Below are 72,089 nucleotides of genomic sequence, written 5' to 3' on the forward strand. Positions count from 1 at the left end.
ATCCGAAAATAGATTACTTAGCCGCTAAGTAACTATAAAAATGATACAATTTAATACTAGATTTGGATAATTATCAAAACCGAGCTTCTTATAAAACACCATATGAGAAAATAATGTAATAATATCCCGTCTCTCGAGAATACGAGTTTTATTGATCTACCGAAATGATTATCGTATCGAAAATTATACGTCGAGACGCGTACGGGTCAAACTATAACCCGGATTGAAAAAGTTAAAACACAGAAAATGTTCAGAATTAGCAGATTAGGTCAGGAAGGAGTTTTCGGAAGAGTTTCGGGTTGTAAAAACGTAAAATGGTTGAGACTGGACGATTCCCGGTTTTTATAAAATAGTTTTATAATTATACAGAAAATAATTATTAGATCATTATAAAATCATATAACGATCCAAAAATTACCAGAAAAATACTATAATTATCTATACTTTATTCTGCACATATAAAAATTAAAATACTCAAATAATATCACATATAAATATCCAAACATCAATTCCAACTATCATATAATTCACTAAAATTCACATAAAATCATATAAACAATTCCAAATAATAATAATAATATCTAAAAATATGGGATATTACAATCTACCCCTTATGAGGATTCCGTCCTCGGAATCAGCAGAAGAAGCACTAAGGGTCTTGTTACCAACTTCCCAATTTTGCATACGCAATTTTTTTCTCAAAATTTCCAATAACACTGCAATTACTTATACCATACAGTTATCACGTGAGCTTTACTTCACACTATTGTTCTTTCCATATAACTTTTGACCAATTTCTCAATAGAATCACTTTTACTGATCGAGAGAAAGAAGAATAGAAAGAAAGATGGAGAGAAATAAAAAGAAAGAGAGATATAGATAAATAGAGAGAGAAATAAAGAAATAGAATGACTTCGTTATATGCCACTGATATTATAACCACATTGCAATCCACTGTCGCTCGTGGAGATTTCATCCAAAAGTCTTACTTTCCATTGAACTGGGTAACTCATCTCAGCTTGATTGGCATACCTTCGTATATTTGATATAATAAAATCATGGAATTTCAAATAGAAAAGAATTTCCTGTTATAACAGGACCAAAATCTGAATTTGTGAAAAAAATTTATTATTAAAATAAAAGAATAACTGAGAGATCCATATGATCCAATGAACTTGGTATTGTAGGATTTTATACATAACAGAAGCATGGTAAAACATTTTCTTGATATAAAATCCATATAATCGCATACAAATCGTGAATAAATCGAGGGATCGATTACTAACCTTTAATAGCGATCCAAGAACGATGAACGGAGATCCCTAGCAGTTGCTCCTCAAGTGTGAAGCACTCCACCGGTATCCAGCAAGAGATCAAAATAATAGAGGGGGGAAGAGGTTGAGAGAATTAGTTGCCTCCCTCTCTTTTCTACTTTAGAATTAGGGTTTTTATTTGGGTTGAGGCAAATAGGGTTTATAATAGTATATTTATAGGCAAAATTTTCAGCTGAAAATTTTCCCATAAAATATTATTATTATTAACCCTTTAATTGATTATTCTTATTAACCAATTAACTAATAATTAAAACACCTTTTAATCATTAATCCCTTTTCTAAACACTTTAGAAAAATAATTCTTCTACTTGATTTAATTTCTAAAATTAAATTCTTAATTAATAATATTAAGAACTTTTCTTAATTAATTTATAATTAATTAAATCTCATTTAATTAATTATTAAATTTGCTAATTAATTATTTATTTCATAAATAAATAATTACCAGCCATTATTAATTAATTTCTCCACCATTAAATCATTCTCTTTTATGGTGTGACCCTGTAGGTTCAATATTAAGCCGGTAGTAGAAATAAATAATAATAAAACTATTTTATCATTGTTTATATAAATTCTCTAATTCATTAAATATGATTAATTAATAAATTAATCATATTTATTCTACATCGTGAAAGATACTTCTCAGCATATCGCGACTATCCGGATAATACGAATTCACTGCTTAGAATACCAAGAACCTATTCAGTGAATAGTTACCGTACAATTAATACCTTCTACCCTGCAATGTCATGATTAAATACAAGGCATGGAACTCGTGTCAAGCCTATCTTATTTAATCATATGCTTTCCCATTCACTATGTTTAGTTCTAATTAATGTGAATTAGAAACTCCTTTCTAATTTCATTCACTCTGGCCAGAGATTCCTGAACTAGCATAAGTGGATCAACATTGAACATTCTCTTCCTTCACTGGAAGGGGTAGATCCTTTATTGATCATACACTATCTTCGTGTACAAATTTCTACACCCAGTAGAGCCCTTATTATTGTCCCTAGAGACTAAGAACTAAACCAAAGTATAGTTCAGTGTACACAAGATGACTATGATGACCTCAAGTCTAAGGATACTTGTACAACTATCACTATGTAAACATCTGCTGACACGTGAGTGAACTCCATCAGTTGTTCCGCTGTGTGAGTCATGTTCAGTGAACTTATTCTATAATAAGAACCTACATACTAGCTATAGTGTCACCACACAAATGTCTGTGAGAACAGACATCCTTCATAATGAAGCAAGCATAGTATGTACCGATCTTTGCGGATTACTAATTACCAGTTAGTAATCCTACGACCAGGAAATATTTAAGTTCAGAGTTATCATCTTTTAGGTCTCATTATTATGATCTCATCATAATCCATAAAAAGCTTTACTCTAAACTATGGTATATCTTATTTAAACAATTAAATAGATAAAGCCCGCAATAAAACCAAAACAAGTCTTTTATTAATATCAATGAAATCAAAACAGATTGCATAAAGTTATTCCTAAATCATCATACATGATTGGACTTAGGACACATCTCTTTCAATCTCCCACTTGTACTAAAGCCAATCACTTTGGTATCTAATACCCATCTTGTAATAACCCCAATTTTTGGAATTTTTGAAACCCTTATGAATAGTGATTTTGCCGATTATGCTGAATAAGAAAACTTTTCATACCACACTGTGTAGGGGTTCTTTTATTGATCTTCTGAGATATTATTAGTACTCTATGTGGTATATATGTGTATGTAAAGATCGTCAGAATCCAAATCCGAACACTTTGATTTTTCCCGAAAATCCACCAGATTCAGAAAGAATTGAGTATAAGGTAACAGGATAAAAAGGATTTAAATTCAAGGATTATAAGAGAGGATCATAAAAAGGAATTTAATGTATTGAGAAAGGTTAAGGGAACCCAAGTAATAAGATCCCGGGTATGATCCCTCAAACAATAAACGAGAACGAAAGTTAAGCGAACCGTATAACAGATCATCGGTCATTAGCCAAGTGATTAGGAGTTAATCAAAGAGTTAGTGGAGGGTGATGTCATCTCACCAATAAGAAGAGGACAAGTGTGGGATGATGACATAAGGCGATGACTTAAGCATGACAAAAAAAAGAGGGATTAGTTGGTTGATTGTGAACCATTCATTCTTTACCATGGTAAAAAGTTAATTAAACAAACAAAAGCATGTCAAACAAGCAAAACAAATCAAAAACATAAAACAAAAAGTTGACCTTCATTATCCAACAAGAAGCTCTCGGCCTTTTGTCCATTTCAAAGAAAGAAAAATTCAAATTCAAGTTCAAGTTCCAAGCTTTGTTAATTGGTGAGGTAATTATCCAAGGTTCCTTATGTATAGATATAGCTATTCTATGAATCTAAGCTTCCATTTCTTCACAATCTCTTCCAATAATTCAAGGAAGAAGATGGTGAATAGTAACTTTCAAAAAATAACTTTAGTTTTCTTGAATTTTTATGAAAGTTTAAGGTTATACAAGCAAGGATCAAGGTTCTTTTAGGCATTCAAAGCTCTTGTGTTGTGTTAAGAAGCTTCAAGAAGGTATAAAATCCAAACCCTTGCTTTAGTTTGAGTATTTAGGAATGGTTATGATTGATATAGTATATGTGAAGCATGATGCTTGTTTGTTTAAAGTTTGGTTGAGTTTGTAGAGATTTTGATGGTTGAATCATGGTTATTAGTTAATGAACCTTAGTATGGTTAGTAGCTTTTGTTGTGATTAAATGAGTTGGTTAAAACATGAAGTAATGGACTGATGTGGTGAGGTTTGGAGGGATTTTGGGTTGTAATGTTGATTGTGGGTTGATTGTGGGTTGATTAGGAGTTGTACAAATTTGGTAATCGCGTAAACATAGTCGTCGTAATGTCCGATTATCCTAGACTGTATTTGTTCATAACATCAGGACCCTAGAACTCACTTTTAGGTTTTTACCATTTCCATGATTAGATAGTTCATGTTACGAGCTTCGTTTTGATATGTGGTACGCTTGAATCCGATGTATGGTTTAGGAGAAACGACCGTTTTAAGTAACGACATTTCGCGAACGAACCATTACCCTTCGCCTTACTTTGAAACATTGGTTAAGGACCTTAAATAACTAATTGGGATATGAAACAATTATGTTAAGTGTATTAGGAAGTTAGTAGGGTACTTGCAAAAGAATCGCCTTAAAACCCTTAAGAGTTAATTTATTAAAAATGGTGGAGTCGAGGGTACTCGAACGACTTATGTGATTTGTTAAGCGTAGAAATGACCATAAGCAAACGTTAGGGTTCAATTGGTTAAAGTCTAGTTTCTTAAGCGACCGTGGTTTAATTCTGACTTATGTTGTTGTTCATAGGTTACCGGACCCACTCTAAGCTTAAGTCTACCCCGGAGCACTCAGGCAAGTTTTCTACCCGTTATACTATTGTCGTGATGTATACATATGTATATGCATTATCTTGTGATAGATGCATGATGGTTAATTAGCAAATCTTGCGATATATTGGAGCATGTGATATGGTATATATGCATGTCCATTTCGTAATCTTGATATATATCTGTTGATTCAAATGCTTATAGTTGCATAATACCTATGCTAGAGATAAGCAGTAGTTGCGTATACCCTTAGTATAAGGGACCCAAAGGTGAACATTTTTCTAAACCGGGAGTCGATGTTCCCGAGTATAATATATATATATATATTGATATAGTTTTCAAAACTATTAATCGAATAAGGTTTATTCGATAACTTTATTTTATTTATTTAATGAATATTATTCTGAATATTCATTCGAGGACTTATGACTCTGTTTATTCTATTTAATGAATATTACTTTGAATATTCATTCGAGGACTTATGACTCGGTTTATTTTATTTAATGAATATTAGTTGAATATTCATTCGAGGACTTATGACTCCGCTTATTTATTAAATAATATTCTTTATTTTATTAAAGAATAATGTTTCGATAATCAAACTTATTTTCGATTATTCAAATAAAGATAGTACTTACGTATAAGTATATCTTTGGTTATTTAATATTCATTTCAAGTATGAGTTATAAAACTTCTACTTCAAATTATTTATATAGAGATTATCCTTATGGGAATATTATTTAAATAATAATATTCAGATATTTTTTAATATATCGGGACTAATTTATTTCATTAAATCAGCATTACTCCAAACATTCTTAAAAATGTTTTCGAGTCTTCAAAATGATTTTTAAAAGTTAGAGCGGATCCCAAAACTCATTTATATATTTAAGATCTTCCTTTTGAAGGGGATTTAAATACTCGCTCAAAACCTGAGGGATCCGGCTCAGTGGTGTATTTTACACTCGCAACAAGGTTGCTGGTTTGAGAAACATCTTGATTACTTGCCCATCGTTCGGGAAGTAAGTCCATCTATTGAGTCGGTATAAGCAACATGGGCTCAGTGGGCGTCCATGAAAGTGTAAGTGGCTCAGTGGGAGTCCATCAAATGCGTAAGTGGCTGAGTGGCAGTCCATCATAAGGTCTCATTACGGCCAGGGTGATGACCAGTGGGGAATTCGTCCATCTACTAGTAGAAAAGGTTACTTATTGGTATCTTTTCCTGATCAGCAAGATATCAGGTTTATGCCAAGGTTTTCTCCTTTCCAAATTCATTGGATATTACAACTCTGTTTATAATTTTCATAACAGAGGTTTTCAAAGAGTTTATGAAATATATATATATATATAGGTGTATATATATATCGGGACTTAATGAAGTATCTCGTAAATTCATTATTTATAATGATATTTCAAGGATAGTCTATTCAAATCTTATCTTGTAGTCTCATCTATGTGATGAACTTTTGAAATGGATTATATCTTGAACGATGGTAGTTCAAGTAGTATTCGGAAAAGATATAAGTATATTGGAGTATCTTGTAACTTCATCTTTTAAACTTATATCTAGTAAATGATTATCTTGTGCATGTCAAAGATTTTCAGAAAAATGTTGAGACAAGGTTAGATATATGAGATCACCTTGCAATGATATTTTTATACAGTTATAAACTGGAACTCTGTGTATATTATACATGTCAGAGAATTTCAAAGATTGTGAAAAGTATATATGTATGTATATACTGAATATTTTGCGACTTGGTCGCGTTAAGATAACAAACTTGGTTCATTACTTTTTGATCAAGACTTTCATGAGTACTATGAGAATGCTCATATATTGTTAATTATTATACACATTATTTCGGTGGGCTTGTTGCTCACCCTTGCTTTCTTCTTTCATCACACAACAACAGATAGACAAGATGAACATGACTAGGCTCCCAATTTGCGAGTGGATAGGAAACGTTCCGCAGTTTCCTGTAGGCGTTGATGCCGCTGTAGCTGAGGTAGAAATTACCAATAGGCTAGGCTTTCAACTTTTTTTGTACCAGACTTATGTATATTTATGAATTGTAATAATGGCAAAGAATATGTAAATTTATTCAGAAACCCTTTTGATGTGTAATGACTTATAATTGTGGAATAAAATGACTTGTGTTATTTTTGGTATTCATCTCTGAGACTATAACTTGTGGTGTGTGTGTGTATATTGTGGGGTCACAGTACGCAGTAGTTGGTTGACTGTTAAGATTAAGTATTGATAAGGGAAATGGAACTCGTGACAACCCGAATCCCCGACCCCGGATTTGGGGGTGTTACAGAAATGGTATCAGAGCTAAGCGTTATAAACCTCAGAGATGAAGTGATGTTTAAATAATAAGTTCACTAAGATAAATAAGAACTCTTGCCAAGTTCATAGTCAGACTACCTAACATAGTACTGACAGTTAAAACCCTTATGGGAACCCTTATAAATATCGTGATAGAAGCGTAGTTCGTTATCGTATATGGTAGCGGGACTCCGAACCCTGAGGTTGAGGAGCAACAACGCAATGATGTTTTATTAGTTATTGGAGATCAGATTGTGGATCCGATAGAGCGTCCTAACACGGGACCGGATGATGTTCATATTGAGGATGTAGCGGTTGAGGATGTTGTCCTAGAAGGGATTATCATTGAGAAGGACCCCGTGAAGGATCCTGACAAGAATGAATAAAGGACCACTGAGGAATTGATGACCATGGTTAGGGCGACTACCAGAGGTAGGATTGGCCGGTCACTACAGGAGGTTCGTTCAAGTTTGTAAAGATAATAGCCCCTTTAACGCGGCTTACTCGTAGGACTGAGAAGGTTGAATGGACAGAGAAATGTGAGAACAACTTTCAAGAACTGAAGGAAAGGTTGGTGACGGCTCCTATGTTGGCGTTGCCAGATGGAAAAGGAGATTTTGTGATTTGTAGTGACGCTTTGCATAAGGAATTAGGGTACTTCTTATACAGCACAACAAGGTAATCGCGTACGCGTCAAGACATCTAAGGGAATATAAAATTCGATATCCCCACCCATGAGCTTGGGCTCGTGGCAATAGTTTTGCGCTAAAGATTTGAGGCACTACTTGTATGGAGAGAAGTGCGAGATTTACATTAGCCATAAGTGCTCTAGTACATTTCACGCAGGAAGAGCTCAATATGCGCCAGAGGAGGTGATTAGAGCTAATCAAGGATTACGATTATGAGATTCTTTATCATCCAGGGAAAGCCAAAATGGTGGCTAATGCCCTTAGTGTAGAGGAGAAACTCAAGATGATAATGTCTTTGGGAGAGTTGATAAGAGATTTTGAGAAAATGGAAATAGAAGTGAAGGTAACCGGAGCCGGTACCGAAAAGATGTTTGAGATTGCAATACAACCCGAATTATTGGAAAAGAACATATTATGCCAGAAAAAGTGATGAATGAAGGCAGAGAGCCAATAAATAGATAAGAGATTAATACCGAGAAAGATGATAAGGGAATAATGAGGTATTCCTACAGAATTTGGGTTCCAAATGTTCAAGAGCTTAAAGATGAAATCTTGGATGAAAGCTAGTTTGAGGAATAAGATTTAGAGCAAACCCTGAACGTGATAGTCAGGGAGGTCGCCATCAAGATAGAAGGAACCCATAACATAATGGAGTGGAAAATGAGGATTTAAAACATGTAGGATGACCCCGATTATGGGGAGAATGAGGGAACGTTCAAACTAAGGAAATGGGAGTTGAGTAAGGAAAGGGGACCCGAGACGGTACTCCTATACGACAATTTATGGACCTTTTTAGACAGAACTTAGACTATTATCCCCAACCACCACCCTGATGAAACAATGCGATGAGAAATTCTTTCAGGTCTAATAATAAAATTCTTTATCTAATTCTAGAATTCTCGTCACGCTTTTTTCTTTTCTTTGTTTTAGAGTCACAATTTGATAGACTCTTCCCCTCCTCTCGTCATAAAGCTATCTTTCACTCACTTAACACTAACTTAATCTTTATTCTTTCTTTTTTGTCGAATCTTAACCATGAAAGTCAGTCAATGTTGGCTTCATTTCTTCACCGGGCTTGGACAGTTCTTTAAGTCGCTAAGCTCTCAGAGTTCCAAGGAACAAGCTGACCCAGTCGAGGCAAGAGCCTGGCTAAAGGAAATACAGGAATCATTTGAGATTCTAAATGATTGACGAGTCACAAAAGACTGTTTTTGTCACTTACCCTCCTAAGAGACAGACCACCCACTGGTGAAAGACCAAGAAAGGCACGGAGCAAGAGGTTATGATAAACTGATTAAAGTCCAGTCAATTGTTTTCGGGAAAGTACTTCCCAAGGATAAGGAGATAGTGTAAAAGCTTTAGAGCCAGAACAAAGGCGGACGAGTATGATGAATTATGAATCTAAGTTGTAAAAGTTATCAAGATTCGTTCCGAGGACACGAATCCCAGAGCGACGTGATGTTTGAAGTCAATGATTAGTGGGTTTATGAAATGATTGTAAGAGAAAGGAAATAAAAAGAAACTGAAGTATAAAGGGATATAAAGGAAATAGAGTTGAGAAGTGATTAGGGAGTTAGGTATAGGAAACCCTAAAAAACCCTTGCAATCAATATAGAGAAATGTGTCATCATCAGCACGATGCTGACTGATCATGAGATAAAGTCAAGGTTTGAAGGCGTAAGCGATACGTATAATTAATCCCCTTTAAGTTGAGAGTATTCGATGAAACTTTGAGATAGATCGATAGATTAATAAGGAAACACGGATGGACTAAGGAGACATGAAAGCAAGAAATTAGGAAATGGGGTGAAGGAAGTGACCTTCAAGAATGTGAAGTGTATGTAACACCTGTGACTTGATACCCAAAAAGGGAGACACCAAGTGTAGAAGATATCCCAACATTGAGATGACTGTTGAGATAAACAACAAGGGTAAATGAGGATTTAGTAAGAAGAAGTTCATGTTGAACACGACCAATATCTTCCAGAACATCCCTGTTATCATTACCAAGACAGGAAAAAAAACGAATAACCATTGTTATCTTTTGGAGGCCATATTGATTGACCTCATTTTGGATAAGGATTTTATTATGAAATTAGGCATAGACTATCGAGATGAGAATGATTGAATAAGATAATCTATCAAGGATATATGACTTGATTTATCCATGGAAGAGTGTAAGTATCTTTTAAAGGTGGAATTAAGGATAAAACCATGACAACTTGAGATGAATCCTAGGGGAATGCATAAAGGTTGGCATTTCACCCTTAATAGGGATAATATGAGTTTTGACAGTATGAATTGGAAAGGATTAAGGTAACAACAACCTTTAAGGATCAGTGGAGAAATTTTTCAGAAGTATATAGACAATGATTCTGGTATTAGTAAATGGTATCTTGATATGCCCTGTGCCTAGGGTGTACCTGATGAAGGATTTAAGGATAACCTTAGAGGTTTTACAAGGAAAAAAAGTAATATTCAAAGTTCTCAAGAATAGAAATTTTGATAAAGGAAATATGACATAATTATAATGACGCCAAGTGGGGCACATGCTAAACCATGAGAAAGTATAGATCGACCCAATGAAGGTCGAGATTGGTGAAAACATGTAGGACCCAAGATAAGAGACGTCCTAAGTATGATCGAGAGTCAGTTGTGACAGTGTTAACCTCTAAAAGACCGAGGCAATAACTTATGGAAAAATGGTGATATATTTTTTTCACCAAAGCGTAAGGAAGAGCATTTTCACACAAGCAGTGATTGAAATGAGGTAGAAAATTTATTTGGAGGTGGTTAAAAAGACATTGATTGTAAGGAAATTTTACTATCAGGAAAGGCCAAAGAGGTGGCCGACACTTTAAGAGTAAGAGGACAATTATAGGCGTTCGTGCCAGAGGAATACAGTGATGATGATTAAAGCCGTGAAGGTTGTATTATGGTTTAAAAGATTGACATTCCTTCTGATGACTGTGCAATACCCAACCGTAATAGTAGTTTGGTAAAGGTTTAATTCGTGTAATCGCCATGAGCGGGCTATCTATCTTAGAAGGTCCTATCTTGAGAATAATCCAGGACCATGTTTCAAAAAGGACTAAACGAACCTTTGAGTTAAGTCTTCTATTGAAGGCATATGATTAGGAATGGTATTAACCTGCTATCGTTGCTTTGATTGAAACTCTTCTACAATTTTATCTGCTTTATGTCATGAAAGTACGTCAGGATCTGGAGTGTTCTTCATGAATTATGAATGGTGATTATGTTAACTCCTTAGAAGAATTTGATACGACAGGTATGGACTCCGTATGGTTAACTATTAAGATCCAAGTAAAACGAATGACTACATTGGGTCAGCGATGGTCCATAGTAATGCAACAATGATTCTGCGAGTAATGAGTCGATTACAACCGTAAGAGTTGTATTAGAATGGATGTTGAGATTGAGTACCACTAATCGGGTCGTGGTGATGTATAAGTTATCATTGATAGACTAATTACGTCGATTATCTACCTATTGAATATTTATTCCTTCTTAGGAATAGAGAGTCGTATTACTATACGAAGAAGGTTGCGGTGCAAGCATAGAATTCTAGTAACGATGATGTCTAGAATGAAATCCCAGATTCGATTTTCGATGTCAAGGGAGTTTCAAAGGTGATTGTGCATAAGCTCGAGGAAGAGCATGGGTCCATAGAATGATGGACAGAATATCAAAAATAATTAGGCATGTGAAATACGATGCTATAATGCTTAATTTTGATTTATATGCATATATGTTTTGTTCTCCTATGATAAACCTCTATAGTTCAGAGGTGGATTTCAAGCTAGATATTTTGTGGCAGTATATATTTTAATATATATACAATTCTCTTCAATTCATTCTTTTCTCTCCTTTTCATTTCATGTAAGCTGAGAAGAGCAACCCTTCCAGAAGGGGAGGTATTGCCGAATGACTATCTATCTGTGTGATAGAAGCCTAGTAGGATACCATCTATTGTTTAATTGCTTGTCAAGTACTAAAGGCTGGCCATCTTCTGTACTAACTATGCGATATAACGAGTGTTCATGATCATAGTGATCTCTCAACAAATTCCTTTACTTCTATATGATGGATCAAGCTTTCGAAGATAGAAGCAGCTAGAAAGGAAGTAGTATCAGTACGGTGGTATTCTGATTCTAACACGTTCGTGATACTAAGGTTGACGTGGTTATTAAAAGGTTAAAAAAAACGCTAACGAGCAAAAGTGTAACCAGTATAGTATTATGTACGGAAGATAGTAACGACTACGAACTGGAAAAGAATGGGTATTGAGAAGCAAAAGCTATAATGCTAGAAGCTATGATGAGAGTCGGTGCAATAGACTTGAAAGAATTTGGAATGATCACTTAACGCGGATTAAGTTTTCTCACGATAATCGATCGTATGTCAGTATCGAGGTATCGCCTTATAAGATCCTTGAGGGAAGACAATGTCGATCTCCCTTATGATAGGATGGAGTTGGAGAGCGCAAGATGCTCGGACCAGGAGTGGTCCAAAGGACCAATGATATAATAGATTTAATCAGAGGACGGCTGGTAGTAGCCCAAGATGGGCACATGGAGTATGTTGATTTGACACAAAAGGACAATGAATAGGAAGTAAGGGACCTAGTGCTGTTATAGGTATTCCCTTAGAAAGGATGGATGAGGTTCAGAAAGAAAGGAAAGCTAAGCCCACGAATTGTTGGACCCTTTGAGGTATTAAGACGTATTGGGAAGTTAGCATATGAGCTAGCCCTACCCCCGAACATGTAGCAAGTTCATAACGTGTTCCACGTATCAATATTAAGGAAGTATAATTCGGATGCCAGACAAATAAGGGCATATGAGCGCATAGACATGCAACCCGACGTAACCTATATGGAGCAACCAGGAAAGGTTATAGGTTGAAAAGGAACAAGTCCTTGGGAGAAGGGCTATCAAACTAGTCAGAGTTTGATGGTAGAACCACAATGTGGGAAAATTGAATTGAGAGTTAGAAAGTGCAATGCTAAGAGAGCATCCCTATTCATTTTCTATCCGATTCCGGGACGGAATCCTTTTAAGGAGGGGAGACTGTAATAACCCCAATTTTTGGAATTTTGAAACCCTTATGAATAGTGATTTTGCCGATTATGCTGAATAAGAAAACTTTTCATACCACACTATGTAAGGGTTCTTTTATTGATCTTCTGAGATATTATTAGTACTCTATGTGGTATATAAGTGTATGTAAAGATCGTCAGAATCCAGATCCGCACACTTTGATTTTTCCCGAAAATCCACCAGGTACAGAAAGAATTGAGTATAAGGTAACAGGATAAAAAGGATTTAAATTCAAGGATTATAAGAGAGGATCATAAAAAGGAATTTAATGTATTGAGAAAGGTTAAGGGAACCCATGTAATAAGATCCCGGGTATGATCCCTCAAATAATAAACGATAACGAAAGTTAAGCGAACCGTATAACAGATCAACGGTCATTAGCCAAGTGATTAGGAGTTAATCAAAGAGTTAGTGGAGGGTGATGTCATCTCACCAACAAGAAGAGGACAAGTGTGGGATGATGACATAAGGGGATGACTTAAGCATGACAAAAAAAAGAGGGATTAGTTGGTTGATTGTGAACCATTCATTCTTTACCATGGTAAAAAGTTAATTAAACAAACAAAAGGATGTCAACCAAGCAAAAAAAATCAAAAACACAAAACACAAAGTTGACCTTCATTATCCAACAAGAAGCTCTCGGCCTTTTGTCCATTTCAAAGAAAGAAAAATTCAAATTCAAGTTCCAAGCTTTGTTAATTGGTGAGGTAATTATCCAAGGTTCCTTATGTATAGATATAGCTATTCTATGAATCTAAGCTTCTATTTCCTTCACAATCTCTTCCAATAATTCAAGGAAGAAGATGGTGAATAGTAACTTTCAAAAATAACTTTAGTTTTCTTGAATTTTTATGAAAGTTTAAGGTTATACAAGCAAGGATCAAGGTTCTTTTAGGCATTCAAAGCTCTTGTGTTGTGTTAAGAAGCTTCAAGAAGGTATAAACTCCAAACCCTTTCTTTAGTTTTGAGTATTTTGGAATGGTTATTATTGATATAGTATATGTGAAGCATGATGCTTGTTTGTTTAAAGTTTGGTTGAGTTTGTAGAGATTTTGATGGTTGAATCATGGTTATTAGTTAATGAACCTTAGTATGGTTAGTAGCTTTTGTTGTGATTAAATGAGTTGGTTAAAACATGAAGTAATGGACTGATGTGGTGAGGTTTGGAGGGATTTTGGGTTGTAATGTTGATTGTGGGTTGATTGTGGGTTGATTTGGAGTTGTACAAATTTGGTAATCGGGTAAACATACGTCGTAATGTCTGATTATCCTAGACTGTTTTTGTTCATAACATCAGGACCCGAGAACTCACTGTTAGGTTTTGACCATTTCCATGATTAGATAGTTCATGTTACGATCTTCGTTTTGATATGTGGTACGCTTGAATCCGATGTACGGTTTAGGAGAAACGACCGTTTTAAGTACCGGCGTTTCGCGAACGAACCATTACCCTTCGCCTTACTTTGAAACATTGGTTAAGGACCTTAAATGACTAATTGGGATATGAAACAATTATGTTAAGTGTATTAGGCAGTTAGTAGGGTACTCGCGAAAGAATCACCTTAAAACCCTTAATGGTTAATTTATTAAAAATGGTGGAGCCGAGGGTACTCGAACGACTTATGTGATTTGTTTAGCGTAGAAATGACCATAAGCAAACGTTAGGGTTCAATTGGTTAAAGTCTAGTTTCTTAAGCGACCGTGGTTTAATTCCGGCTTATGTTGTTGTTCATAGGTTACCGGACCCACTCTAAGCTTAAGTCTACCCCAGAGCACTCAGGCAAGTTTTCTACCCGTTATACTGTTGTCGTGATGTATACATATGTATATGCATTATCTTGTGATAGATGCATGATGGTTAATTAGCAAATCTTGTGATATATTGGAGCATGTGATATGGTATATATGCATGTCCGTTTCGTAATCTTGATATATATTTGTTGATTCAAATGCTTATAGTTGCATAATACCTATGCTAGAGATAAGCAGTAGTTGCGTATACCCTTAGTATAAAGGACCCAAAGGTGAACATTTTTCTAAACCGGGAGTCGATGTTCCCGAGTATTATATATATATATATATATATATATTTTATATATATATATTGATATAGTTTTCAAAACTATTAATCGAATAAGGTTTATTCGATAACTTTATTTTATTTATTTAATGAATATTATTCCGAATATTCATTCGAGGACTTATGACTCTGTTTATTCTATTTAATGAATATTACTTTGAATATTCATTCGAGGAATTATGACTCGGTTTATTTTATTTAATGAATATTAGTTGAATATTAATTCGAGGACTTATGACTCCGCTTATTTATTAAATAATATTCTTTATTTTATTAAAGAATAATGTTTCGATAATCAAACTTATTTTCGATTATTCAAATAAAGATAGTACTTTCATATAAGTATATCTTTAGTTATTTAATATTCATTTCAAGTATGAGTTGTAAAACTTCTACTTCAAATTATTTATATAGAGATTATCCTTATGGGAATATTATTTACATAATAATATTCAGATATTTTCTAATATATCGGGAGTGATTTATTTCATGAAATCAGCATTACTCCAAACATTCTTAAAAACGTTTTCGAGTCTTCAAAATGATTTTTAAAAGTTAGAGCGGATCCCAAAACTCATTTATATATTTAAGATCTTCCTTTCGAAGGGGATTTAAATACTCGCTCAAAACTTGAGGGATCCGGCTCAGTGGTGTATTTTACATTCGCAACGAGGTTGCTGTTTTGAGAAACATCTTGATTACTTGCCCATCGTTCGGGAAATAAGTCCATCTATTGAGTCGGCATAAGCAATATGGGCTCAGTGGGCGTCCATGAAAGTGTAAGTGGCTCAGTGGGAGTCCATCAAATGCGTAAGTGGCTGAGTGGAGTCCAGCATAAGGTCCTATTGCGGCCAGGGTGATGACCAGTGGGGAATTCGTCCATCTACTAGTAGAAAAGGTTACTTATTGGTATCTTTGCCTGATCAGCAAGATATCAGGTTTATGCCAAGGTTTTCTCCTTTCCAAATTCATTGGATATTACAACTTTATTTATAATTTTCATAACAGAGGTTTTCAAGGAGTGTATGAAATGTATATATATAGGTGTATATATATATCGAGACTTAATAAAGTATCTCGTAACTTCATTATTTATAATGATATTTCAAGGATTGAATCTATTCAAATCTTATCTTGTAGTCTCATCTATGTGATGAACTTTTGAAATGGATTATACCTTGAACGGTGTTAGTTCAAGTAGTATTCGGAAAAGATATAAGTATATTGGAGTATCTTGTAACTTCATCTTTTAAACTTATATCTAGTAAATGATTATCTTGTGCATGTCAAAGATTTTCAGAAAAAAGTTGAGACAAGGTTAGATAAATGAGATCACCTTGCAATGATATTTTTATACAGTTATAAACTGGAACTCTGTGTATATTATACATGTCAGAGGATTTCAAAGATTGTGAAAAGTATATATGTATGTATATACTGAATATTTTGTGACTTGATCGCGTTAAGATAACAAACTTGGTTCATTACTTTTTGACCCAGACTTTCATGAGTACTATGAGAATGCTCATATATTGTTAATTATTATACACATTATTTCGGTGGGCTTGTTGCTCACCCTTGCTTTCTTCTTTCATCACACAAGAACAGATAGACAAGATGAACATGACTAGGCTCCCAATTTACGAGTGGATAGGAAACGTTCCGCAGTTTCCTGTAGGCGTTGATGCCGCTGTAGCCGAGGTAGAAATTACCAACAGGCTAGGCTTTCAACTTTTGTTGTACCAGACTTATGTATATTAATGAATTGTAATAATGGTAAAGAATATGTAAATTTATTCAGAAACCCTTTTAAGGTGTAATGACTTATAATTGTGGAATAAAATGACTTGTGTTATTTTTGGTATTCATCTCTGAGACTATAACTTGTGGTGTGTGTGTGTATATTGTGGGGTCACAGTACACAGTAGTTGGTTGACTGTTAAGATTAAGTATTGATAAGGGAAATGGAACTCGTGACAACCTGAATCCCCGACCCCGGATTTGGGGGTGTTACACATCTTGTCTTTATGATGATCAAAGTGACTTTGAGAAAGTGGCTTTGTTAAAGGGTCTGCTATGTTGTTATGTGTGTCAACTCTCTTGACGTTGACATCTCCTCTTTCAACAATCTCCCTAATCAGATGAAAGCGCCGCAGGACATGCTTAGAATTTTTATGAGATCTTGGTTCCTTAGCTTGTGTTATTGCTGCGTTGTTATCACAATACAACACAATAGGCTCCTCAATGCTAGGAACAACTCCCAACTCAGAAACAAATTTCCTCATCCAAACGGCTTCTTTTGCAGCCTCACTTGCAACTATATATTCTGCTTCCACTGTGGAGTCAGCCGTTGTAGACTGTTTGGAACTCTTCCAACTAATCGCACCACCATTCAGAGTAAACACGTACCCTGACATGGATTTGCTATCATCACTTTCTGATTGAAAACTAGAGTCAGTATAACCCTCTATTTTCAACTCAGATTCACCACCAAAAACAAGAAAAATATCCTTAGTCCTTCGCAAGTACTTAAGGATGTTCTTCACTGCTTTCCAGTGGTCTTCACCTGGATCAGACTGATATCTGCTCGTCACACTTATTGAATAAGCAACATCAGGCCTAGTACATAATACCTCTCAGGTTGGCGAGACACTCTTCCTGTCCTACGAATGGGCTGTTCCACAGAAGGTTGTTCAGTCTGAATAGGTGTTTCCACTTGAACCGTAGTAGTTTGTGCTTCTTGAACTTCATGTTCAATCTTGCTCCCACTGTTTCCTTCAAGGATAAACTGCTTTTCAAAGAAGGTAGCATGTCTGGAGACAAACACCCTATGATCGGTGTAAAAGTAATACCCCTAAAGTCTCTTTAGGATATCCCACAAAATTACATTTTATGAATGGAGATTCCAGCTTACCTGGGTCAACTTTCTTGACATAAGATGGACATCCCCAAATCTTAACGTGTTTAAGACTCAGTTTCCTTTCTTTCCATATCTCATATGGAGTTTGAGGAATAGATTTGGAAGGCACCTTATTCAGTAAATATGTTGAGGTTTCCAATGCATGACCCCACAGGAATACTGGAAGATTCACATAGCTCATCATGGACCGAACCATGTCTAACAACTTTTGATTTCTCCTTTCAGATACCCCATTCAACTGTGGAGTATATGGAGGAGTCCACTGGGAGACTATACCATTTTCTTTGAGATAAGCTAGAAACTTTCCATTCAAGTATTCACCACCTCGATCTGATCGAAGTGTTATAATACTATGTTTGGTTTGTTTCTCCACTTCATACTTATATTCTTTGAACTTTTCAAAGGCTCCAGACTTGTGTTTCATCAAATACACATATCCGAATCTAGATCGATAATCTATGAAAGTAATGAAGTATGAAAATCCACCCACGGCTTGCGTAGACATTGGTCCACATACATCTGTGTGTACCAATCCTAGCAAATCTGCAGCCCTCTCTCCATGTCCACTAAATGGAGATTTGGTCATTTTACCCAATAGACAAGACTCGCATGTAGGATATGATTCAAAATTAAAGGGGTCAAGTAACCCTTCCTTATGCAATGTCCGCAGTCTATTTTCACTAAAATGACCAAGTCTGCAGTGCCACAAGAAAGTGAGATTTTCATCATCCCTTTTTCTTTTATTAGTATGTTCAATTTGTAGTAAATTATCCTCTACATCACATACATACAGACCATTATTTAAAATACCACTTCCATAAAGAACGTTATCTCTAAGAATTGAACATTTATTATTCTGAATAACAAACAAAAATCCGGCCAAGTCTAACATAGGAATAGAAATAATATTCCTCACAATCGAGGGAACAAAATAACAATTATTTAAAATAATAGTCTTGCCCGTAGGCATATGTATATGAAATGATCCTACAGCTTCAGCAGCAACTCTTGCTCCATTTCCCATCTGTAGAATCACCTCTTCTTCAAGAGTCTTACTTCTCCTTAGTCCCTGCAACGAATTGTAAATATGAGAACCACAGGCGGTATCTAATACCCAAGTAGAAATTTGATTTAATGATATATTCAATTCAATCATGAACATACCTTAAATAGAAGCGGTAGTCTTACTACCCTTCTTCTTCTTCAATTCTGCAAGGTAAACCTTGCAGTTCCTCTTTCAGTGCCCCACTTTGTTACAGTGAAAGCAAACAGCTTTGCTCTTGGGGTCTTCAGCTTTTGGTGGAACCAGCTTTTTCTCACCTACTTTCTTCTTCTTGGAAGGGTTCTTCTTCCTTTTCTTAGGATTGGAACCTTCACCAATTAGAAGAACAGAACTCTTCTTAGGGGGAAAATTCGATTCCGCAGTCTTCAACATGTTGTGGAGTTCAGGCAGGCTGACATCCTGCTTATTCATGTGAAAGTTTACAACAAACTGCGAGAACGAACCCGAAAGTGATTGCAAGACCAAGTCTTGGCTCAGCTCCCCATCCATGGCAAAACCAAATTGTCCAAGACGTTCAATCAAATTGATCATCTTAAGTACATGGTCATTCACAGATAATCCCTCAGACATCCTACAACCGAACAACTTCTTTGATATCTCATATCGAGCTGTTCTCCCTGCCACATCATACAACTCTTGTAGATGCATAAGGATAGTGTGAGCATCCATATGCTCATGCTGCTTCTGTAGCTCAATATTCATGGAAGCTAGCATGATGCATTGAGCAACATTTGCATCATCTATCCACTTACGATACACAACATGTTCATCATTATGTGCATCGCTAGAAGGTTCAGTAGGCTTAGGTGAGTCAAACACATATTCCTGCTTCTCAACCCTGAGAACAATTCTCAAGTTTCGAAGCCAGTCAGGAAAATTAGGACCAGTCAACTTGTGAGCATCTAGTATACTCCGGAGTGATAGTGCAGAAGACCAAACGTATATAGTAAATCTGTAAATGATGAACACATAACAACACTTAGCAAATATTCAATTTCATTTCAAAACACTATATAAATCAGGTCTTTATTCATAAGTGGCTCCCACTAGTTTATCTAAATTATATAACCCCCTTAAGTAAAAAATTAAGCATTCATAATGCTAGCGGGAATAGGGATCCTACATTCCATCACACAACCTCGGCTGTAGCACGAAACGTCATGTGATGTTCAATAGGCAGACAACTCTTGTCAATTACATCTTATGTTATTCCCTAATAAAACTTTAGCCTCTTGAATAATTGAGTCACGACTGTAGCACGACAGACTCAATATTCTAATTCAAGTCTAACCCAACATTTCGTACAATTAAATCAGTCTCCAACGGCCCACGGCTGCAGCACGTAAGGACCTTTAGATTCTAATTCAATGTACACATCTCTATGTAATAGACAAGTATTTCTTATTTCGAAATCAAAGCCCTCGGATGTAGCATGAAACGACAATGATTTAAAAATAAGAACTACTTTCTACCATGTTAGAAGGCTTTGACCGACACAAGCCCGTTGTGTCATTGGCCAATTACTACTTGATATTATTTAATTTTAGAGGGATTATATTATGTTACAATCATAATCATATTATAAAGAGATTCTTCCTTTTAAATTAAATATTTCAAATCAATAATCGATAATCAGATGATTCCCAGATCGGGGGGATCATTGTCAAGAGGCGTCACTTAATACCCCTTTCTTACAGATAGAAATCTGCTTTTGACAGAATCATCCTTTCTCTCAATATTGAAAATTCATATTTAATTACATGTTTCATAAACACAAGAATCTCATGATTGTATTCATAATATTATTGTTAAGGCAAGAAACGATTCCTATTCTAGATTTTCTAGAGCACGCCTTATATTGATTTAAGTTCACCTAAATCTATCATCGCATGGTAAACATAGGCATATATCTCATATATATAAATAAATAAACAAGTAAGCATGCAAGCAATATCATGTCACACATTGATATAATGATGTATGAATTTATTATAGCATTTAAAAGCAATTAAGACAATTAAAACATGCTTTAAAACACTTTCGGGAATATAAACAGTTCAAAACTTTTATATAAAAAAAACATTACACCACTCCATTAGATCCTTCTCAAAAAAACGAATCCAACGATATATTGCACGCCTAAAACGGAGTTACGAAACTCCCAAAAATCAAATTAAAAAAAAGATGGGCTATAACACATTACAGGAACGCATTACAAGCCCTGTAACGTATTACGGTAATGCGTTACAACCCTTTTAATGTTAGTGTATACTGAAAATATTTATTTGAAGTATGTACATTTATTTCTGGCCAGTTTATTTGAGAATCATTTGAATGTTTACATGTTGTCTAATATTATATATTGTGAACAATCTAGTATCAAATGGGATACAGAATATTAGATTGTTAAATACGGTTATATAATATAATAAGGTTCACAGCACATGTGGTGTTGGACAATCCACTGGTATGACTGTAGTATTATTTAGATTAGTTTATATTGACTAATAAATAATACTAGTATACTTTGTGTATATTGAACATGATCAAATTTAGAATTGTTCCCTTAATACTGATTAAGAAGGAGAACTAAGATTCTATGTTATTATTAATGCTTAGGTTCTTAATCCGGAAATAGTAATTGACACGTGTATATTATTTACATGCTTTGATTTATATATGAAATAATTCTTTTGAATTATATCATTATATTTTGGGTGATGGAATTATATACATGGTGGATATTATTTATTGAAGGAATCCATGTCCTGATAATATTCGGGTTAATGATGTCCCCTTGAAAGCTCAAAAAGATTTAATTATGTGAAACCCTGCAGGTGGAATTTATTCTGGCATAATTAAATAAAGGTTGAGTAGATGATCAAGGATAAAAGATATTAATTAAATAAATTATCAGTAATTTATTTAATTAATGGACATATGATATTTTAAATATGGGGAATTTAATAAGCAAATAATATTGGAACCAAATTAATTAAATTACGGTATTAGGAAAGGTAGTGCAAATATTAATTCTTTAGTAGATTGAATTATTATTTAATTACATTGGGCTAGACTCAAGATGTAATTAGAAGGCCCAACCTAATTATCCATGGTCCCTATTGTAGCCTATATATATTCTTATTCTCTTCTTGCTTGGGATTGTGTGAAAATATATTGTAGCCACCAAGGAGCAAGAAGAGAGGATAACTTGAGAAGACGGAGGCCACACTTCGCTCAAGGGAATTTGGGAATACAATAGAAGAGCGTGGAATCAACCATTAACAAGGTAATCCTCTTTTCGTAATCTTTATCGTAAAACGTAGTAACACCCTAAGTCCGTGGTTCCTAATATTTAAGCCATTAAAAGGTGTAACGCATTCCGTGAATGCGCCACAGGGTGTAACGCATTCCCGGAATGCGCGACACCCCCTTCCCCACGTGCGCTGCACGCGCCTGCAGCAGCCGACACAAATTTTTTTTTGTTTCTTTCTCTTCAGCGCCTGTCAGCTTCTGCCGCCGCCATTGAACGATGTGCCAACCCTCAATATTAGTACCCCCCTTTTTGATTTACAGCAGGATATAGTATATATATACATAACAGATTATATATACATATTTTATTATGAATTTTAATTAAAATAACTTCAAAAATCATAATAATTAATCCACACATCAGAAAATTATGAAAAAAATATCCAGATGATCTACAACACTTGTAGAACCCAGATCTACAGTCAAAACAATTTTGATAAACAATTTCTAATCAATCATAATTAATCCATGATATACCTTGCAAAAATCATAATAAATTCATACAAGATCATAAAATTCTGAAATTTTTATCACAGATCTATATGCATACAACCTAGGCTCTGATACCATTGTAGGATTTTATACATCACAGAAGCATGGTAAAACATTTTCTTGATATAAAATCCATATAATCGCATACAAATCGTGAATAAATCGAGGGATCAATTACTAACCTTTAATAGCGATCCAAGAACGATGAACGGAGATCCCTAGCAGTTGCTCCTCAAGTGTGAAGCACTCCACCGATATCCAGCAAGAGATCAAAATAATAGAGGGAGGAAGAGGCTGAGAGAATTAGTTGCCTCCCTCTCTTTTCTACTTTAGAATTAGGATTTTTATTTGGGTTGAGGCAAATAGGGTTTATAATAGTATATTTATAGGAAAAATTTTCAGCTGAAAATTTTCCCATAAAATATTATTATTATTAACCCTTTAATTGATTATTCTTATTAACCAATTAACTAATAGTTAAAACACCTTTTAATCATTAATCCCTTTTCTAAACACTTTAGAAAAATAATTCTTCTACTTGATTTAATTTCCAAAATTAAATTCTTAATTAATAATATTAAGAACTTTTCTTAATTAATTTATAATTAATTAAATCTCATTTAATCAATTATTAAATTTGCTAATTAATTATTTATTTCACAAATAAATAATTACCAGCCATTATTAATTAATTTCTCCACCATTAAATCATTCTCTTTTATGGTGTGACCTTGTAGGTTCAATATTAAGCCGGTAGTAGAAATAAATGATAATAAAACTATTTTATCATTATTTATATAAATTCTCTAATTCATTAAATATGATTAATTAATAAATTAATCATATTTATTCTACATCGTGAGGGATACTTCTCAGCATATTGCGACTATCCGGATAATACGAATTCACTGCTTAGAATACCAAGAACCTATTCAGTGAATAGTTACCGTACAATTAATTCCTTCTACCCTGCAATGTCATGATTAAATACAAGGCATGGAACTCGTGTCAAGCCTATCTTATTTAATCATATGCTTTCCCATTCACTATGCTTAGTTCTAATTAATGTGAATTAGAAACTCCTTTCTAATTTCATTCACTCTGGCCAGAGATTCCTGAACTAGCATAAGTGGATCAGCATTGAACATTCTCTTCCTTCACTGGAAGGGGTAGATCCTTTATTGATCATACACTATCTTCGTGTACAAGTTTCTACACCCAGTAGAGCCCTTATTATTGTCCCTAGAGACTAAGAACTAAACCCAAGTATAGTTCAGTGTACACAAGATGACTATGATGACCTCAAGTCTAAGGATATTTGTACAACTATCACCATGTAAACATCTGCTGACACGTGAGTGAACTCCATCAGTTGTTCAGCTGTGTGAGTCATGTTCAGTGAACTTATTCTATAATAAGCACCTACATACTAGCTATAGTGTCACCACACAAATGTATATGAGAACAGACATCCTTCATAATGAAGCAAGCATAGTATGTACCGATCTTTGCAGATTACTAATTACCAATTAGTAATCCTACGACCAGGAAATATTTAAGTTCAGAGTTATCATCTTTTAGGTCTCATTATTATGATCTCATCATAATCCATAACAAGCTTTACGCTAAACTATGGTATATCTTGTTTAAACACTTAAATAGATAAAGCCTGCAATAAAACCAAAACAAGTCTTTTATTAATATCAATGAAATCAAAACAGATTGTATAAAAGTTATTCCTAAATCATCATACATGATTGGACTTAGGACACATCTCTTTCAGGTATTGCGTGCCCAAATTAAGACACTAATAAAGGTTGTTACCCTTCTTGTAGTCATAACACACACAAGTGATGACATCTCTTCCAACTCCTATCACACAGACAGGTATACCTTGTGTCCCCTATAATTAGGGTTGTTCATCTTAGTCAGGATAAAAGAATATCAAAGGAATCCAAAATCAAATGAATTTAACTAGAAAGATTTCAAAGATGATATTTCAGAAGGAAATAAAATCCAGAGAATAAAATTCTGGCATAAAATAAGCATGTGGTGTCACATCACCAAGAAAATATCCACCATATAAGAAAAGTGGAAGTTAAATTATCATAAATTGGAAGAGCTATCAAAACCTGAAAATAGGTTTCATGACGGCCTCTGGAACAGTACGTGATTGAAAAAGGGTGTTATGGACTATGTCATTTAACATATACTTCTTTTTCAGAGATGACAAAAGAATTTATAGAAAGAGAAGGTATTGCCTAGGTCTTAATGCTTATCTTCTTTTTAAACTCTTCTGTTGACTCCTCATCTGATTCTAGATACTTCTTCACGTTCCAAGGATATCGATAATCTTCATCATCGTCGAATCATAGTAGCCTCGAAAGATTCCCCAATAAAGCTTTACAACTGCCCGGAGTTTGGTCTAGCTCATCACAACCATCTCAAACGAATGCGCCAATCTTAGATTACTCGTTGGTACTATATCCAATAGTCCAACAGGAACTCGATATGAGTTCAAACGTCCTCACATAGCTATACACACTCCTACACACTCTCGTTTCTATTTTACTATAACCTCAGCTCTAATACCAACCTGTAACGCCCCCAAATCCGGGGTCAGAGAATTTGGTCATCACTATGAAACCTCAATCCAAATTAACATATTTAATCAAAATGCAAATGCCAGCAGAAGATATTTAGCATCTTTGATCCCAACTAATCCAAGATCTTTTAAGGTTACAGTTCTAGAAACAAGAATTTTAAATTCTACAAATAAATTTTTCACTTTCTTTTAAAACTCTTTTCAACAAATTCCAACTTAATACTAAACCCGCTAGTATAACTTCGAAAAGAAGTATACTAGGCCTAAATATACAATACACAACTGTAATATAATATAATCTAAACAACTTTATACAACAAAACTTACACTAGTCCGCAAACCCTGGACCAACCACCTTCCAAAAGCTTCTTCTTTGTTTCCTTGAATTACACGACTAAATAGTGCAAGCTAATCCTCACTGGAGGTTAAATTTGGAAACAGGCAAGTATGAGCGAAAGAAATGCTCAGCAAGTTCATTATAGCATACATATGGTTATTTTGATATAAAATCGACATCTGCCTTAGAGAAGAACATTTAAAATCATAATTGCTGAATCAGAAAATTTAGTTAAGGAATCCCAGAATTGATTCCTCAGTATTCCAAATCATTTTGATATTTTTGAGCGAAATACTTCAGCAATACTTTGAATCTTGTCGAGAATAAAACTTGTAAAATTGTGTTTACAGAATTATCGTAAACAACAACATGAACCAATGAATATGGACTGAATCATAAACCTTATTCCAAAAATGAACTCTTGAAATTAATACTAATTTTGTTGTCATATCAAATTAGATATCAATAAGAACTTTGATGTTTACAACATCTCATATTGAAGTCAACATCAATCATCTATACTAATACCACCTTTGATATTTAACAACAAAGTAAGTATCAGCATAAATCAGAAACTGAATCAAAACTGTATTTCACCTTTAATCCAAAACAAAAACAGTTGATAAACCATTTATTCTATGACTATCAAAATAATTTAGCAATAACAGTTTAGATTGGAACCAATTATATTTCATGATGTTCCTGATGATTAATCATGAAACATCATCGGTATCCCGCAGTCATACAGTACCTATAGGGCGCCAAAAAAGGAAAATATTCGCCTTGAAAGATATTACAGCTGGACCGATGTCTCGATCACCTATGCTGTAACCAATAACCATCCAATCTTAAAACCTTTTTATTAAAAAGGGGTCATAATAATCGACACCCTTATAAATTTTTTATTCCCCCATTCACTTGGGTAGGAATACTCGCAACCAAATCATTTTTCTAAAAATTCAAAATATTTATAAATCCAGTAATTTGATAAAAAAACATTTAACTATTCTAAACATAGAATAGCAGAGAGTACTTGCATAATAAGCATTTAATTCAACGATATGTAAAACATTTATTAATTCTAAATTGAGAATAGGGAAAACAATACTTGCATAATGTGATTCAAAATAAATATCACCTAAACAATAAGTGATGATATGGATACTTGCCTTTGGGTTTTTAGCAGTTAGTCACACTCGTAGAAATACAATTATCTCAGTCTGGCATTTCAAGGCATCACTGTCTTTTACTTCGCTAAAACTCCGATCTGTTGCTCATATAGTGCTACAACCCAATATTTCATACTATTCAACTCTAGTCTTCATCCATTCCATCTGGTCCTGACCGTTTTGAAAGACTCGTATCTATAATTAAAAGATACAACTTTAATCGTCTAAATGATAATCACTCGATGGACTGCGCGTCAAAATCCTATCGTCTACCCATGCGATAGCCCGCACATAATTATAACAGTCAAACATAAGACACTTGACTCATGTACGCTCGTAATTCATATTCATATGACATATAAATATATAATCCCTGTATCACATAATTCGTATAACATATGACTCGGTTCACCAAAAAGTTCGACTCGATACGTTTAGAACTGAAATCGGGTCAAAAATATGATTTATCGATCAAAAATCGACTCAGAATGATTCGTAAAGCAAGTGACCTTTCGAAATAAAAGAATTTGGGTCTCGAAAGTATTTTTTAATGAAAACAAAATATTTTTGTGAGTCTAGAGGCGTTCGTTTCATATTAATCAGACGAACAGTCTATTTTATATGAATTTTTGTACGTTTTTCGAAATTAAAACGGGTTTCCAACTCATTTATAATTAAATAACAGATTTTGAACACCTGAATCTGACTTTAAAATAATTTTATAATAATTATCGAGCTTTGAAAATAATTTAAAATAATATTTTAAAGCTCAAAACTCTTTTTCAGAATTTTTAAATTAAATTAAATAATTAAAAATAATTAAATAATCAATTAAAATTAATTAATAACTAATTAAATTAATTAATCAATTAATATTTAAATAATTAAATAATTAATTATCGATTAAAATTAATTAATTAAATAATTTAGATTTAAGTTCGAAATAGAAAAATAATTTTTAGAATTAAGAAAAAATATTGATTTTTGAAATTTTAAAATAATTAAAATCAATTTCTGAAAATAATTATAAAAAGGAAATACTATTTTTGAAATTTTTAGAAACAGAAATATAAATTTTGTGAATTTATGAAATTGTATGGGCTTAACTGCAAGATTTGTAAAACCCTGGGGGCTAAATGGATATTTGTCCGCCGCCACCCCAGGTCGCCGGAAAACAGCGTCGGGGACGACGCCGGAAGCGTCTAGTCTCCCAGAACTCACCCAGAACCTCCAGAAGCCTTCTACAGCTCACCAGAACCTCAACCATGAATTCGAAATCGTCTATAAGGAAGTAATATATTGGATATATTTGAGATGTCATGTGTAATATGTTTCATGTTTAGTTTTCAGATCTTAACAAACAGGAAATATCAGTTCTTACTGGAATCAAGACTTACTGGAAGTTAGGACTTAAGGATATCAAGACTTAGATTATCAGAAGATAATATCAGAAGATGGATATCAGAACTTAAGTACTGGAGGACTAACAATTAAGGAAGGAAACCGATTTACAGGAAAGAAGATCGAGACTAATACAGAAAAAGATATGCATGGAAAGAGTTAGAGGACTAGAAGAATTGTATAAGATATCTGATTGATATATTTTAGGAGACAAAATTATATTTCATATCAATTAGAAGTTATCTTGTAACTGCGTGTCTATATAAACACAGACATAGGTTTACACTATATGTGTTACGATCATCGAGAAGATCATACATTGTAACCTAGCAGCTCTCGTGATATTTGTTCATCACTGAGAGAGGACATTTCCATTGTAACAAAGTTTATTATATCGAATACATCTGTTTTCTATTACTTGTGTTCTAAATCGATTTGATTGTATTCTACACTGTATTCAACCCCCTTCTACAGTGTTGTGTGACCTAACAAGTGGTATCAGAGCCTATCTTTTAACACACATACAGTAAAGATCCAAAACAATGATGTCTGAAGAAGCAGAAAATCCAATCAAGCCCACTAAAACTGAAGAAACTCCAAAGACTCAAACCCACAGTCGATATGAGACTATCAGGGGTCCCATGCTGAGACCTTCTGAGTATCCCATATGGAAAGTGAAGATGGCTATGTTTCTGGAAGCTACAGATCCAGAATACTTTGACAAAATTTATGAAGGACCGCATAAGCCAACCAAGCTCTCTGTTTTAGTTGCATATCAGGCAGCAAAGACCATACCAAAGGAGAAAAGTGAATACACAGCTGAAGATATCTCATCTATTGCCAAGGATGCAAAGGTAAGGCATTTGCTGTATAGTGCCATTGATAATGTCATATCACACCGGGTAATTCAATGCAAGACTGCAAATGAGATATGGGATGCTTTAGAAACAAGGTGTCAGGGAACTGATGCAATCAAGAAAAACAGGAGGACTATACTTACTCAAGAGTATGAGCACTTTGACTCAAAAAGTGATGAGTCATTAACTGACTTATATGACAGGTTTGTCAAACTCTTGAATGATCTGTCACTGGTGGACAAGGAATATGATATTGAAGATTCAAATCTAAAATTCCTTTTAGCTCTTCCTGAAAGTTGGGATTTGAAAGGTACTATTATAAGAGACAACTATGCTCTTGATGAAACTACTCTTGATGAAATTTATGGTATGCTCAAGACTTATGAACTTGAGATGGATCAAAAAAGGAAGAGACATGGGAGAAAGTCAAGGATAGTTGTTCTTAAGGATGAGGAGGAATCCCCCAAAGTGGCTGTCTCAAAGAAAGGCAAAGGAAAGGCTCTCATCTTAAAATCTGATTCAGAATCATCAAGTTCTGATGATGATGATTCAGAAACTGAAAGTCTACCTGAAGTAGATGCTGATGAGGAGATGATGAAGCTGTGTGCTCTTATGGTGAAGGGTATCACAAAGATAGCCTACAGGAAATTCAGAAAGGGAAAGAAGTTTTTCAGGAAAGGTAGAAGTTCTGATAAGAAGGGCTTCAGAAAATCTGAAGGCAAAGGAGGAAAGTCTGACAGAGGAGATTACTCAAATGTCTAATTCTACAATTATGGTGAGAAAGGCCACATATCTCTTGACTGCAAGAAAGGAAAGAGTGACAAAGGCAAGGCTCTTGTCACAAAGAAGAAAAGCTGGACAAACACTTCAGATTCTGAAGATGAGGAGAACTATGTCTTGATGGCAAATGCTGATAGCAGTTCTGATGCTGTTGAGTTAAAGGTACCTCAAACAACTTATGCCTTTCATACTAATGATATTACTGAGTTGAGATTATATCTTAAAACCATGTTTATTAGTTACAGAGATCAAACTTTAACATGTGAAAGATTAACTTCTGAAAATCTTGCTTTTAAAAAGAGGAATGATTATTTAGAAAAAGAGTTAGTCATGTTCCATCAAACTCAGAAAGAAAGAGATGATGTCTTTTATGTTTGAGATGAATTGCTGAAAATGAATAAATCTCTAAAAACTGAGTTAGAAAAGGAGAGAGAGATTATCAGGACTTGGACTAACTCTGGTAGAGAAACTCAGGATATACTAAGTAGTGGAAACTGGAAAGGGGGCTTAGGTTATGGAGATGATAAAAGTGCAAAAGGAACTAAACAAGTTAAGCCAATTATTGTTAAACAGACTACTAAGCCAAATGTAAATCCTATTAAATTTATAGCTAAAACTGTAAAGTCTGATTCTGAAAAGATGAAAGATATTGAGACAGAAGTGATAGCAGAGTCAACTTCTGACAAATTAGAACATGATAAACCAACTGAAGTTAACCTAGGCTTAATGACTAAGAAGCAGCTTAAACATAAGATGAAAGGAATTACCAGTGTGAACAAGGTAAAGGAAGGTAGGAAAAATAGGAATGGAAAGGAAGGTGTGAATAAAAGCAACAATTATATGCCTATTCCTAATGCTCCTAGAAAGAAATGCTATAATTGTGGAAACTCTAACCATCTTGCTTCTTTTTGCAGGAAGAATAAGAATATAAACTCTTTACCTCCTAAGTCAGGAGTTAAGAGTCAGTCTGTTAGGTTTAAGCCACAAAATCCTTATTTTCATTATTGTAGTATATGGAATTCCATTTATACTTGTAAGGAATATCATAGTTTGTACTATGATTATTATCAGATAAAACCTTCTTTGAAGAAAGTTGCTTTAATTCCTTCTAGTGTAAAGTATGATGCAAAGTCTGATACTGTAAAATCTGATAAGAAAAATGTTAGCATAAACTCTAATGTTAAATCCGCTGCAAATGTTAACAAACTTAATAAGGCCAAAGGATCCAAGCAAGTCCGGGTCTTTAAAACTAACCATTAGTGGTCTTTGTGATTGCAGGGCAACAGGAAGAACATCCTAGTTATGGATAGTGGATGTTCAGGACATATGACTGGAAATAAAGCCCTGCTATTAGACTTTGTGGAGAAAGCTGGCCCAGGAGTTTCTTATGGAGATGGAAACATTGGAAAAACTCCGGGATATGGCAAGATCAATCTTTGGAATGTCATCATTGAATCAGTAGCTCTAGTCTCAGGACTTAAACACAATCTGTTGAGTATAAGTCAAATCTGTGACAGAGGTTATCGTGTGGATTTCTTTGAAGAACACTGTGAAGTTATAAGTAATTCTACATGCAAAGTGGCTCTGAAAGGTTACAGGCATGGTAACATTTATGAAGCCAGACTTTCAAAAAATACTGATGGTTCTGCTATCTGTCTATTGAGTAGAGCATCAATTGAAGAAAGCTGAAATTGGCACAAAAACTCTCTCATTTAAATTTCAACAATATAAATGAGCTTGTAAAGAAAGATCTTGTGAGAGGACTGCCAAAAACAGTATTTGCTCCTGATGGCCTTTGTGATTCATGTCAGAAGGCAAAACAAAGAAAATCTTCTTTCAATAGCAAAACTGAGTCATCAATTCTTGAGCCTTATCACCTACTGCATGTTGATCTATTTGGTCCAGTCATGTCTATTGCAAAGAAGAAATATGTTATGGTTATAGTGGATGAGTTCACAAGGTACACTTGGGTGTACTTCTTGCACAAGAAGAATAAAACTGTATTTACTCTAACTGATCATGTCAGACAGCTGGATAAGTTGGTCAAAGATTCTGTTAAAATAATAAGGAGTGATAATGGCATTGAGTTCAAAAATTCGATTATGGAAGAGTTCTGCAAAGAGCATGGAATCAAGCAGGAATTTTCTGCACCTGGAACTCCACAGAAAAATGGAGTTGTAGAAAGAAAGAACATGACTCTGATTGAAGCTGCACGAACTATGATTGATAAAGCAAAGTTGCCAACCTATTTTTGGGCTGAAGCTGTGTAGACTGCTTGTTTTACTCAAAATGCTACACTCATAAACAAGCATGGAAAAACACCATATGAGATGGTGAAGAAAAAGAAGCCAAATATGAAATACTTTCATGTATTTGGTTGCAAGTGTTTTGTTCTTAAGACTCATCCATAACAGCTATCAAAATTTGATCTAAAAGCTGATGAAGGAATCTTTGTTGGATATCCACTTTCCACAAAAGCCTTCAGAGTGTACAATTTAAGAACAAGGGTTGTCATGGAATCTATCAATGTTTCTTTAGATGATAAGAAGATTACTGGACTTGAAGATTTCTATGATCATGCTCAGCTGAGATTTGAGAAAGAAGATTTAAATTCTGATTCTGGAAATTCTGATGACTTAAACCCTGATCCTGTAAGTTCTACTGGATTAAGTTCTGATGTTATTAAAACTGTGGTAACAACTCCACAGGAAAATGCACCTGTCCAGGGGGAGCAAGCTGAAGATCCTACCACATCTCAAGACTCTCGAGAAGCATCAGAAACTATCACTAACTCTTCAAGTTCTGATGAACCAAGTACTGATAATTCTGGAAGCCCTGATTCTTCAACTCCTGAAAAATCAAACTCAAGTTTTGAAGTCTCAGAGAGCATAACTACAGGGGGAGCATCAGAAAATATTGATGGAGACAGCATGGATCATGGAGGACGATCCAGTTCTAGAGATCAACTTCCATCTACAAGGAAATGGACTAAAGAACACACACCTGATTTAATCATTGGAGATCCTGAAGCAGGTGTCAGAACTAGAACTGCAACTTCAAATGAATGTCTCTATCATTCCTTTCTATCTCAGACTGAACCAAAGTAAGTAGAAGAAGCTCTTCAAGAAGCTGATTGGGTGCAAGCAATGCAGGAAGAGTTAAAAGAATTTGAAAGAAATAAAGTCTGGACCCTAGTGCCAAGACCAAAGAACAGATCTGTTGTAGGCACAAAATGGGTATTGAGAAATAAAATTGACAGTGATGGCATAATTACAAGGAATAAAGCAAGACCGGTTGCTAAAGGCTACTCTCAACAAGAGGGTATTGATTATGATGAAACATTTGCACCAGTTGCTAAATTAGAAGCCATAAGGATCTTTTTGGCTTATTCTGTTCACAAGAAGTTTAAAGTCTTTCAAATGGATGTGAAAAGTGCTTTTCTCAATGGAGAATTGGAAGAAGAGGTATATGTTGAACAACCTTCAGGCTTTGTAGATCTTAAATTTCCCAATCATGTCTACAAGCTTGACAAAGCACTTTATGGCCTTAAGCAAGCTCCAAGAGCATGGTATGAGACTTTAGCTCAATTCATTCTGGAAAGTGGATTTCACAGAGGCACAATTGACAAGACTTTATTCTACCTCAACCATGGAAAGGACTTACTTTTGGTACAGATATATGTTGATGATATCATATTTGGTTCTACAAATTCCAAACTTTGTGAGAAGTTTGCAAAGCTAATGCAGTCAAGATATCAAATGAGTATGATGGGAGAACTCAGCTATTTTCTGGGCTTTCAAGTCAAGAAAAATGATGAAGGCACTTTTATCTATCAATCCAAGTACACCAGAAATTTACTGAAGAAATTTGGAATGCAAGATTGTTCAACTCCATCCACTATCATGGCCACTGCAACCAAGTTAGATATGGATACTGGTAAATCAGTAGATATTACTAACTACAGAGGTATGATTGGCTCCTTACTCTATCTAACTGCAAGTAGACCTGATATCATGTATGCTACCTGTCTTTGTGCAAGATTTCAGGCTGATCCAAAAGAACCTCACTTAATAGCTGTGAAAAGAATTTTCAAGTACCTTAAGGGTACAGCTGATCTAGGATTGTGGTATCCTAGGGAATCGGATTTTAAGCTAATTGGTTACTCAGATGCAGATTTTGCAGGATGCAAAATAGACAGGAAAATCACTAGTGGAAGCTGCCAATTTCTTGGAGGCAGATTGGTTTCTTGGTTTAGCAAGAAATAGAAGTCAATTTCCACATCAACTGCAGAAGCATAATATATTGCTGCAGGAAGCTGTTGTGCACAGATTCTTTGGATGAAGAATCAGTTACTGGATTATGGGTTAGAATTTTCTAAAATCCCTATTTACTGTGATAATCAAAGTGCAATTGCTATGACAGGTAATCCAGTTCAACACTCAATGACAAAGCACATCAGCATTATGTACCATTTCATAAGGGAACATGTGGATGAAGGTACAATGGAATTGCATTTTGTTCCAACAGATCAACAGCTAGCAGATATCTTCATAAAACCCCTATGTGAAGCTACTTTTATAAGATTGATAAATGAACTTGGAATGGTTTCAGGTTCTTTCTCTAAATCTGCTTAGTTTTTGTTCTCATGTATCAGACTTTATGATCAGTGTTTACAGATTGTATTATCTATATGTAATATGTGCTTAATTTAAAAATTCATTAAATACTGATTGTTATATGATGTGGATCTATATACTCTGATAAGTGTTTTGAATGTTCTGTGACTATTCAATTCAATGAGGATAACTGTTTGAATTAGTTGTTTATATGGAAACTCATTAACACAAGTAGATTCTGATATTGAGATTAGTCAAGTTTACTTTATGTATCTTATTACTAAGTCACAAACTAGATTCTTGTTTCTTATCTGTCAAATTCTGATGTCAGTAAATCTTAAGAATGAACTAAGTGCTGATAAGCCTGACTTATCAAAAGAAAAGAAAAGAATAAAAGTCAGGTACTCCTTTGAGATCTAGAGTAAATATGTGGAAGGGAAGACCCAAGTGCATTGCTGGTATTAAGTAATATGCATTAAAAACGCAAAAAATTTCTTGGTGACTTTTCACACTTAATGATTACTAGAGAAATACTCTGATATCATCATAAATTTCGATAAGCAGCCGTGACTCACTTACACTGAGAAGCCACTGTAAAAAGGAATTTCAAAAGATGCATAAAATGAGCACAAACAGTTGAGTTGAACTCTTGCATAAATTTGTTCTATAGTAGACATCATGACTGATGACAGATTTTAAGCATTTTTCTTAGTTATGCCTTATTTCTAAGATGTACTGAAGTTTATCAGACTTTAATCTTTATATGATATTTTGCTGAATGCACACACACTTTCACCCCATATGAATGATGAAAATTACTGTGGTGATTAAGTTGTTGACAAACAGTTAAGTGTCATGTGCATAAATTCTGAGGACAAATTCTGATGGAAGTTCTGATGATTAAACTCTGAAGAAAACAAGTCAGTATTTGTATAAAGAATTACAGAACAAGATATTCACTTTTTGAGTATAGAAGCTAGGTTCTGATGACTGTTAACATCTGATATAAGTTAGTTCTGATATTAAATCCTGATGGAATCCTTGATGCTTATGTGGCATTATTCCTTACTTGACTTATTTGTGGTAAAATCTGAAACAGTCATATTTAAATCAGAATATATTTGGTTAAGATAAAAATAGTCATAATCATTTTGTGTTAGTGGTAAATGTGTATGTCTTGAAAAACTGCATGCGCACAGTAATTGTTAATTATTTCCCGTGCCCATTAACTCTTGCTTTAACCTTTTACTGACTGTTATTATTACACATCGGTCTAGGGAGACAATGCATCATTATTTTTACTCTCAATAGTTAAACAGTCCTCGCGTCCCTTGGTCTTCCATTGGCTATTTAAACCGACTACTCATCAAAGCCAAAGTCATCTTTCATTTTCTCACAAACTCACTCTCTTTTTATTCTCATCAACAAAAATGGTTCATTTCAACTTGTTCATGAACTATGAAACTTCCAATATAGAGTTGAGTTGTGATGACTGGCAACAGGAGTAGCATGTCACCGCCATTCCTGAATAGCTCTGGAACTCAGTTCCATAAGAGGTTCACACAAACCTTTTGTTCTTTTCGATGGACTACCACCTCCATCTTGATCGTTTGGAAGAGGAAAGGAGAGAAGCTCTCCGTCAGCAAGAACAAATCATCCGTCTTGCAGTGCTCTTTGTTAGCAGCAGAAGGAACTAGTCGTTAGGCTTCTTAGACTAGGACTAAGGCTGTTGATATTAAGAATCTTAGAATAGGACTATCTTGTAATTTTTGCATGTAATTGATAAATTTCATGAAATGTACTCATCTGATATATTAATTAAATTTCCTTTAATTACAAGATTTGTTCTTTGTTTCTCAAATTATATGATTGTGCATGTTTTAATTGCAATTTGTTCATCTTTACTTCATCGATTTTAACTTTATCCTGTGATGAATGTTTTGATTCAATTTTTGATGATTTGAGGAAACAATTGAAGCACGGGTTCATGCATCTGAACCTGTGACAGATGTAGCTGAGAATGTTACTTCTCAGAAAGAAACAACAGCTCAAAGTTCTGATACTTTGAAGAGAAAGAAATCTGTAAGTTCTGTTGTTGCTGAAGCAACTCCTTCATTGGCAAGGAGATTGAAGGAAATGAAGGCTAGGAGGTATTTGGCTAAGGCTCCATCAGAAGATACTGAAGAAGCTGAGGAAGGGGATCAGGAATCTCTGATCTCACAAGAACCAGTTATCATTGAAGCCCTTCCAGCTCAAGCCAAAGATACTGCTAATGATACAGTTGTAACCCCTCCTGTTTCTCCTATTAAAGCTACAGATGATGCTAAAGAACAAACTTAATATTCTGAAATAGATATTCATAATTTGAATATACCTGAAGTTCTTTATCTGGAAGCTCCATCTACATCAAAGACACCAGCTCTGGAGATAAATTTTGATCCTCAGAATTTAGATGATGTTATTCCTGAATCTTCAGTTGCTTCACACACTGTTGAGCTATCAGAACAGCATGAGTCTTCCTCAAGTTCGGATGATAGTGTTTCTGCTGAGCATCCAGTTCCTAATCTGAGCAAGGAAGAATTGGTGAAGAAATTTTGTTGAAAAGGAAGCACATATTTCTTGGGAGGATACTCACAGAGGTGTTGAATGGACCAAGAAGTGAAATGAATCAGATTTTATTCCATGTTCTAAAGTTCTGACAGAGCATATTGCAAAAGCTGATGAGTTGCTTACAAATGTTGATTTTAAGACACAGCTCAAGATCAGAGCTCTGTATACAAAACATCTTCAAGGTCTACATACTTCTACTCATGAAAAGGTTGATACACTCAGAGAAAAAGCTGATAAGCTCGATCTACAACTCAAACTTGATAAGAACAGGTATATCAGACCTATTCTGAAAAAGTTGAAGCCATTGAGAAAACTCAAGAGGAGCAACGGGCCCAAATTGCTGAGGTCCTGGATAATCAAGCTTCTCAGAAAGCTCAATTGGATGAAATCCAATCTTTAGTTGAACTTCTTCTTTCTCTCTTACTTCCTAATGATTCCAAAAAAGGGGAGAAGGTAGTTAAGTCCAAATGCTCACCTACTTATGAACTGAAGAAAAAGGATGATGAAGGTGATGACCAGGGAAACTCTGAAAAGAGCAGAGGTCAAAGAAAAGTTCAAGGAAAAACTTCTATTCAGAACAAGTCAAGTTTTGATACTGTAAATGCTCAAAGACTGAAGTCAAGTGCTGATAAACAAAGTCTGATGTCAAGTTCTGATATTCTGATTCAGTCAGGATCTGAAGACTCTCAGAAGTTTTTGCAAACTCTGAAGTGAAAGGGGAAGCAGACTACTGTTTATTTTCAAAATCCTAAAATCCAGACACTTGATGAGGAGATAGCTAGAAGATTATTTCTGAAACACAATCCAGGAATGGATTTAGAAACTCTTAAGGAGGAAGAAGCTAAATTTGTTGAGAAGACAAATCTTAAGTCTAAAGCTTCCGATGCAAAGAAACCTCCAAGGCCTAAGGAAAAAGATATTGTGATAAAGGAAAAGTCAAATTCTGAAACTTCAAAGTTCAAGATTAGATCACAGACTGAGAGTGATCCCAAAGACAAATGGAAAGGAAAAGTTGATGAACCAACCAAGCCACTGGACTTGAAAACTTCTCAAGATCTGATGAAACCAGTGTGCAAAATGGTTCAAGTAACTGATGATAATCTTGTTGAAGATAAACTGTTCAAATTCTGAAAAGAAGAAAGATAATTGAAGAATCTAAAACAACCTCTGACACCGCTCAAGTTGTTATTCAGAATAAAGGACAGCAAGGTACAGAAGAAACAACAAATTCTGATCAAGCTATCAAGACATCAACTACTGACAATGCTCAAGTTGATATGAAGAAAATGACAATTGCTGATAAGAAGAAGCTGTTATGGAAGAAAGCTACTCCAGTTGAACCAAAATCCAATCTCATTATTAATCAACTCGCTACACTTGGGTTGAGAGCCAAGCAACCTAGAGATAGAGTTGGATTAGATTCTGATGAAGAGAAGATTCAAACAGGAGTAGAGGTTACTCTAAGAGATCCTTTCATGTTGACAGACAAACCATATGAACAAATCAAATAAAGGCACCTTGACAAGGTGTTGTCTGCTCAAATTTTGATAGATGCTCATGACAAAGAGAATCTAAAAGAGAAACTGATCTTATTTCTCGGTGATGGAAGGACTTATAGACTAGTTGATACTGATGTACTAAAGAAGTCTGTCAGAGAGCTTCAACATATTCACTATCTTCTAGAAGTAAAATCTGATGTTACAAGAAGATGGTCAGAATACATTTTGAAGGCTATAAGAGATCTATTCAAAATCTCTGGTACAAAGACTTCTCATTACAGTCCAATGATTACTGAAGGTGATGGAAGAGAAATTCCTATGCTGAAAAATTCTGCTAATGTGGAAGTTATTCTGAAAGGAAGATGCTTATGTTATAATGAAAACTCTTCACATCCTAAGGTTATCAGACTTGGTGATGGACTAGAAAGAACATCCATTCAAGCTCTCAGAACAGCCATTTATCAAATTGGTGATAGTAAAGAAGAAGAACCGATGCAGGTCAAAGCACAGTTAGCTGAAGTTCTGAGGAAAGCTGAAGATAATCTGATAAATGATTTTGTTAATAATCATTATGGATTCAGACTGATTCAGTGATGTTGGTAAAGCTGGATGTTTTGTAAGTTGTAATTAATAGTCTTATTAAACTCTTATTGCATTTGAACTTAAATGTTTTTGACATCATCAAATCTATTAACTTGTACATTCTTGCATAATTTACAAGTTGGGGGAGATTGTTGGATATATTTGAGATGTCATATCTAATATGTTTCATGTTTAGTTTTCAGATCTTAACAAACAAGAAATATCAGTTCTTATTGGAATCAGAATTTACTCGAAGTCAGGATATAAGGATATCAGGACTTAGATTATCAGAAGATAATATCAGAAGATGGATATCAGAACTTAAGTACTGGAGGACTACCAGTTAAGGAAGGAAGCTGATTTACAGGAAAGAAGATCGAGACTAATACAGAAGAAGATATGCATGGAAAGAGTTAGAGGACTAGAAGAATTGTATAAGATATCTAATTGATATATTTTAGGAGACATAATTATATTCCATATCAATTAAAAGTTATCTTATAACTGTGTGTCTATATAAACATAGACATAGGTTTACACTATATGTGTTGCGATCATCGAGAAGATCATACATTGTAACCTAGCAGCTCTCGTGATATTTGTTCATCAGTGAGAGAAGACAGTTCCATTGTAACAGAGTTTATTATATCGCATACATCTGTATTCTGTTACTTGTGTTCTAAATCGATTTGATTGTATGCTACACTGTATTCAACCCCCTTCTACAGTGTTGTGTGACCTAACATAATATGGCCGTAAAAATCGAATCAATAACCCACCGCCACCGAGTTCTTAAACTCCGGCAAACTCACTCCCGAAACCCAATACTACATTCAAGCACATGAATCAACTGGTTTCAAGAGGATCTATAAGTTGGTATAATTTGTTTCAACCCAAAATTTCCACAAATAAAACCCCTAATTTCAATTGAATTTATTCAAGAACATTCAAAATAATTATAAACCCTAATCTTCAATTCCAAGAATTAAACTCAAATTTCGATATGTTATTGAACTCCAAATTAGTCATATAATATACCAAAATGACCAGGAAGAAATTATCTATAAGATTCTAGCATCACATCACATCAACAACATCAAGAACAAAAATTCATATTTTAATTATCCAATAATTTGAATTAAAATAAATAAATAAGAAAATCACCTTAATTTCTGCACAAAAATGGTTAATTGATTCAGAAAGTACTTTTCGAGAGCTTCGATTTGATATATTGCATGCTTGAATCGGAGTTCGATAACGCTTTCGTTTGTGCGTTTGATTCTCAAGAATGTAACGAATTCTATATTGTTACTGACTGATTATGATTAAACGAATAAAATGAAATAATAAAAGGGCTATATATATTTATGGAATATTTGTTCATGTTGGATCGATAAATTAGTTTCTTAGTCACTAAGTAAATGCAAAATGATACGAAAATAGATTACCTAGCCGCTAAGTAACTATAAAAATGATACAATTTAATACCAGATTTGGATAATTATCAAAATCGAGCTTCTTATAAAACACCATATGAGAAAATAATGTAAAAATATCCCGTCTCTCGAGAATACGAGTTTTATTGATCTACCGAAATGATTATCGTATCGAAAATTGTACGCCGGGACGCGTACGGGTCAAACCGTAACCCAGATTGAAAAAGTTAAAACACGAAAAATGTCCGGAGTTACCAGATTAGGTGAGGAAGTGGTTTTCGGAAAAGTTTCGGATTGTAAAAACGTAAAAACGGTTGATGTTGGACGATTCCCAGTTTTTATGAAATAGTTTTGTAATTATACAGAAAATAATTATTAAATCTATAAATCATTATATCATATAACGATCCAAAATTACCAGAAGAATACCATAATTATCTATACTTTATTCTGCATATATAAAAATTAAAATACTCAAATAATATCACATATAAACATCCAAACATCAATTTCAATTATCATATAATTAACTAAAATTCACATAAAATTATATAAAAAATTCCAAATAATTATAATAATAATATCTGAAAATATGGGATATTAAAATTCACCTTGGAAAGACTGTATGGAATTCTAAAAACCTATGAGCTTGAAATAGAGCAAGATGAAAAGATGGAGACTGGAAGGAAGAAAGGAGGATCCGTTGCACTAGTTGCTGAACAAGAAAAGGAAAAGTAGATGAAGGTTGAAGCTGTTTAATCTACATCAAATTCAAGGGTCTGTGAAAGCAAGGGTAAAGGGCTAGTAGATGAAAATGAAGAACAATTGAGCCAAGATGACATAGATGACATAGATGAGGATCTTGCTTTTCTATCCAGGAGATTTACCAAGCTCAAATTCAAGAAGAATTTTGGAGCAGCTAAGTCAAAAAAATATGGTTGATAGGTCTAAATTCAAGTGTTTAAGTGTGGCTTGGCAGGTCATTTTGCAAGTGAATGCAGGAAGCCTGATTCTGGTAAAAAGAAGTTTGAGCCTGTTGATTACAAGAAAAAATACCTTGAGTTGGTCAAGCAAAAGGAAAGGGCGTTCATTACATAAGAAAATGACTGGGCTGCAGATGGATTAGATGAAGATGGAGAAATAAACTATGTCAATCTAGCACTTATGGCCAAATCAGATGAAACATAAACCAGTTCATTAAGCAATCAGGTAATCACAACAAATCTAGCTCATTTATCTAAAGCTGAGTGTAATGATGCCATAAATGACATGTCTACTGAACTATATCACCTGCGTGTTACACTTAAGTCGCTCACCAAAGAAAATAAGAAAATTAAGGAGAACAATGTGTTTTTAAGTGAGAGAAATACTGTGCTAGAGACTCAATTCATTGAGTTTGAAAATTGAAATTAGAATGCAAGGTTGCTAAGGATGAACTAACAGAATCCTTAAAAAAGAGGAGATTTTTAGAAAGTAACTTGAACGAGAACAGGAAATGATTAAAGCATGGAAATCATCTAGAGACGTCCATGCTCAAATCTCTAAAGTTCAAGGTATAGAATCTTTCTGTGATGCAGCCTGGAAAAAGAACAAGGAGAAGCTTGATTCCAATTTGGTTGAAGGACTGTTAACTGATGTGGACTCGACGGATGATGAAAATTATTCGTCGAATAATCAAAAGGATTATCCGTCGAGATACAATGAGCCACATCCGTCGAGTATAAGAAAACCTGCTAGCAAAGCTAAACTATCTAAGTTAAATGATAAGTATGGATCAGTTTCTAAGAACTTTGTTCCAGGAGAAACAAGTCAAGTGAATAAGAACAAAAGAGTGAATGTAGGTCATCTGTCTATCAAGCAACTGAATGACAGATTGGAGAAAATTGAAGTAAAAGCAGAATCAAAAAGGAAAAACAACAGAAATGGGAAGGTAGGAATTAACAAACATAACAACTAAACACCTAATAAATATGCTCCAAGAAAAATATGTGTTAAGTGTGGTAGTGTTAATCATTTTTTTGTTAATTACAAACTTGCTATACGTACTCCTATGTCTGTATCTCCTTCATTTCCCAACATACCTGCCATGTCTATGAATGCTTTGGCTGTACAGAGCATTAATGCATAATTTGCTAATATGCATTTGCACCTAATCCATATTATGATGCATTTAGTATGCCTCAAATGCCATTTAGCATGCTTTACTGGAATAACATGTTTACACATAGCATGCCTTTTCCTATTAATTAAAATATGCATGATAATTCTGCTTCAATGAATGGTTTCAAAGGTCCAATTCAAATGACTAAGGATGAATCTGAAATACCCAAGTCAAATGAGGTCAAAACTAAGAAACCAAAGAAAAAGGCTAATAAGGTAGGACCCAAGGAAACTTGGGTACCAAAATCAACTTGATTTGATTTTGATGTGTGCAGGGAAATATAAAGAATCTTTAGTATTTGGATAGTGGGTGCTCAAGGCACATGACTGGAGATTCTACCCTGCTCACTGGGTTCAAGGAAAGAGCTGGCCCAAGTATCACTTTTGGAGATGACAACAAGGGTTATACTATGGGATATGGCTTGATTTTAAATGATAATGTCATCATTGAAGAGGTTTCCCTAGTGGATGGACTCAAGCATAATTTGTTGAGTATCAGCTAGCTTTGTGATAAGGGCAACTCAGTCACTTTCAATTCTGAAGCCTGTGTTGTGACCAACAAGAGAAGCAACAAAGTGGTTCTCACTGGGGTGAGAAAAGGAAATATGTACTTAGCTGATTTCAACTCATCAAATGCAGAATCTGTTACTTGTCTATTTAGCAAGTCAAGTCAAGATGAAAGTTGGCAATGGCAAAAGAAGCTGTCTTATCTAAACTTCAAGACCATGAATGAGCTATTCAAGAAAGATTTGGTTAGAGGTATTCCTTAAGTGGAGTTTTTTAAAGGATGGATTATGTGATGCATGCCAGAAAGGAAAGCAGATTAAAGCATCATTCAGAAAGAAGCTTGATTCAACAATTGAAGAACCTTTGCAATTGTTACACATGGATTTGTTTGGACCAGTCATTGTGTTGTCCATCTCAAGGAAAAGATATTTCCTAGTAATTGTAGATAATTTCTCAAAGTTCTCTTGGACATATTTTCTAAAATCCAAAGATGAAGCCAGTGAAATCATCATCAATCACATAAGGCAAGTCAATAATCATCCTGAGTTCAAAGTAAGAAGAATAAAGAGTGACAATTTAACCGAGTTTAAGAATTCTGTGATGAGATTATTTTGTGAAGAGAATGGGATTATGCATGAGTTTTCTGCAGCTAGAACTCCATAACAAAATGGAGTGGTGGAAAGGAAAAATAGATCTCTTATTGAAGCTACAAAGACAAAGTTACCAACATATTTTTGGGCTGAAGCTATGAATACTGCATGCTTCACTCATAATATTTCTCTGATCAATCAAGCAAAATGCATGACTCCCTACCAATTTTTCAAGAATAGGAAGCCAACTCTAAATTTTCTTCATGTCTTTGGATGCAAATGCTACATTCTAAGGAATCAAACTGAACAGCATGGAGAGTTTGATGCTAAAGCAGATGAAGGAATTTTTGTTGGATATGCTGTTGGGAAAGCATATAGAGTCTACAATCTTAGAACAAACATTGTTATGGAATCTGTACATGTTGTGTTTGATGATAAAAAGATTGAAGGACTGCAAGATGGAGATTTCAATCAGATCCTCAAATTTGACAATGTGGAGATGATTTGTGAAGACAGTTATGATGATAGTGATCAAGAAATAGTGGCTAAGGATAATGCAGAAAAGACTATCCCCAATGATGCACAAAATTCAGCATCAGTCGAGTTACATAATGCATCATCCATCTGTAGACAATCAGCTTCATCCGTCGAGATACAAAGTGCATCATCCATCGGAACAATGAGAGAAGCTGAGAGTCAAAACAGATCACTTACAGAAAGAACTCCTTCTTCAAATCAAAGATTCATAAACTTAGGGGGAGTTTCTTCGAATCAAAAATCAATCACACATCAAGACAATGATGTGGCCTCTTCATCTAGAGCTAATCTACCTCAACAGAGAAAATGGACTAGAGATCACCCTTTTGAGCTCATTATTGGTGATGCATCTTCTAGAGTTCAAACAAGGAAAGCAACTCAAGAAGAATGTCTGTATAACAGTTTTCTCTCAAAGGAAGAACCAAAGAAGGTAGAAGAAGCTTTGTTGGATCCTGATTGGGTTCTAGCTATGTAAGAGGAGCTAAACCAATTTGAAAGGAACAAGATATGGAAGCTGGTACCCAGGTCTAAAGGAAAGAATCCAATTGACACCAAGTGGGTATTCATAAATAAGATGGATGAAAATGGCATAGTTATCAGGATCAAAGCTAGATTGGTTGCTAAGGGCTACTTTCAACAAGAAGGAATAGATTTTGATGAAACTTTTGCTCCTGTTGCAAGAATTGAAGCCATCAGAATTTTCTTAGCTATGCAGCCCATGACAATTTCAAAGTCTATCATATGGATGTCAAAAGTGCCTTTCTGAATGGAGACTTGGAGGAGGAAGTCTATGTCAGTCAGCCTCCTGGTTTTGAAGATCTAAATTTTCCAAAATATGTCTACAATCTTTTGAAAGTACTTTATGGACTGAAGCAATCACCTAGAGCCTGGTATGATACTTTGTCAAAATTTCTCTTAGAAAATCACTTCACAAGAGGTACTGTTGACAAAACTTTATTCTTTAGAAATGTTAATGGCTCTAGTATACTTGTTCAAATTTATGTAGATGATATTATATTTGGCTCTACGGATGAAAATTTTTACCAAAATTTTGCCAAATTGATGCAAATTAAGTATGAAATGAGCATGATGGGAGAACTAACTTACTTTTTTGTTTACAAATTAAGCAAGTTAGTGATGGAATATTCATTAGTCAAACCAAATATATTTATGATCTTTTAAAGAAGTTTGATCTAATGGATTACACATCTGCAAAAACTCCCATGGCCACTACAACTAAACTTGAATTAAACACTACTGAAAAGTTTGTAGATATTTCAAGCTATAGAGGCATGGTTGGCTCACTTTTGTACTTTACAGCTAGTAGGCCAGATATAATGTTTGCTACTTATCTTCGTGCTAGATTTCAGGATGATCCTAGAGAGTCTTATTTAATAGCTATAAAGAGGATTTTCAGATATCTCAAGGGAACACCAAAACTTGGCATTTGGTACCCTAGAGATTCTGGTTTTGATCTAACTGGTTATTCAGATGCAGACTATGCAGGGTGCAAGATTGACAGAAAAAGCACTATAGGAACCTGTTAATTTCTAGGAAACAAGCTAGTATCCTGGTTCAGTAAAAAGCAAAATTCAGTTTCCATTTCCACAGCTGAAGTTGAATATATTACTGCTGGCAGTTGCTGTGCACATATTTTATGGATGGAAAACCAATTGTTGGACTATGGTCTGCATGTGGACAGAATTCCTATTTTCTGTGATAACACAAGTGCAATTGCCATCACTGAAAATCCAGTACAACATTCAAGAACAAAGCATATAGATATCAAGTACCACTTCATTAGGGAACATATGATGAATGGTACTGTGGAACTACATTTTGTTCCAAGTGAGAAGCATCTTGCAGATATCTTTACCAAGCCACTTGATGAATCCACCTTTACTAGGTTGGTAAGTGAGTTAGGTATGCTTAATTATTCTTAAATTATTTTATAATAATTTTGCAAGTTGTAATGCAGCAAAAATTTAATTGATTTTTCTGTTTTGGATGAAAATTTGGCTAAGTTAAATTTTACATCTCGACGGATGTTCCTTATCCATTGAATTTGATCATCCGTCAAAATAGAATAGCTTGGTAAAAATCAGTTACTTTTTTGGATTATTTTAAACCCGACGGATAATTGCTCTATTCTCATCCGTCGAATTGTCTACATCATAGCCGTTAAAGTTCTGAACATTAGTCATCAGATATACTTACAGTCTGTAAGTATATCACGACGGATAATTGACGGAAATTTTGACAATTTATTTTATTTTAAACGGCTATTTTGGGCAACTTTCATTGGTTCTTTAATTTTTACCTTTAATTTTTATCCCATTTTATCTGAGAATACATAAAATCCTTATTTCAAGTTTATTTCTACTTTTATCTTTCTCTTCTGCAATTAACTGCTATCTTTTCTCTCAAAGAAAAACCCTTTCTTTCTGCAAATTTCCTTGCTTCAACAATGGCACCAGTATTCAAAATTATGTCTCAGATAAGATTCATCTATGAGAAGAACAATTTCATAGCTCTTGTGAACAAAGAAATTCCAGCCTCTGAGGATTATCACAAAATGATGGATTTTGTGAAGGGATGTAAGCTCAGTTATCCCATGCTGGAATCACTAACAATCTACTATGAAGTTGTGGTGGAGATGTGGACTACTGCAGCATATCAGGCAACTGACAAAACCATAACTCTCTCTATTAATGGTAAGGAATTTTGCATTAACAGTGATACTATTCAAGCATGCTTTAAAATTCCTGAAAACAATACTACTAAACCACACACAGTTGCTGATTTAGTTTACTTACTCAATTCTATTGGCTATGCACTTTCTACCTCTAAGTTAAGTGAGATTAGGAGACTAGGTCTTAGGAAAGAGTGTAGTTTTCTGTGTGATGTAGTTACCAAGGTATTTTCTGGTAAAGTAAGCAACTTTGATTCTGTCAATACTGCCATGCTTAACATGCTCTGCATTTTAGTTACTGATAATTACTTCAATTTTAGTGATACTGTCATGTTTGAGTTAGGCTACAAGTTAGGGGAGATTAAGAAGAGACCTAAAAGTGTCTATTATGCTAGATTCTTTATGATTATTGCTAATCATCTTTGTGAGAATCTTGAGATTGAGAACCCAACCAACAAACTGGATTGTTGGGTTCAAGAAAGAAGAATTATTACAGATTTAAAGAGAGCCAATCACCATAAGGATGTGCCTCTTATATATCTGCATGTCATGGAGGGTCCTCAGGTAAGTGAGGTAAATTCTTCTGTCTCTACTCCTCCTACCTCTCAAATTTCTTTGCCATTTACTGTGGCTATGACATATGTGTCAATGACCCAACATATGCCTACCCAAGCCATAAAATTCAAAGTTTCAAAATCAAAATCAAAGAAACCACACTCTGGTGTCTCTCAAAAGATGCCAGTTTCAAAATCTACCAAAACCAAAGAGGGGAGTGTGAAGGGTGGTAAGGTTGGTGAGGGACAGGGTGAACATAAAAGAAACCCTAAGAATAAGGATGCAGAGGTGAGTGTACCCAAACCTAGCCACACCACAGTTTCCCAACAAACTGTGGTGATTAATAAGGAAATTATTACATCTCTGGTTTCATCCTCTAAAAAGGATGTTACTATTGAAACAAGCTCCCAACCAGGAGCACAGATCAAAAGGGTTGGGGACATAGACTCACCCCAAACTTATACCAGAAAGAAGAAATCTAGAAAACTTGGGGATGCACAGGGATCACACACAGTGTAAACTGCATCTAAAGACTCGGTCACTGCACCATCTCAAATTCAGTTTGATGTGGCTCCAATAAATCTGGAGTCATGGCCAAAATATTTGACTATTGAAGCACCAAACACACCAAACTCACCCACACACTCATTGGATGTGGATATGATTCATACATCAATCCCTGATTCTCCTTCTTTAACTCTGTCGGAGAAGCCAAAATTCAGTGCAAGTGAACATCATCTTCTAAATGATTTTTTGGCTTACTTGCCAATTCTTTCAGGAACTGTTGAGACTTCTGTGCCTAAATTATCATCAATCTGCACAGAATCTACAATAGTTCAACTCCAAACTCTATCATTTCTTCTATTCTGGTCGATATTGTTCATCCATCGGCTAGTGATTGTATCCCGACGGATGTGTCTAACAGCAGTCATCCGTCGGTTATCCTAACTACTACCCCAATGGATGTTCCTCATCCGTTGGTACTCTCTACACAAGCTGATTTTTCAACTATTGTTACAAGTGTAGATGAGTTAGTAGTTGTAGAATCACTCCTAGGTTTGAGGGAAGGGGAGCCCACCTTAGTAGGTGAAGGTGAGGGTGTGAGGGTGGTGAGCCAAGGGGAGCCCTTGATGTAAAAAGAGAGAGAAAATGAGAGAAAAGCAGGCACATGAGAGATAAGGATGGAATCCATTTCTAATGAGTCAATGAATGTCAGTGATGCAGAAAAAGAGAAACTATTTCAGCAAGAATATCAAGCTGTAATAGATTCTATCTCTTTGGATGCTGAGAAATTTACTCATCCTGTTACAGCATATCAAATTTTGGCTGGACAGGGAAATGAGGAGGCTGAGAAGCTACTCAACTTGGTGCATACTACAGCTTCAATGCAGAGGGCTAAAGATGCCATCACAGCCATGCCAACTACAACAAGTGATGATGTTGACTATTGAACTAGTGGTTTTGAAGATCTTTTTGGGGATGAAGATGGTGATGAAGAAGGGTTTATGGACATAGGGGGAGAAGCAGGCCCTAGCTCCAATTCAAACACTCCATCTTGGGTGTTTTCCAAGGAATATGATGAGCATCACTTCAAGTCTACCTTTTTCCGTATTATTCAACAAACACAAACAGCTCTTCAAGCCACCACCAATGCTAACACCAAGAAACTTCTACAAGCACATCTCAACTCTCTCCAACTGCACAAAATTCAGTCTCTTCAACAAAATCAGGATGTCACTACCATTAAAACTGAAATAGATCAAGTCAAACAGGCTGTTTCTGACAGACTGGATTCCAAGTTTCCAAACACAACCATGCTTGACATGCAAAGACAACTCAGGAAAAATACTGATCTAACAATGAAGGTAGACTCCCTGGATACGAGACTAAAAGCAATGGAAGCTTCTCTCACTGTAATTCATTTACATTAAGCCCAACAAACTCAATTGCTTTAAAATTTAATGGCTGCACAAACTTCTACCTCCTCTCAACTTGATGCTAACAAAAGGGGGAGAATGATTCACTTGTCCCAGTTAGTCAAGGAGAGCCAATCAGTGAGGGGGAGAATGATGTGCTTAACATCCAAGTCAGTCAAGTAATTGTTCCAGAAATTACTTTTCCTAAGCCACCAGTATTGTACAACATTGATCTGATCCAAATAGCAGCTGCTAAGCTGGATTCAAAGACAAATCTCAAGAAGCTTGATGTTACAGCAGTTGAGAAGGAATTGGATGAAAAATGGAGGAAGATTGATGAATAAATCACAAAGAAATTAGGTCCAATTGAGAAACCAAACAAGATTTCATCACTTCTCTCAAGTCAAGCAAATTACTGTGAATGAAATGAGTCTAGGAAATCTGGAAAAGGGCCAACCTTCATGCATAAAGTCTCCAAAAGCCAACATGGTTTTGAAGCCCAAAAGAAATTATCCAAAATCATCTGATAAAAATCCCTTGGATCTTATGTTTGAGACTCCAAAGCCTGATGAAAAGAAACTGTTGGCAAGGTCCATTGCATTCTTCAAAGATCCAACTGACTCAGTACAAAAGAAAAGAATTGCCAAAATCTACAGGAATGGGAAAAAAATCTGTGTGGTGGCTGGACACCCTCAGTTTGCAGAATCTAAAAAGGAAGAAAAATAAAGAATCAAGCAAGAAAATAAGCAAGCTGCTTTAGAGGCTAAGAAGCTCGAACAGAAAAAAGAGCAAGCTGCTATAGTAGCCAAACTTGAAGCTGTGAAAACTGCAACTGAGATTTCTGAGAAACCACCTGTGGTAGCTGAAGATCAAGATAAGAAAATGCATAAGGAACCTCAACAGAAAAGAAAGTTCAGATACAAGCTCCATTCCAAAAGAATGTTGGATTTTGATGATGAGAAGATGGAAGACTACTTTCCCAAACAGTCTACAACTTCAACTCAAACATCCAAGCCCTCAGTGGTACATGAGGAATTCAAGGTGGATCCCACAAAGAATTTTCATGATGAGCCTATAGTTCTCAAGGATGAGCCAATAGACTGGGAAAGTTTGCCTATTCCTGAACTTAACTTACCAATATTCAACAAGCTAAAGAAGACAAAGGCAAGAATAATCAAGAAGGTCAAGCCTGTGAAACTCAGAACCAAATCCTTAACCAAAGCTCAACCAACTGTCAACAAGAGAGATCTGCTATATATCTATGACATCAAGGAATTCTCAAACATAAATCTTTATATGGATGAATTAGAAGAAGTGAGAGCAATTGATGCTCACAGAAATCTCCCTGAAAGACTAGTGTTCAAATACAAGGGTGGAAAAGAGATCACATGGCCCCTTCACATGATTCTTCAAGAAAGCTGTTCTGTTTTGATAAAAATCTTCTCATCATTCAAGAAAATTTTTGGGTTCAATGTGACTGCTAAGAGAATGGTACTAAAGAAGATATAAGATCTAAGGAGCATCAAAGCCTCAGATGCACTCCAAAGGACTCTATTAATTCCCTTCACAGGAAATAGAGTGTATTTAAGGCCTCACTGGTTGATGGAATTCATGGATGATAAAGGTGTAAGAAGATTCTTCAGACTAGATGACCAATTGAGTATCTCTAGCAATGAGACTCTAATGGAAATGCAAGAAAAGCTGGATCTATCAAATGCTGAAGAACTTGAATTTCAGAGACAACTCCAATATCAAATAGAAAAAAACAGCAGGAAGCTTGGGAAGAAATCTAGACAATCAAGGAAATAGAAAACATCTTCTCAGACTAGAGGAGCACCTTGATAATGATTGTGAGAACTCTTTGTACACTATACTTTGTTCAATTTTCAAATAAACTTTAGCATTTACAAGTTTTATCTACCATAATTTTATCTGTACATTTAGGGTGTTTTGTTATCATCAAGTTTCTCTTAATTGATGGCTAGAATTTCAGTAGACATAAATTGGGGGAGATTGTTAGGAATATGTTGTGAAATTGATGATAAATTGAACAAAACGCCTTAGTAGATTTTAACTTAGTGTTTTTATAGCTCTCGAAGGATGAACTTTATAGTCCCGAAGGATGACAATTTAACATCCACCGAGAGTGTAGCTTATATAACAATAAGTTCTATAGCAAATTTCTGCAAACAACAATGTACTAGTTGAGTAGACATTGTAGGATTCTTTAAGTCATGTTGACTACTAGATTGATATGCAGAATAGGTTGGCTAATTGTAAATATAAGATGTCTTGTAATTCTGCATAAGTGAAATAGAATCAAGTGACAGTAAGACTCCCGACGGATGATCTACAAAGGCTCCCGACAGATAATCAACAAGGCTCCCGACGGATGATTAGCACAGTCCCGGAGGATGATAATATTCAAAATAGCAGTTGACAGTGACAACACAGTCACATGCATCAGGTGTTTGCAAATGGAATGTGGCGGCCTAATTGCAGGATTAAGAGAACAAAGAAGCATTACCATTTCCATGCAAATATGAAGATATTCAAAGATGCTGGATAGAGTAATATAGCGGCATGAAGTTAGACTAGATATAATTTTGTTTTATTTTCTTATCTTACTATCATGTAACTTGGTAATATATAAACCAAGTGTAGCAAGTAGAACAATAACTGAGTAAGATTAATATTCAGAGAGATAGAAAAAGTTGTATATGTTAAGCATTTCTCTGTAATTTTGTAAGTTCTCTTGTAAGCAGCTGTGTGTTATTCAAGCATCACAGAGTTCTCAACTTTATATATATCTCTGGTGGATAAGTTCAAATCCACCAGAAAGTTTTAAAGCCTTGTGTTTTATTGCTTTATGTTTTGATTTCTATTATTCTCTCATTCCGCACTACTTCAAATCAAATACAATTATATACTAAGTAAGAACATTCTTAAAATCAGAAAAAGTAGCCATTATTACATTCAACCCCCCTTCTGTAATTCTTGTTGCATTGTTTGGGATTAACAAAAAATGGTAACGTAAAAAAACACGTTGGTTATTACCAACGGATTGTCAACGAAACTTAGAAACTTAGAAGACTAACCGTATACTAACTGATTTATAATGGAATACTGACGGATATTTAGAAATAGATATTTCCGTTGGGAAAATAGGCGCCAAAAAATCCTGCCACGCCATATCAACGGAAAGGTAATGACATGCCAACGGATATTGAACCTTGTTTTCCATATATATTCCGTTAATAATCCATTGTTATACTAGACCGGTTAAAAATTTTTGTTACCATTCCGTTATTATTCTGTTGGTATATTAAATCTGCATATTTAATGCCAACTCCTTGATATATCTGTTACCGTTCGGCTGATACATTCAATCTCATCTTTAATAATTACCTACCTTACTATCTTAATGTTTTCTCTTAGTTTTTCTACTCTGCAGATCTAACAAAATCACCATTTTTCTACCCAAACATACAGTACAATGACTTCACAATTTTTTTCTGCTATCAAGTTAATTTTCTTCAATTCTACAATTACCTGATCTATATTTTAGTTAACGTTTGTATATATAATTATAATGATACTATATATTGTTTATATTAATGTTACTAAAGCGCATGTTTATTAATTAGGTAAATTGCATAATTAATTAGCTAATATTAACCTTTATATAAGTATGATGATAAAATGAAGTTAATTAGTTTCCAATAATTAAAATTCCATGCGACTCATCACAGTACATGTACGTAGCTCGATTGGTTTGGATCCGTGTAATTACAGTTGTTACAACCGGTATTTCTAAACCCTATCTATATATAATTGTGTGTATATAATTGAGATTTAAATTATGTTGAATTATAAACGTGGATGATCTATATGTTGAGTGCCTATAAATTAAGTGTTTAATGTATTAGTTTATATAAAAAAATTTGAAAGGAGAATCTTATTATTTAATATTTTTAAATTATGATCAAAAGTACTTCATTTTATATGAAAAATCGATTTTAAAAATCTTTTAACAACAAATTTTCAAATCTTATATCATTAAATTTCTAAAATCATAAGATATTTTATGATATATATTTTGTGATTTATGGAAGTGCATTTATATTTATAGAAATTGTTTTACATAAATTATTTGAATTTTAATTTGCAATTAACTTAGTTGCCCATGCTTGCATTTTGATCCAAATACAAGTTAAGGGTAAACTTGGAAATTTCAACCCCACTAACTTCTACTTTATTAGCCAAATTACTTACATATCCTTGCATGCAAAATGGCACAAGCTTGCTAGAAGGTTGTTTTTGTCAATTTCCAGCTTCACTCACATTTTAGTCAAATCAAACCATAAAAACAAATATAAGTTGTCAAAATCACTCCACTCCACACTCCACCCTCACCTCACTTCACCCTCCTCCCTCTCCTCTCTCTCTCGGCCATCCCCTATCTCGGCACCTTCCTTGGCCGAAGCCCCACCCCTTTTTCTTCTTCATTTTCATTCAAACATTCATCTTCCATCAAAGTAAACTTACTTCCTATATCTTGTTCATATATGATCCAAAGAGTTTAGGGTGAAAAGTTTATGTTTTGATCTTGCATGTCATAGTTTTAACTAGAACTCAAAATATAATTTTGATTCTCATGGATTTAAGGTTGTATTATTGAGAGAACTAAAAGGAATGGTGAAATGCGAAGTCATGAGAGTGAAGTTCTTGCTTATATGGTCATTTCCCTTCCACTTCATTCGGCCATGACCATAAGGGAGCCGAATGAATGGTTCTTAATGGTGTTTCTTTGTTGCTTTATTGATTTTTGAATGTTTATGTGATGATAACTTGGTTTTGGAAATAAAAACTTGTTAAAACTCTTTGCATGCTAAGTGATGACATAGTTATGGTTAATGTTAGGCTTGCATGTTGATTTTATTATGAAATTATTTTGGAAACCATATTATTTTTGGCTTGTATATTCGAAAGCATGCATACATAGATCCAACTCATGATTTTCGAAAGTTCTTGATCATTTGGATTGATTTTTCTAAATAATCTCTAATTTCAGTTGAGTTAATATATTAAATATGATTTGTGCTCCTTGTTATGTGTTTTTGATTCGTATATATTTGGAGGATTTAAGTGTTACTTTCGAGTTTGAAATGACTTGTAATTAGTGTATTGTGTTAACTATTGTTTTGCTATATTGCACCTTAGGAAATGATGATCTCCATTAAGCCAATATTGTGTGTGGGAGTATTAGTATAGTAGGTTTCTTTGGTTGAGGTTTGGTTTGGGTTTTGATTGATGTTTGGTTTGTTTTGTCAAGTGAGAAACATGGTGAAAAGGGGTACATTAGATTCGGCAGAATATCAGTTTGGTTCCATGAGGTTTAGAGTGAGATTTGACCATGTCATTGTAATACACTTTGAGGCCCAAGACACCAGAAGCTAGAACTAGGAATATACTTTAGATTTCAGGTGTTTATTAGAGGTTTTTAGGTTGTTTGGTTAGGTGCAGGAGTGAAAACACTAAATCTGTCCAGCAGGGGACAGTTTTGTTGCAAATTAGAAATAGGGAGTTTTGACCATATCATGGGTAGGCCCTCACTAGGCCTTGATTAGCCCTAGTTAGAGGGAGTGTCAGAGGAGTTTTTCCAGCCATAGTTCATAGGAATTGAGTTAGAATCATGTGCCACAAGTTAGTACAAATCAGGACACTTTTCTGTCCAGAAAATAGGGGAAAATTAGACTTTAAGCTTAGGCTCAGGTAGGCCCAAGCTAGGCCCTTGAGCCACACCAAGTTTGGGAGTTGCCTTATGATCAGAAGAGTCTAGTGTAAAAGTTTGGGAGGTAAAACTAAAGTGTAAGGGTGTCAATTGTACTCAAAAACCCATTGGTATCATCCTAAAATCACTATAATGAGCACAATCACTTAACCTTTCATTCTAGAAAACTTATGAGTGAGGCCTAGGTTGACCATCATAGTTGTAAGATATTATAAGGTCAGTAGAGTGTAAGGACTAAGTCAGGGTCCATAAGAACTTGATGGTTTAGAAAAGGCACTTCGAGTTATGAGGTCGATATTAAGAGTTTTGGCTAGTTTAGCATAACTAAGTGACTTAAGTAAGTGGAGTGAGATCATCGAAACTTAGTGATGCAATATAGTGTGTTGATATATATATATTATGTTCTTAAATGTGTTATGTGAGCATATGTGGCTATGTGAACTATTATACTTATAAGTGATTGTAAGTGTGTATGTGTATATAGGCCTAAGTGCTAATGTACGTAATTTCGGTTTATAATTAGGTTGAGTTAGTGAGTATATATTATAATGAGGTTATTATTATTTTGTGTAGGCTCTCGAGACGAGGGTAAAATTTCCATTAAAGTCGAGTGAAACTCCAGTTGCTCCCACCTGCCAGTTTAGTCAAGCCTTTCTCAAGGCAAGTGTTTCAACCTACCTTTTTATTTACACTGCAAGTGTGTGATAACCCAGTTCTTATATATGATATGAGTATTCTAAATCACCTTGATATATATGATCCAAGTGGTTTTAAATCTATCTTTCGTATTATATGCAAGTGCCATGAACCCTCGAGTTATTATTGCAAGTAGTTTAACTTTACTTGAAGATTTCAATGCAAGTGATTCAAAAGTCATACCATGCTAGTATACCAAAGTAATTGTGATGTTGAACACTGTGCAAGTTATACTCGGTAACCTTATCTTGATACCTAAAAGTCAGTTATTCCTTAAAGTTTTTCATAATTGCTTAATAACCCTATTCTTACCCTTAAAACATGGTACCCTGTTATACTTTGAACTGATGCTCACCTTCTTTATATTTTAATACCTATGTCTTATCTGGAACCATTACCTTGAATCTAGTTTGATTTAGTTCCTTTATACTATCCAACAACCCTGTTAAACCTCATTGTCAAATTCCTTGTGAATAGAAACTTTACAATTCCATTTGATAAGATATCAGTCTCGTTGATCTAGAACCCTTGATAAAGTTGTTCATTTTTTAATAGTTTAACCGTCACTTGGCATCAACTCAATTTTTATAATAAAACCTAAAAAGTGGATTTTCAGTTCCAAAGGGGGACAAATATTTCCTTTAAATAGTGGATCTGGACTGAGACGCAAGTCCATTCCGCTCTTAATTTGTAGGCTTAAAGGTTTCCTAGGGATCCCATTATTGTTCTAGAACCCAGCGAGGTTCAGGATTACTTCGCGGCTGATCACCGGCTGTAATCCGTAGCGTCATAAAATGGTTTTTTATTAAGAAATGGTTTTGAATTATTTTATTACAAGAAAAGAGGCCATCACCCTGAAAGTTTATCTCTTGATACTATATTGTTGAATTTTTCATTTCCATTGTTATTCTTTTATTCTTGTTTATGTATATTATAGCGCTTGTTGAGCATTTGGCTTACTACTTGCTTTCACCCTGATATTACATTGAGCAGATATGGTTAGATTCAAGTAGACAGCACGTAAGACTTGTGATACTGATTCGTATGTTTGAGCTCAGGTAGATTAGTAATCGTTTTGTGTAAGGACTCGATGTTAAAAATTAGGTTGTAGTAGTTAATAGTATTGGGCTGTTCCAAACCCTAACCTGTAAGATCTTGGATTCAGATGTATCTATTTCCTTTTGTTAACTATTGTAATAATTTGTATAATATCTATTGTTAAAGTTGGGGGCGTGACAGGTTTTGGTATCAGAGCTATGGTTTAGAGTCCCTGGACAGCCCAAATAGGTTATATATGTATATAGGTTTATAGAACATTACGCGAGAGTGTAGGTATAGGATATTCGAGCCATCCGCTAATAATTCTCTTATATATATTTATGTATTGTTTGGTAGCAAAGGGCGCATTCCTTATCATCCTCTGAACCATCCGACACAATTGCTTTCTCCGTGTATGCTGAGTTGAGGTGTGAGTTCGACAGGCTTCAGGGAAAGTACGATCAACTGTTAGAGCGATTGAAGAACGTGTATCCATACAGCCAAAATTATGGAGGAAAGCCTAAGGAGCAGATGATTGCGAGACTTGAGACCTTGGTTCATTTTGTTAACACTAAGCTTGATGAGATCAGCGCACCGAGACCGTACCAGCCAGTATACTATCCAGATGATTGCGGACGAGCTCCAGAGTATTATGAAGACGCTTCGTAAGGAGAAGACTATCGGACCCCGTTCTGATGGAGCGGAGCCTTAGTTCTTTCCATTATCTACTTCTCATGTCATTGTATTGTTGGACTTTGTATAATTCCCTGTTGTTTTCCTTTAATTAAGCATGTTATCCCTAGATTCAGACTCTATTCCGATCTTGATGTACCTTGACGTTAATTCCAATAATTATGCACTATCGTTCTATTTGCTTTCAATTGTTCTTATTCCTTTATATGCATCACCCTAATTGTTTAATTTGAAACCCGATTGAATTAATATAATGACTTGTGACACCTTAACCTTGAAATTTTCTGTATTATTCATACCTGTTTTGATATAACTTCTATTTCAGGATCATGCCACCTAAAATGAAGAACCCGACAATAACTTCTACCATGGATCCTAATATTCTTTGATAACTGGAAACCTTACCACAACAAACAAATGCTATAGATCAACAACAAAGAACTTTTCAACAATAATTTGAAAACCAAGATAACCGTGGACCACACCAACCATCTGATCCACCAGTACCACCTCGACAAATTGTCACTTTCAAAGCTTTTCAGAATGTGAATCCACCTGCATTTCATGATACCACTGATCCGGTAATAGCTAATACATGGATTAGGGAAATGGAAAGAGCTTTTGAATTGGTTCTGTTAGGAGAAGATCAGAAAACGCCATATGCTACTTACTTTCTGAAAGGGGAAGTCGTCTATTGGTGGGATTCAGTGAAAGCTATTGAAGCAAATCAGCCGGTTTCTTGGGAAAGATTTAAAAGGTTATTCCGGGAAAAGTATTACCCTAAATACATGCAGAATCAGATGGAGCTTAAATTTTTTGAATTGAATCAAGGAAGTATGTCTGTATTGGTGTATGAGAAGAAGTTTACGGGGCTGTCAAGGTTTGTGACGAAGTATACCAACACTGAGGAAGAGAAAGCAAAAAGATTCCAACAAGGATTAGAGCCTTGGATCAGAGATTGAGTGGCTATGTTTGAGCTTGATACTTATGCTGGAGTAGTACAAAAAGCTGCTCTGATTGAGAGTAATGGGATTCAGTCAAGGAAAGAAAATGATAACAAGATGAGAAAGGTTCCATTTTATAGAGAGAAGTCTAAAGCCGGAAGCTCACAAGACAAGAGTGTGAAAAGGATTGGATTCCACAAAGGAGGAAATTTTTAGAAGAAGGGAAATTTGAATAAGAGACAAGATCCTAAGGGAAACAACCAGTCAAGCCAATGGCAAGTTGGAAAAAATAGATTTCAGAGACCAGAGTGCAAGCATTATGGAAAAAGACATCCAGAAGTGTGTAATAAGATGAACATGACATGCTACAGATGCAACCAGAAGGGGCACTTGGCTAATGAGTGTAAGATACCGAAGCCGGGAGTTACATGCTACAAGTGTGGAAAGGCTGGACACATAGCTAGGGAATGCAAGTCAACTGGACCAGTCAAGGCTTTAATGAACGTGGCAAGTACTAATGCTCACATGCCAGCTGAGGCATTGGCATTACCTCCACCGTCTACAACAGCTCCACAAGCAATAACAAGGACATTTGATTTAAAGATAAAGGATGTTGTTCAAAATTCTGAGGTGATAGCAGGTAAACTTTTAATGAATAATGTTGAAGCTAAGGTATTGATTGATTCTGGAGCTAATAGAACTTTTATATCAGAAAATTTCATTGATAAACTTAAATGTGATAAAAGGACCCTGAACGAGGTAATAGATGTGGTAATTGCGAACCAAGAGAAGATTCCTATAAGTCAAATCTATCCTAAGTGCGAGATTGATATTTCGGGGCATAAATTTTCAGCGGACTTGATACTTTTCAAGTTAGGAGAGTTTGACATAATCTTAGGCATGGATTGGTTAGGAGAGAATAAAGCTCAGATAAATTGTAAATCTAAGAAAGTGTATTTAAGGACGGAGAACGGAGAGAAAGTGGTATTTAAGGGTCAGAGGCAAGATCGATTATTTCTTACAATCGTCCAGGCTAAGAAATTTCTTAGGAAAGGTTGCGAATCGTTCCTAGCCTATATAGTAGATTCAGAAAGAAAGAGCCTCAGCATGGAAGATATTCCCGTAGTCAACGAATTTCCAGATGTGTTTCCAGATGAACTAACAGGTTTACCGCCCGATCGACAAATCGAGTTTGAGATCAACCTTGCTCCAGGCACGGAACCAGTTTCATTTGGCACCTTATAGAATGGCACTAGCAGAAATGAAAGAGTTGGCGAGCCGGCTACAAGAATCGTTGGACAAAGGAGTGATACGGCCAAGTACGTCGCCATGGGGAGCACCTGTTCTATTTGTAAAGAAAAAGGATGGAAGCATGAGGTTATGTATAGACTATCGGGAGTTGAATAAGATGACGATTAAGAACCGTTACCCGCTATCAAGAATAGATGATTTATTTGATTAGCTGAAAGGAGCTAAGTGCTTTTCCAAGATTGATTTGAGATCAAGATACCATCAACTGAAGATCAAAGAAGATAATATCCCGAAGACAGCATTCAGGACAAGATACAGACATTATGAATTCTTAGTAATGCGTTTTGGGTTGACTAATGCTCCTGCAGCATTTATGGATTTGATGAACCGGGTATTTAAAAAGTATTTGGACAAGTTTGTAGTGGTATTCATTGATGATATTCTTATATACTCAAAGTCAGAAGAAGAACATATGCAGCATCTATGGATAGCATTGGAGATACTCCGACAAGAGAAGTTGTATGCCAAGTTTTCTAAATGTGAGTTCGGGTTAAAGGAGGTTCAAGTGAAGGAGTTAAAGTGGATCCGTCAAAGATTGAGGCAGTTATGAGTTGGGAGAGACCAAAGACAACTACGGAAGTTCGAAGTTTTCTACGATTGGCGGGATATTATAGAAGATTTGTTAAAGATTTCTCGAAAATCGCCACGCCATTGACTAAGTTGACCAGGAAGAATCAGAAATTTGAATGGAATGCAGAATATGAAGATAGTTTTCAAGAATTGAAACAGAGGTTGGTTACAGCTCCGGTGTTAGTATTACCAGACAATCAAGGAGACTTTGTGATTTTCAGTGATGCTTCACACAAGGGTCTGGGGTGTGTGCTAATGCAACACAACAAGGTGATTGCGTATGCGTCAAGACAACTAAAACCATATGAATTGAAGTATTCTACACATGACTTGGAATTAGAAGCTATAGTATTTGTACTTAAGATTTGGAGACACTACCCTTACGGAGAAAGGTGTGAGATCTACACGTAGGGGTGAGCAGAAAACCGCACAAACCGCAAAAACCGCCCGCACCGCACCAAACCACACCGCAAAATGCGGTTTTTAATTTTCGTTGTGTGGTTGCGGTTTGAATTTTTAATAAACCGCGCGGTGCGGTGCAGGTTGTGGTTTTAAATTTCTGAAATGCGCTTCAAACCGCACCGCATCGCACCGCAATATTTAATATATTATAAATATATATATATATACACTTATATTCCTATCGGGTAACATAAACAACCATTTTATGTTCTTAGTTAAACTGAATTTCACCAGATGGCCATAGCATCCTTATTGAGTTAAAATTATATGTTAAATTCATTAAGGAATTCAAATGGACCACACGATCTTCTGACAAATAAAAAAGAGACTACACAATCTCTTGTTTGTATTTCTGCACTAGGAAAACTAAAATCCAAGTATTTATACAAGTGAACTAAGATGTTGCATTCTGATTGACTAAAACTATTTTCGGAAATTTGATTAAATCTAACTTTTGTATTTATTTAATTTTTTTGAACTTGTAAAGTATAAACCGCAGTGAACCGCACCACACCGTACCGCATTTTCGTGGTGTGGTTTATGCAGTTTTCAAGGGTACGCGGTGCAGTTGCGGTTTGGAAATTTGAGCAAACCGCATGTGCGGTTTGGTTTGCGGTTTGAGGAAAAAAACCACACCGTCCGCACCGCGCTCACCCTACACAGATCATAAGAGTTTAAAGTATATTTTCACTCAGAAGGAGCTCAACATGAGGCAAAGGAGATGGTTGGAATTGATTATGGACTATGATTGCTCGATAAATTATCATTCGGGAAAGGCAAACGTGGTAGCTGATGCTTTGAGTGGGAAGGAGAGGTTGAATATGGTAGCAATACCAAAGGAATTATCTGAATAAATTAGGAGATTTGAATTAGAACTTTGTGGATGCGAAAAAGTTGAAGAGATTTGTCATACTATGACTTTTCAGCCAACATTACTGGAAAAGATAAAGAAATATCAGGAAGAAGTGATGAAGCAGGAGAATAATCAACTGACCGGAGAAGAGATTTGTACTCAAAGGGATGAACAAGGTATACTAAGGTTTTCTTCAAGAATTTGGATTCCCCATGTGACTGAATTGAAGAATGAGATACTGCAAGAAGCTCACAACTCTAGATTTTCAATCCACCCGGGAAGCACCAAGATGTACTAGGACTTGAAGCAGAACTTTTGGTGGCCAAATATGAAGCAAAAAGTAGCAGAATGGGTTGCAAAGTGCTATACTTGTCATAAAGTGAAGGCAGAACATCAAAGACCAAGCGGATTAATTCAGTCCTTAAAGATTCCAGAATGGAAGTGGGAAAACTTTTCCATGGACTTTATAGTAGGATTACCACGAACGAAATCCGGACATGACGCTATATGGGTTATAGTTGATCGCCTTACGAAGTTGGCACATTTTCTTCCGATTAATGAGAGGTCTTCATTGGACAGATTGGTCCATTTGTATGTGCGTGAAATCGTATTATGATATGGCATACCTGTATCGATAGTTTCGGACAGAGATCCACGATTTAACTCAAGATTCTAGAAGCAATTTCAAGAAAGTCTTGGCACACAGTTAAACATGAGTACGACATATAATCCTCAGACTGATGGTCAAAGCGAGAGGACAATTCAAACAATTGAAGACATGTTGCGTAGCTATGCGATTGATTTTGCAGGAGGTTGGGACGACCACTTGCCATTGGTAGAATTCTCTTATAACAACAGCTATCACACCAGTATTGGCATTCCACTGTACGAAGCTTTATACGGACGGAAGTGCAGATTGCCAACCAGCTGGGATGAAGTGGGAGAAAAAAAGATTCTAGGCCCAGAATTGGTGTAACAAATGCATGAGACAGTCAAATTGATTCAAAAGATATTACTTGCTGCTCAAGATAGGCAAAGAAAGTATGCAGACCCGGCACAGAAGGATATCAGATTCCAAGTAGGTGAAGCCGTATTGCTGAAAATATCACCGAGGAAAGGATTGTCTAGATTTGGCAAGAAAGGGAAGTTAGAACCTAGATATATTTGTCCTTTTGAAGTTTTGAGTCAAGTGGGAAAGGTGGCCTATGAATTAGCTTTGCCGCCTCAGTATCAGCATGTGCATAATGTATTTCATGTGTCATTACTTAAGAAGTATAATCCTGATGCCAACCATGTGATAGAGTATGAACTTATAGAGATTCAGGCAGACCTGTCATTTAAGGAGCAACCTGTCAAAATACTCGACTGGCAAGAGAAGAGTCTTAGAAATAAGTTGGTCAAGTTGGTAAGAGTACTTTGGAGAAATCCCAAGGTTGAAGTATCAACGTAGGAACTAGATTCGGATATGCGTAGCCGGTATCCTCACTTATTCTCCTAGATTCTGAGGACAGAATCCTTTAAGGGGGAGAGGATGTTACAATCGGTATTTCTAAACCCTATCTATATATAATTGTGTGTTTATATTTGAGATTTAAATTATATTGAATTATAAATGTGGATGATCTATATGTTCAGTGCCTATAAATTAAGTGTTTAATGTATTAGTTTATATAAAAAAATTTGAAAGGAGAATCTTATTATTTAGTATTTTTAAATGATAATCAAAAGTACTTCATTTTATATGAAAAATCGATTTTAAAAATCTTTTAACAACAAATTTTCAAATCTTATATCATTAAATTTCTAAAATCATAAGCTATTTTATGATATATATTTTGTGATTTAAGGAAGTGCATTTATATTTATAGAAATTGTTTTACATAAATTAGTTGAATTTTAATTTGCAATTTACTTAGTTTCTCATGCATGCATTTTGATCCCAATATAAATTAAGGGTAAACTTGGAAATTTCAACCCCACTAACTTCCACTTTATTAGCCAAATTACTTATATATCCTTGCATGCAAAATGGCACAAGCTTGCTAGAAGGTTGTTTTTATCAATTTCCAACTCCACTCACATTTTAGTCAGATCAAACCATAAAAGCAAATATAAGTTGTCAAAATCACTCCACTCCACACTCCATAATCCACCCTCACCTCTCTTCACCCTCCTCCCTCTCCTCTCTCTCTCGGCCATCCCCTCTCTCGGCACCTTCCTTGGCCGAAGCCCACCCCCTTTTCTTCTTCATTTTCATTCAAACATTCATCTTCCATCAAAGTAATCTTACTTCCTATATCTTGTTCATATATAATCCAAAGAGTTTAGGATGAAAAGTTTATGTTTTGATCTTGCATGTCATAGTTTTAACTAGAACTCAAAATATAATCTTGATTCTCATGGATTTAAGGTTGTATTATTGAGAGAACTACAAGGAATGGTGAAATGCCAAGCCATGAGAGTGAAGTTCTTGCTTATATGGTCATTTCCCTTCCATTTCATTCGGCCATGACCATAAGGGGGCCGAATGAATGGTTCTTAATGGTGTTTCTTTGTTACTTTATTGATTTTTGAATGTTTATGTGATGATAGCTTGGTTTTGGAAATAATTGATCACATAGTTATGGTTAATGCTAGGCTTGCATGTTGATTTTATTATGAAATTATTTTGGAAACCATATTGTTTTTGGCTTGTAAATTCGAAAGCATGCATGCATGGATCCAATTCATGATTTTCGAAAATTCTTGATCATTTGGATTGATTTTTGTTAATAATATCTAATTTCAGTTGAGTTAAGATATTAAATATGATTTGTGCTCCTTGTTATGTGTTTTTGATTCGTATATATTTGGAGGATTTAAGCGTTACTTTCGAGTTTGAGATGACTTGTAATTAGTGTATTGTGTTAACTATTCGTATATATTTAGTGATGCAATATAGTGTGTTGATATATATATATATTATGTACTTAAATGTGTTATGTGAGCATATGTGGCTAATTGAACTATTATACTTATACGTGTTTGTAAGCGTGTATGTGTATATAGGCCTAAGTGCCAATGTGCGTAATTTCGGTTTATAATTAGGTTGAGTTAGTGAGTATATATTATAATGAGGTTATTATTATTTTGTGTAGGCTCTCGAGACGAGGGTAAACTTGTCATTAAAGTTGAGTGAAGCTGCAGTTGCTCCCACCTACCAGTCAAGTCAAGCCTTTCTCAAGGCAAGTGTTTCAACCTACCTTTTTGTTTACACTGCAAGTGTGTGATAACCCAGTTCTTATATATGATGCGAGTATTGTAAATCACCTTGATATATATGATCCAAGTGGTTTCAAATCTATATTTCATATTATATGCAAGTGCTATGAACCCTCGAGTATTTATTGAAAGTAGTTTAACTTTACTTGAAGATTTCTATGCAAGTGATTCAAAAGTCATACCATGCTAGTATACCAAAGTAATTGTGATGTTGAACAATGTACAAGTTATACTCAGTAACCTTATCTTGATACCTAAAAGTCAGTTATTCCTTAAAGTTGTTCATAATTGCTTGATAACCCTATTTTTACCCTTAAAACATGGTACCATGTTATACTTTGAACTAATGCTCACCTTTTTTATATTTTAATACCTATGTCTTATCTGGAACCATTACCTTGAATCTAGTTTGACTTAGTTCCTTTATACTATCCAACAACCCTGTTAAACCTCATTGTAAAATTCCTTGTGAATAGAAATTTTACGATTCCATTTGATAAGGTATCAGTCTAATTCATCTAGAACCCTTGATAAAGATGTTCATTTTTTAATATTTTAACCGTCACTTGGCATCAATTCAATTTTTATAATAAAACTTAAAAAGTGGATTTTCAGTTCCAAAGGGAGACAAATATTTTCTTTAAATAGTGGATCTGGACTGAGACGCAAGTCCATTCTGCTCTTAATTTGTAGGCTTAAAGGTTTCCTAGGGATCCCATTAATATTCTAGAACCCAGCGAGCTTCGGGATTACTTCGCGGTTGATCACCGGCTGTAATCCGTATCGTCATAAAATGGTTTTTGATTAAGAAATGGTTTTGAATTGTTTTATTACAAGAAAAGATGCCATCACCCTGAAAGTTTATCTCTTGATACTATATTGTTGAATTTTTCATTTCCATTGTTATTCTTTTATTCTTGTTTATGTATATTATAGCGCTTGTTGAACATTTGGCTGACTACTTGCTTTCACCCTGATATTACAGCGAGCAGATATGGTTAGATTCAAGCAGACAGCGCGTAAGACTTGTGATGCCGATTCGTATGTTCGAGCTCAGGTAGATTAGTGATCATTTTGTGTGAGGACTCGATGTTAAAAATCAGGTTGTAGTAGTTAATAGTATTGGGCTGTTCCAAACCCTAAACTGTAAGATCTTGGATTTAGATGTTTTTATTTCTTTTTGTTAACTATTGTAATAATTTGTATAATATCTATTGTTAAAGTTGGGGGCGTGACAACAATTTTCTTATTAGCATTTGTTTTTGGTATCTAGTGATATAAATGCTTAACGATGAATTAAAACAGCTAATTTTGGTATCTATTGTAATGAAAAAATTGTTAACTTTCGTTGGGTTGTAAATATTTTATTAATTTTAGGAAATCAAAAGGTTTATTATGAATAATGGTCGAGATTGGATGTATCAAAGGATCGATAGTAGAGAATTCTTAACTTTGGATTTTTTAAATGGGTTAGAGAAATTTATGGAATATGTTATATCTCAAGAATCGTCCATGAATGGGACAAATATTCAGTGTCCATGTTTTAAGTGCGAGAATGGCAAATTCTGGAAGGCAGAGACAGTAAAATTACATTCATTAAAGAAAGGGTTTGTAAGAGATTATATGTGTGAGATCAACATGGAAAGCCATATGTTGCTAGAAAAAGTGGAGAACAATCTTCTAGACATTACTCTAATACTCAAGGCAGAAGAGACAAGGAAAATCAAATGTAAAAATGGTGATGGATATTGATGGTCCAAGTTTTGATCTAGAGATGCCAAATGCAGAAGCACAAAAGTTTTATGATATTTTAAAATCATCTGAGAGAGAGTTATATGAAAGTTGTGAACCTTCTCAGTCGTCTGCCATGCTCAGATGTTGAGTTTGAAATCTGACCATCATTGGTCAGAGGCATGTTATGATCAGACGTCATGATTCTTTAAAGACATCTTGCCTCAAGATAATTCATATCTTGAAAGTTTCTACAATACAAAAAAATATATGGAAGAATTAGGGCTTCCTTCTGAGCATATTGATTGTTGTGTTAATGGATGCATGATATATTGGGGTGAAGACATCAACATGGAGTCATGTAAATTTTGTTCACATGCAAGATACAAAACCAAGCTTAACAGATCCAAGCAGAAGAAAAAGAAAGTATCTTTTATGAAAATGATCTATTTTCCACTATCACTGAGATTGCAAATGTTGTATGCTTCACCTACGACTGCAACCCATATGAGATGGCATGCCGAACATTATCAAGAAAAAGATATGATGCACCATTGTTCAGACTCAGAGGAGTGGAAATAATTTGATAAAGCACATCCGTCATTTTCCTCAGAGGCGAGAAATGTTAGACTTTTCCTTTCTACTGATGGGTTTCAACCATTTGGTAAAACAGGTAGAAAATATTCTTCTTGGCCAATTATAGTGACTCCATATAATTTTCCTCCGTGGATGTGTTCAAAAGAACAGTACTTGTTTCTGTCTGTACTTGTGCCTGGGCCAAAAAATCCAAAACAGAAGATAGATGTTTTCTTTCAACCACTGATTGCTGAGTTAAAAATATTGTGGGAAGATGGCGTGGAGACTTGGGATAGTTCTTTGAAACAAATTTTTTGTAAGCGAGCTGCGTTGATGTAATAACTTGAATTTTTGAGACATTGTAAAACGCTTAATGAATAGTACCTCTGACAGACGGGGAAAACTGTTTAGCCGACACTATGTTGTGCATGAGGAATTGAGTTTTGGAGTCTATAACGTGATTATACGTACCAAATGAGTGTACGTAAACGCTATTAGTTTTCGAAGAAAACGAACTTTAAAAAATGACCGTATTTACAAACCATCAAGAATTACGGGAATCATAATATAATCACAATTTTAAAATCCTACAAATTCAAATCTAAGAACGATACTTCAAAACATAAAAGAACGTATATGAAAGGAATTTACAGCGCGAACCGTTTACGAGAATTTATTATAAAAATGAATAAGCGACCAAGCGAACGCGTAAATGAATGAATAAACGTATCGAACCAAGATAACTAAACTAACTATGGTAAGAAACTAACCATAGTTAAATTATCAAATGGTAACCTAAGCTAGGAAGCATGATGACCTACAAGCTAGGAATAGTAAAGCTAAAACCTAAACTAGATAGGTTAGCTTGTAAACCTAGGAAGCTAGCAAGATATTCTAATATCCGGGACATAGCGTGTAATTATTTTATTGATAAATAATTATTATGTGATTATATTGTGATTTTTGGTGAATTATCTGATGATTGGTGTTGTTATATGGATGTTTATATGTGGTAAAGTATAAGTATGTTAATTTTATTATGTCCAGAATAAAATATAGATAATTAAGGTATTTTTCTGGAAATTTTTAGAGTATTATATGATTTTATATTGATTTATGAATTTATTAATTATTTTCCGAATAATTACAAAACTATTTTATAAAGCCGGGAATCGTCCAACCTCAACCGTTTTTACATTTTTACACCCCGAAACTCTTCCGAAGATTCCTTCCTAACCTAATTTGGTAATTTCAGATATTTTCCGTGTTTTGACTTTTTCGATCCGGATTACGGTTTGACCCGTGTGCGGCCCAGCGTAATATTTTCGATACGCTAACCATTTTCGATAACATTATCTTCATACAAATCATTATATAAAAATCCGGTTTTGATAATTATCCGAAATAGGATAATGCTTATCCAAAACAGGCGAATGCTTATCCAAAACAGGATAGTGCTTATCCAAAACAGGATAGTGTTTATCCAAAACATGATAGTGCTTATCCAAAATATGATAATGTTTATCCAAAACGATCGTATTTATAGTTACTTAGCAGCTAAGAAATATATTTATCGATCCAGCACGATTGAGAACGTACTAATATTCTGTAAATATAAATAGCCAATATAATATTGTATTTTGTACAAATAATCATTTGCAAACAGTAAAACTATATAGTTTCCAGAGAAAAATCTTAAAATTCATCGTGTTCTTCATAATTTAACGCACAAACGAAGGCGTTATCGAACTCCGATTCGGGCATGCAATATATCAAATCGAAGCTCTCGAAAAGTTCTTTCATAATGAATCATCCATTTTAGTGCAGAAATGAAGGTGATTTTCTAATTTAATTAATTTAATTTGAATTATTTATGGATTAAATTAGGAATTTTTGTTCTTGATGTTTTGATATGATTTGATGGCATAATCATGTAAATCTTTTCTTCCTGGTCATTTTGGTATATTATATGTCAAATTTGGAGTTCAATAACATGTAGAAAATTTGGTTTGATCTTTGAATTTTAGTGTTCTTGGAGAAATCCACCGGAAAACTCATGTTTTTGGCCGGACTTTTGATTCGTTAAATTTGGGAATATGTAATTTATATCAATGGATATATCGTGTCAATGGGATTCAAATGGTGGTGTCCGTGTTAATGGGGGATGCCGGAAGGAACCATCGGAATCTGGGGAAGCTCGCCGACGGCGAAGCTTCAACCCCATTTTCTGGCCATTTGGTTGTGTTTCTGGAAATTGCAAGGCCACCATCGAGTTCCTGCTAAAAAGAGGGCTATTCGGTGAAATTTTGGGAACCAAATTATCTCGCCGGAAAAGCTTGGCTCGCCGGAAATGGCGGCCGTCCGGCGAGGGAGGAAGGAAAAGGTGCCAAACTTTAGTTTGGTCACAGACTTCTTTTTCTTTTTCGTTTTGAACCTTAACCTTTTCCCAGTTTTCATTTTAGCCCCTATTGTTTAAAATTATTTTTAAAATGATTTTTTATTATTTTAAAAATTAGAAAAATATTTATTTATTTATTTATTTATTTTATTTCAAAATTATTTTTAATTATATAGTTATTCAAAAATAAATCTGATTTATTTTATTAATTAATTTTAATTAGTATTTAATTATGTTAATTAGTTGATTAATTTAATATTAATTGAATAATTAATTTAATTAATTACTAATTGATTTTAATTGATTTAATAATTAGATTTAATTATTCTTTTTGATTTAAAAATTCTGAAAAATAATTTTGAGCTTTACAATATTATTTTAAATTATTTTCAAGGCTCAATAATTATTATAAAATTATTTTAAAGCTAGATTTGAGTATTCGAACCCTGTTATTTAATTATAAATTGATTTGGAGACTCGTTTTAATTCCGAAAAATGTTTAAAAATTCGTATTAAATACCTGGAAAATTATTTTGACCTCGAATCTTCTTTGAAAAATTATTTTAATTGAATATCTTGCGTGTTATGTGCTACGTGCTATCTGATTGATGTGTTATATGCCTATGTCGTTGTTGTTTGACCGTTTTAGTCATAACTTTCATTCTGTAAATCAGATTTGGGTAAAACGAAGGGTATATAAAAGCTTATGACGTCAATGTGACGATTAGAATGATATGAGATTGAGTATTGATAGATAATTGTGATGCCTAGCAGAGTAAGCAAGGCATAGAAAGAAGAAAGTCAGTGATCCGTAAATAGAAGTGAGACATAGAAATAGAAGGCAAGTGTCTGACGAATCGAAGCATGGCATACAAAAGAAGAAAAATGATTGATGAGTAAAACTATTAGACGAGTACAAGTAAAGTGGGAAATCATCTATGATAAGGCAAGTCCTTCTGAACCTTTTTCGAGATATATTGCAAATATTTTGAAACTTTCTCTTAATGTGTTGCTAGTATTCAAAATAAATCTTGTTTTACATTGCAAGCGCTTTAAACTAGTCAACCTCGAACCCTGTTCATATCATTGAACTTGAGTTGTAAGCTTTATTTCTTGTAAACCACCAACGGTTGATTTACCAGATATTAAAGCATACCATTACAATACTACTCCACAAATACATACACACCATAAACCAAGTATTTCAACAGAATTTCTTGAGCATACAGAAACTTATAGACCTTGGAATACCCTATCACATCAAAGATCAATACCCTGTATTATCATTGAACCATTATTCTTCAGATACTTGATTCTTCATCATGCTTGAAGCCGTTCTTCATATTTACACCTTGATACACCCTGGTGATACATGTGAAATATTTTATATTCTGAGATAAATGTTTTATCAATGTTAATCATGATTCTGTTTTTATTGAATTGCAATGGTTATCATATTGAATTGTTTTAGAATTGGTTGGTTTTATAAATGTGGACCAGATTCGTGGTCAGACCAGATTCGTGGTTATATGAGGCCAATGTGTGCCTTGGATCCAGTATATAGAGCAAAGCTGGGAGTCTTGTTCGGGGTTAGTGCATGACTGATCAGCAACCTAACCTTGGTTTTTAAAAAAATGAAAAGAATATCCAATTATATTCATTGCTTATCCAGAACTTGATTCTTATGAATGATTTCAACTGATCATTGTGAACCTCAGTTGTTGCTATTATGACTTGCTGAGCTAGTTAGCTCACTCTTGCAAATCTGTTATGTTATTTTACAGTTGAAAAGGAAATTATTGGTAACGAGGATTCCCAGTCCGGTGTGTGAGTTCGGATTCCAGGTTAAGTTGGATCGAGCTAGCAGGAGCTTTATATTGTAGTTGAGTTATGCAAGATTGTAAGAACAATGTCATTATCAATTGTAAGTTGAACTAGTTGGGTTTTGGTACGATGTAATAAAAGTTAAGGTTGTGGCTTGTTTTCATACTTTAGCCTGTTGTGATCCGTGGTTGTGTAAAGACGGGTCAATGCATATAATATTTTACATACAGGTTTATATATTATGTGTGTATTGTGAGCTCCAAACTTCTAACCCGGGTTTGGAGGGCGTTACAGATTTGGTATCAGACCCACATGTTATAAGTCACTGAAACAAGCCTGGATTGTCGGGAATGGA

The sequence above is a fragment of the Apium graveolens genome, chromosome 8, assembly GCF_009905375.1.
Source record: "Apium graveolens cultivar Ventura chromosome 8, ASM990537v1, whole genome shotgun sequence".
Lineage (NCBI taxonomy): Eukaryota > Viridiplantae > Streptophyta > Magnoliopsida > Apiales > Apiaceae > Apium > Apium graveolens.